The sequence below is a fragment of the Corvus kubaryi genome, unplaced genomic scaffold (genome assembly GCF_017639235.1).
Source record: "Corvus kubaryi isolate FWS band 111438036 unplaced genomic scaffold, C.kubaryi_AGA036_p1.0 37398, whole genome shotgun sequence".
NCBI lineage: Eukaryota > Metazoa > Chordata > Aves > Passeriformes > Corvidae > Corvus > Corvus kubaryi.
Genome location: NW_024581137.1, coordinates 11379468 through 11451556, shown reverse-complemented (window position 1 = coordinate 11451556; position 72089 = coordinate 11379468). Strand labels below are relative to the sequence as shown.

Here is a 72089-nt window from a genome sequence, read left to right as displayed (position 1 = left end):
TAATTCTTACAACCCAGCTGCATTCTGAATTCCTTTTCTTTAAAAGGTCAGAATAGCCTGAGGAGAAACAAACAGAGTCTGTATGATGTCCTGAAGTGTTCCCTGGAGAAAAGTGAGCCGTCCTTCCTGCCTAGTGTATGAGGAGGATGCACAAAGTAGGTCAAGTAGGCTCTTGTCCAAGATACTCAGATCTTCTGCCCAGTAAAGGCACCACAGATGGGAAGGCTGAAAAGAAAGGTGTAGCAAAAATACTGTTCTGCAGATGTCTCTAGTTTTTCACAGGCTGTGGAGGCCACATGAAACCATCAGAAAAGTCATTTACTTCTCAACCCTCTGAGAAACTCTCTGGTGGTGGATATCCATGCCACATAATGAGAGAGACAGACTTCAGAGACTCAGTGAGTGTATCAAGGCTGTGCTGGGGGGTGTGGGAGCCTTAGCAGAACACAGCTTTTCTCCTTGGGAGAAGGCGAGAGTCTTAATGCCTGAACTTTAAAGGAGATATAAAGCTGCTCTTTGGACTGCTCCTGACACAGAGGACCCACTGGAGGAAGCTGAGCAATGGGGGGACCACACCAAAGGAATAAGCTGGCTAGAAAGAGATGTCTCAGAAACTCCTATGGCTGCTCCAGGTTCTCAGATGTTGGGATATAGGCAGAGGATACAGACCTTCAGCTCTTTCTCTGCACCAGGAAATGTGGGCAGGCTGGGAGTAAATCCTGCCAAGTGTTTGGTGATATGACCTGCATTTGCCATGCCGTAGTGGATCTCACGTCTCATTTCACCTGGTGTACATAACCACAGCAATGGAGACCATTCTCAGGTGACCAAGTGTCTGATCCCAAAGGGTTCTGGGAGTTCTGGGAGTGGGTCAGCACTTTCAGGTCAGGTCGTTTTCTCCAAATATTTTATCGATACCCACACAAACATCCTCAGCAGCCCAACACTGTTTTTTTGGGTGCATTTCAGTGATTCCTAGTACAAATCTCTGAGCAATATTTTTAGAATTACTTTTCTCTCCTGACTTCCTCATTAAAATCACGTCATAAAAGTTGTATATTTCTCTTAAAGCCATAACAATAAATTATCAATATTTCTCATCTCATATGTAATACCCTGCCTGCTTTCCATTCTTTCCACAGCTTATGCTGAGCTGCCTGCCTCCTATTTGCGTTTGTGCAAGATTGCAATTTTTTTTGCAGTAAACTAAGCAGTAATAAATTCCAGAGGCCTTTGCTGTCTGTCCCCACTGCTCAGCTTCCTCTGGCTCTCAATTACATTATTCTGTCTTGGAGGGACACAGGAACTGCCATCACTGGCTCAGACCCATTCAACATCTTACCTCCAACACTTGATTATCCTGCATTTGTAGGAAGCATCCCTAGAAGAAATACGTTTACTTTTCTTGATGTTACTCTTATGGACTTGGACATTGCAAAAAATCTCATCTTTAGGTGTCATTCCTCTAAATATACCCAGAAAGCCATTGCAGCTGAAAAGTCTTAAAATGATGGGAGTCCCACCTTTGCTTTCAGTTCCTTCTGCTTCTTGTTCTCTGTCCCTGAATGTTGTAGTGCTAGGTTTAGTTTAACAAGCTGCAGCTTTCCCTGGGAGCTCAGCGGGGCTTCTTAGGGCAGGGCAGCCATTCTGCTCTCCCATAGTCCTTTTCAGATGGCTCCACCGTTTTACTCTGGCCAGCTATCAGCTCTACAACGCAGTGACGGCAAAGGAGGTGAGAAGGGTCCCTCTACAAGGGCTTTAGAGGATCTTTAATCTTACGTCTTGTCCCAGTGACCCCCACAGGCAGAGAGACCTGGTGATCCAGGTGCAGGAGGGTTTTGTCAGATTGCAGGGGGGGGATACATGGGTGGAGTTGGGGTACAGGAACCAATAGGGAGAGCCCAAGGGAGTGGCCAGGGCTAGGGGCAGGGGAAAGTGGGGGGAGGGAGGAAATGTGAAAGGCATTTAATAAATGAATCACTGGGAAATACAACACCACACCTGAGTCTAAAGGAGCCCAGCTGCTCACAAGGACTGTGACATCGCATAAGCTATGTCAACAGAAGCAGCCATGGCTGATATACACAGCTTTCCCAAAACCAGCAAGTCTCAGTCAGCTGGATCCGAATACAAAGAACAAAAACACCCGGTGATGCAAAGTTATGTTAGATACCAATCTTGTGCCCCTTTCCTCCGTGCTATACACAGCTCTGCACAGTGCACCAAATTCCCAGCTGCACCATCTCCCACCACCAAGGCCCTTGCAGCCCATATCCTCCTGCTGTGGGACCAGGAAGGGCAGGAGTAGACTTGGGGCATCAGTGGGTGTGGGGAAAGCACATCGAGTATTTCTGCCCATCACTAGTCCTTGTATTAGTATATTCAAGCAAGAACAGCCTTATATGAGTTGGGGGTGGGGGTCCTGTAACTTGCCACCCCCGTATGTCAAAACTCTTGACTTTAAAGCTCTTGCACTAGCACCTTGTCTCCTGCTACTCTTTTGAGTATTACTCTGTGCCACTGCAACTTTACTGAGCTAAGAGGGATAAGGAAAGTGTGAATACCAGGAATCAAGCATAAAGTGCAAAGCTGTAACCCTCACAGGGCACCATAACCCTGCAACATTGTCAAGATGCCATGGGTTCATGCCTAGCAAATCAGCCTGACATCCGCATGATCACTGGACTGGGGCTGTGCCTCCACTGGTTTGCTCCCCGCCCTGAATTCTCTTCTCTTAATTCCCAAACCACTGTTCCCACTGAAACAGGCAGTACTCAGCCTAGCCACACTATGTCTGGTGACTGCCAATAACATGCTCTCAGAGGCCGACGGGGTTTCTGACGCTTGTTCTCTTATGCCCCTGTTCCCAAGCAGAAATCCATCCTTTAGCACCCAAACATGAGTCAATACAATGTATAGAACAAGTCCTGAAACCCATTCATAAAAACACAAAAAAATTACGAAAGCAGTCCACATCCTCCACAGCTCTGAATACAGTAGTGCAGAGGAAGGCACTTCTATCCCTGTTAGAGAGGATGATGTTCAGAATCATGTGCTGCAACAGGCTAGTCATATTTCAAGGGAAGTGGCAGCATCTCCACCAGTGAAGTACTTCAGAGCAAGGCTCACTGAAGTCCCATTAGGGATACCCTATAACCAGTCTGACACTGGTGTAGTGGCTTCAGTACCCCAACTCTAAGCAAGGGAGCTTGGGCTGTGCCTGCAATGAAGAGAGAGAGAGAGACAGAAGCCCTTTGGGGCCAACCAACTGAGACCCACCTGCTGATAAAATTCCCTCTGGCAGAAGTCCTCTGACCACAGCCTGGCTAGGGAGCCACACTTGCCGCTGGCACAGAGCCCACCCCATGCTTGCCCAGCCAGGGACATGCTTCTCCTGATGCTGCGCCTGTGGAGGAGTGAGAAGGAAAGCATGCCAAGTCATGACTCACTAAAGAAAAAAACTTGGTGAATATCAACATTAGGGAAGCCTCTGACACTGGAAAGGACTCGGTCATGGCCAAGTTGATTTATCACACAATACAATTGTTTTATAGCTGCTGTTTCACCCACTCATTAGAGCCTGTGTGAACTGATGCTTCATGGTTAGAAGTGTTGGTGTGTATTTTTTTCCCCCTTACAATTCAGTTTGTTTGAGGATCTTGTGATTTTTCAGTTTTTTCTTCCTGATAAAAGTGTGCGTCTATAACATGGGCTATTACACCCCTTGAAGAAACTGTCATCACCTTGACTGCAGTCTCATCCACATTTAAAAATCTTTAAATAAAACCAAACAAAAAACCACCAAACTACTGCTTTTCCTCCCTTAGCTTCTGTTTTCTGAAGAAGCATACTCATTTGTTTTTTCTGCTGAAAACAAGGAATGCAGGGGATCTTAGTCAATGTCTTTCTTTTTTTTCCAACCCAAACTGCCTCAGTCTATTTGCTGAAGTGCTTGGCAGCAACAGTTGCTTGAAAATTAGACAATTTGTAAAAGAAGAAATTATCTGTTCTGCTTGCTACTCCACTGGGATTCAGAACATTCCCTGCTCTTCAGTGGGTTACATCTTTTTGCATGAAATAACTCAAAAAAAAAAAAAAAAAAAGAAAAAAAAGAGGAGGAAACTAAAGTGTTGTTTGCCAGGTGTTATTCAGAAGAGCTGGGCAATCGAATCAACTTGGATCCCAAAAAGTGCTGCAGGAATGTCCACTGTGAAAGAGCCCTGAGCATGTCAACCTGCCTCTGACACATGTATGGAGGCAAACATTAACGTCACATAGGAGCAGTATTTTTACAGCAAAGTAGCAGCAGTCCTCTGAGCCTTTTGCACTCTATACTTCAAAAAAATCAATTTTCTTTGCAAAGTGGTAGAAACCACTCCCCCTCCCCTTGAGTTTTTGTCTATGGTGGATTTAGCTCTGCCTTTGTTCCTTGAATAGAAACCCCTGACTTCAAGCACACAGCAGTGGAAAGGAAAGACCTTTGAAATACCAGCCCACAGCGCCCTTGAACAGCACTGATGGATCATGGCAAGCCTACAGCAAAAGACCTCTCTTCACATTCCCTTGCCCTTTGGGAGCACCTCTCCTCAGCAAAGCTGGGTGCTTTTCAAGGGCTAACTAAGGCTGCAATTCCCCCTGCAAGGCAGATGAAGGTCACTTGGGAAGAAGGGCATGCTACTTGTTTACTTGTCACAAACAGCTTTTTGTACAAAATTCTTCTTTCTTTGGTTACTTATTTGCAGAAGTATCCCAATTTCTTGTGGTTTTAAATTCATCTTGTTTTATTCCCCCACACCTTTTAAAAACTTTTTTCTCCTTTCTGCTCACTAGTTATTTCTGATAGGTGCCAGCCAATATCTGGATTATGCACAGCTCCCGCCACAGTTTCTACCTTCTAGGGAGCCATGTAGTGACACACAGAAAATAACACTGTTCTGCAGCCTGAACTTTGGGTGGAAACTTAGTCTAGAAGAAGAAAGGAAATAGTCAGACTTTAGGATCTTCACATATTTGGGCTCCTGGCTTTCAAAGGCAGCTTTGGTTTTGATTGTTGAGCATGTCATACCCTTTCTGACCCATACCTTCAAAAAGCGCAGAGCTCCCAACTGCTAGAAAAATCATGCACCTGCATAGCAGCCCGAGCTCTGTGCACAAACACTTTGACAGCCTCAGCATCAGATGTTATTTTTAAAAATCTCTATCTTCATGTGGTTGTGTACCACATACCAGAAAGGAGATTCATGTGGTCAGAACTGAGTGAGCTCACCTGAAGCCCAGGGATAGGTCTGAGCATGGGGGTTATTCTCATCTCTTCCCTGCAGTGAACATGCCTCTGCCAGCAGCTGCTGTTTAAAAGCAGCATCCCAGAATTTCCCACCTGGAAGCCACACAGGCCAGTTCAATTGTTTAATTAAAATGGCTTTAATGACCAAATGGTTTATGGTGGGTTTTTTTTATTTCTCCTTTGTTGCAAAGGGTCATTTTGCACACAAGGAAAAAGTTCTGAAAGGTTTCAAATAAACTCTAGTTGAAGCCATATGGGAAATGTTAAATGACATGTCAAAATATCACTCCTGTTCACTTAAGAAAAGCCAGTTTGTGCTTTAATTTCCTTTATGCCTTAAACCTCTTTCATGATCAGTTTTCCTCAGTGTCCAGAGCCTTCCACATTTTGACTGCATTTCATATTAACTGCAAAATACTACAGGACAAGATCATGGGTTGACCTCTGCTCTGTTATATGCTGTTTTTTCATTCAGCTCTCAGATAACCAAACATCTATGAACTGCAAGCATTACATTTTAAAAACAGTTTGCAAAAAAATGTCAGTGACAGGACACAGCTGGTTGTAATTTAATGACTACAGAGTATTAAGAATAGAAACAATTTCAGAATGCACCAAAATAGCTAGAAATATAAGACCCTTGGCTGACTTAAAGCCTAGCAGTCTCTGTGTGACTATGTGAGGGGGATGATTAGAGCAGCTCTCTGAGATCCTTTAATTCCAACAAGCAATTGGCAACCACGCTTTAACCTGCTGATGCAAAGTCCTCTTGGCTTTGCCTTTTATCCTGGCTTTTAAGATAGATCTACCCAAGACCTGGCTCACATATGCTCTACTCCGAGTTTATTTCCTGTAGGGTTTTATTACTGTCAGTTGCTGTTGCTGCTGCTTCAGAGGCAAATTCAGATATTAAACGCAGTTGGTTTTAGCTTTGAAGCTGAACAAAGCTCTATGCAGATCTTTGACAGGAAAGAGATTCTTGGATTCCTAACAGTTTTCATTTCTGATGGCTAAGGAAGTTTGTGAACAAATATGAATGATGCAAATGGAATACACAAGGGACAGAAAACCACAGGACAATTCCCTTGGTACTCAAGACTGATATATATGCATCCCTTTTTTGACTTAAGCTTTTCCAGTAAATATTTCAAATTCCGTATAAAAAAAACTTCACAAGTATAAGACTTTGAATACTGAATTTCTCTCAGTACTTTCCCTGTTGTTTGCACACATTACTTTTTCCAAGAGCACAAAAAAAAAGGGCTAAAACACCCCAAAAAACTCCCAAACCCCAAATCCTTTCCTAACTGGTAATGAACTTCAGCCTTTCTAGCCTTTAGCTGTACACGTTCTGAGTATCAGCCTCTTAGGAAGGTAGGGTGTTCCCTTCAAAAATCCCCACTTATCTCTGAGACAAACCTCTTACCAGTCACAGCTGACAGGAGTGAGGGTGTAAAGTCCTCCCTCCTCCACTGCGCTACATTTGCCCCAGAGGAGTGCAAGTAGCCACATCATTTTCCAGGGTACAGTATCAAAATGGAACTCTGGGGACAGCAAAGTTAGTTTGGTTTGTGTGAATGGGGCACAGCCACCGTCCTAATCTGGCAGTCCCTGGCTATAAACATGTGCAAAGACACAGCCCAGGGACAGCTGCACATCAGTGTATGCAGGCTGCACAAGGCAAAGCATTTGGTGACCAGCCTTTTGTTTCTGATAGTTTGAAAGGATGACTTTTACAGCCAGTTTTGTTTTGTTGTCTTAGCCTTGAGTACTTCCTGTACATCTTCTTCCCTCAGGTACTCAAACCATGAGTGACTAAGGGTAAACCATGGTGATGATTTCCTGTGTAAGAGGGAGTGGGACAGGTAAGAAATACGTCAGGGCTCCCTCATTTGTGAAGAATCCTAGAATGTTCTCTGGTCTTACCCATGGATCAAGGTGAGCAGCTCCAGGGCAATCCACATCACATTGAAAAAGGGACAAGTTGCTGGGGCTGGAAGTTGGGCCAGAGACACAAATGTTTGTAAAAGGTGTCTTATGGGCCAGAGGAAAGGAAAAAGGAAAAAATGTTTTTCCAAAAGGAAAAACACTAGTGGAAATAAACAACAACAACAAAAAAAAATCATTATTACTTCTACTTTACTGACCTTTCTTTTATGAAAAATATGTGCATTGCACAGCTGTACAAAAAAATGTAAGTTTTTTTGTATGTATATAAAAAACTGATCAATGAGCAGTTTTATGGCAGAATGAAATGCTTTATGCCATTTGTTTCTCAGTGACCTGTCCTGGTGAAGTCAATGCCACCATGGAGCACAGCAGACTCTGCTAAGCTAGAATCTAACTTTGCTTTCCTCAAAAGAGCCACTAGCTAGAATGTCAACCTTGATTTTTTCCTGTCAGATAATTTTTTAAAATTTGTTTGTACCCAGGATATATTTACCAACTCCTGTAATTTCCTGAAGCCTGCAGCTTATGAAGTAAAGTGACGTTTTTGTCTGCATAGAAACTATCTTCTTGTGGTCCTCTGTGAAGCTTGGCAGCAAGACATGCCTAGAGATGGCCAAGCAGAAAGGGAGGCAGCTCAAGGGGGCCCAAGTACAGGCCAGGTCATGTTGTTTGGGAAATTAGTGGGGGCAGAGCAGGTGAAGATGGATAATTATGAGGAGAAACAATGAGAGGGAAAGACAAAGAGGGTAAGAGAGATAACAAAGAGAAGTAGATTGAAATTGAGATCAAGTCATGCTGAGGAAGCAGATGGAGGTAAAAGCCAGCAGGGCCAGGTCTGAAAATACCAAGTAAAAAAAATGTAGAAAGACCTCTGAATACTTAGAAGGCTCATTTTAAAAAGTGATCACAGAAGTGAGCTCTCACCTCCTGAACTCTGGTCCATGGATAGACTATCAATAAATCTGACAGAATTTTTATTGGTTTCAATGGTATTAATCTTTCTAGTTCAAAAAAGTATCCAACAGTGTCTTTCACCTTCACTCTTCTAAAGTGTTGATTCTTTGGGATTAATAGGTGAATTTCTGGAAAAAGAACTCCTGAGCTCCTGGAAAAGGACTTTTGGACTTCTAATTTGCTTATGGGCTTTTGGAAAGAGTTACCAGCTATATCTATGCATTTTTCAGGAGGATAAGGCCTGGCATAGCTCCAGAAGCATGGCTAATGAACAGCGACCAATGGAGGTTCCTGTCCTACAGTCTTTGACCTATGGCCAGAGCAGGAGTGAGAGTGTCAGAGGCATGTTTAATTTTTACACCTTCTGAAATTTGCAAAGATGGCCCTCTATTCTGGAAAGCAATTGTCCTCTTCTCTGAGTTCCTGCTGTTCTCAGTGACAAACTTTCAAAGGGGTCTAATGATATCTGAATTGAAATTTTGAAGTGTGTGACTGGGCTAGTTATGTATAAAATATATGTGAGATTTCTTAGTCACTGTTGCCCTGCTGAGCTAGGCAGTTTTCAGCTATATGATGTTGTTCATGCTCTCAAGAATTTAGGTCTCTATAAAGAAGAGAGGCAAATTCAGAGAGGTTCTTTGGGTTTCAGATTTCTCCTCCCGAAGAGAAGACTAAGCTCCAGTTCATCTCCCTGAGCCCTACAGGTGACAACGGCAGCGCCAGCTGTACCAAATCCAGCTATCCTCCCTCTCATGTTTCTCTTGTGCACATTTCCAGTCCAACAGAAGCCTCTCAGAATAAGGCTACATTTTTCCCTGGGTGGAAGGAGAATCTGGGGGACCACCAGAGGTGGTGCAAGGCATTAACCAAAAATGTAGTGCTGATATTTGCTGAGCCAGAGTGTAAATGTACATGGAGGAGGCAAAGCCCTTGCAGAGGCCCACAAACAGTCCCTGCCTTGGGCAGTGATGGTCTTCAGTCTCCTGAGTCCCAGTGAGCAGTGCTGAGGCTAATGTATGGTGCTCTCAAGTCATACTGCCTGCGTAGTAGGAGCCAGTGTTATGGCAGGATGTTTCTGTAAGGAGCTGGGATAACAGGGTGGTAAAAGAGTGCATTAGAAGACACATTATGCTAAAGTGGATGCAGCAAAGTGCTGCAATGAGGCAATGGCCCATAAAAATAATGTCATTTGCCAGTCCAGAGTAATTTCCAGGGCTGTAAAATTATTTGCTGGAAAGAGTCAGAGTGGGCTGCTGGCTCAGAGCGGTTCCTGTGCTGGGCTGGCAATGCATCCTCAGCTCTGACCAGTGAGGCAAAAGCAATTGCTGTCAGCCCCTGCTTTGGCTGGAGGCTGTGGGCCTGAGAAGCAAACCTGGCAAACAGGAAGAAAACAACAGGAAGCCTTAGGGTATTTGGACTGGCCTTAATTTTTCAAGGTGAGATTTTTCTTTTCCTAGAAATTCCTTAATATGCTGATTTCTCCTACTGGATATTACAAAAGTGTGGTCATATTGTTCTTCTCCTGCTTCACGAGTGGAAAAGAAAACATTCTCTCATTTTCCTCAATGGGACTGAAACAACACAGCCTTGTTTGCCTTTGTTTTGGTAGCTCCCATGTTGATGCACCGGCATCTCCACTTGTGCCAGCACAGCTGTGGGAATACACATAATCTCTCTCTCTCCGCCGATCAGCGTGTTCTTCACAAGCAGAACTCAAAACAATGTAGGCACTATGCTAACAATGGTATTTGTGTGCAAATACAGGACAAGAGGAAGAACAGGGCCGAGCAGAATGACAAAGTTGCTCTTGCGCAGCAATGGCTACCTGCTGATTTGAAAACTCACCCCTCTTCCCCAGATAACACCACATAAATTTGGACCATAAATTATTTGTGAATTTATTTTATTTTGTGTATAAAAATCAAATACCCAAAGATGGACGGGGAGGAGGAAAAAAAAATCAGGATACGAATGCAATCATTCTTATTTATGTGGGAAAGTACAGCTTTGTGGATTTCCCCCATCTGTTCTGCTATATAGAATCAAATTGGGGTTAAATGTGCTTTTAGAATAATCATTATGGCCTAAATTGAACGTGATTTACAAGGAAAATAAAGCCATATGTGTTGCATTAATTTCTCATTTTTACTCCATCCCACTTCCACTTGGTTGGATACATGTCATGCTCTGTTCCTAAATGGTGTCACTGATGCTGAAAGTAGAAGGTGACACTACATTTTCCAAAGTGGGCTCAATCTTTGAGCTGTCTTTCTAAGAGCGGTGGGGGTGTCCGTGGCTCTCAGAGTTTACAAAGGACATTCTCATTAAAACTGCTGCAAACCAGGAGGAAAATACGAGTAAGTTAATCAAAGCACTGCAGAGTAGCACCTAGAGCAGAGGGTGAGAAAAGATGTGGGACTAAGGGAAATGAAGAGCCTCTTGCCCCGGCATCATTAGATAAGCAGATCAAAAGGGGTGTTGCAGTGACAGGGGTGTACATCACCCATTGCAAACTACAAGTTAGACTTGCTGAAGGCAGAAAGGTAAGAGTGAGCAGTGTACCTGGAGGAACATTATCTGCTGGAATAGTTCTTAACTGAAGGACAACAAGCTTTTCAGGAAAGATTAAAACAGCAAGAAGAATCAACACAGGCTCTTCTACTGCATGTTTACTGGTGAATAAATATGATGTGGAACCCTGTTAGGGCTCTTTTGCAGAGTACTCAGGCAATTTTTAAGCCATGGTATTCTCCAAAATGGGCAGGATAAGTGCTTGAGCTAAATTCCCTGCCTTTTTGCATCCCAACCCCTTCACATACTGAAGATATATTTTTTGATGTTTCTTGGAAAAAATTCTTTGTAGTGATTGTCTCTCCTCTGGAAGCTGATATACCTGAGTTTTATATCTGTTTGAAGATCACCAGCAGAAAGAAAGAAAGAGTCATGTTTACAGAGGGCACGAAGACATTGCTTTGCATTTTAATGAGGGATGACAGCAAACAGCTCTCTCTGTTTTCTTCTGGATGTGGTGAGCTCTTGACTATTATGTTACTGTCACTGATTTTGTCTTCTACGTCCTTGAACTCTTTTCCTCTTATGTGTTGAAAGGCTGACAGAAACCATGTCTCTGACTTGAAGGTTTATACCCACAGCTCTTGCAGCCCCACTGAGCAGAGATCACTCAACTGTCTTTCACCTAACTCACTTCAGGACTGCCAGCAGTCTGCCTGCTGCAGGCTCTGGAGAAATGACTGGCTACTGTATGAAGATACCCACAGTGTTTACTGTCCCATTTCGACATGCCTTTCCCAAATGCTTCTGAATTCCAGGATGAATATTTGCTTTGGTCTTCCAAAATCAGCTGCTTCTGTAATACGCCTGTCTGTCCCATTTAGGTCAGTGCCACTGGTGGCTGCTCACTGAGGGGTGAAGGGGTGGATTGCAGGCAAAATAGAAATTTTACATGGAACGTGTCTGGAGACAGAGTGATGGATGGATGGGCAAGTGGGCAAGTGTCATATAGGAGGGAGCATTTGATGTTGTGCCAGGATTTTCTAGCAAGCATCTTCCTGTTTTATGTGGTTGTGCCCTGACGGCTTGGAGAAACTACCTGTAAAATGTCCTTTTGCTCAGGTTGTGGGTTTCTCCTCTGGGTCCTCATCCTTCATTTGGCACTGCCTCCTGCTCATCCACTAGTTTTACATGTCTCCAGGGACTCAGAGGAAACATTTCCCACCAAGTAACTTGCATGAAATAGGCAGTTTTGCATGTCACAGTATTTTTTACCTTGTGTTGGTTGGCTACTTTTAGCTTTTGGCCGCATACTCAGTGATAAATGAAGTTGGTGCTAACCATTTTTTTTTCTTGGCTCAGATTCCACTGAGCAAAATATAATTTACTATGGAAAAACACCACTGTATGAAATCACACAGTGCTTTGGATTTATTTGTTCCTGAACAATTTCCCAATCCAAAATAGTGCAAATACGCAGAGTTCTACCAGTCAGTACAGAAGCTGCATGATCTTAAAGCAAACACAAGCAGCCAGTGCAGCATTAGACAGCGATGGCAAAGGTGAACTCTCTGGTCTGCCGGCTCCCAGCCTCTCTTCCATCATTGCTCATGAGCAAATGAGGTGCACAAACTCTCTGATTGGGTTCACACACCTGCTGTTGATGGTATTAGTGAGGTTGGATTGCAGAGCTCCTCCGTCTGGATGCAGATAATTCACAGCCTCTTAACCCCGCAGACTATTGAATGCCTCACCTGGGCTTCCACTGAGCACAGTGGGCAGGGGAGCAGCTTCTTCACACTGCTGACCATGCTTTCCCCATAACAGGGGAAGTACCTCCATTATCTTGAGAAAAGCCCTTATTTTGCTATAATGTTTTACATACTCCTTCTGTAACATGGGATGGAGCTGTTTGAAGTGACTGACCCAGCATGTTGCAGGAATTCCTGCTGACCTGGGGTGGATGAAAGGCCATCAGAGCTGCCAGAAGGCCGCCTTGTTCTCTGGCTCCAGTGCAGATATTCAGGAAGTGGAGGGTTAAGGAGGGTGGGTTTCTTCATCTCATGCACAGGTGGGTATGGCCAGATGACTATATGCTCTCAACCTTCCTTTCCTTTCTTCCCTGCTCCATTGGAGGCTCTGGTTCAGAAATGCTGTACAACCACATGGATAGTTCTTTCTGGATTTTCTGTCCTTCCCATAAATCACTGCCTCAATTTTGCTGTGGAATAGGAATCCCTGAAGCTGCGAGCAGACGGGATCTGACAGAGGAGGGATGTGGATGCAGAGATGCAGTGCTTCTGAGAAGGAGAGGTGAGGGTGAACCCATGGAGAAAGTGCTACATAACCTGTGGCCTGCCACCTCATATAACAAGGGTATGATTTGCTAGGAGAGGCACAGAGGAGAGCAAAGAAGCCATAAAATTCTCATTACAAAAACAAATGTTCCCCTTCTCTGTGGCTATGATAGTGTCCAGAGCAAAAACACAGTAAAGATTATCTCCTCAAATATGGATGCAATAATGCCCAGGCACTTCTGTAAGAGGAATGCATAAATTGATTCACAGAAAAATAAAAGAGAGGCATTTCAGTCTTTCTCTCTATCAGTATTCAGTGGAAAGCACAATGTGATCAGGACTGGAAGGCTGGAATACCCCATCTGTATTCTCAAATATCTCACCTTTCTGCTGCATACTATTTTCTGTGGCAGTCAGGGCAGTGCTGGAGTTTTGGCTACCTCAAATTAGGCACAAACGTAGTAATGACCTACTTTCCAAAGACATCAGGTGCTTGCAGCTCCCAATAGACCTATATGAACTTGCTCCTTTTTGGAAACAAAAACTCATGCTTCTTAACAATCACATGTGAAAATATAGCTGCAGCTGTTTAACTAGGCCACGATATTTTCTTCCAGGTGAAGTCCACAAAAAAACAGGCTTCCATCTTCAGTTTTATGAAATCTCTGGGTTTCAGCTACTGCTTGCCTAGAACTGGGACTACTGCAAGTAACCCATACCCACTGCTGTTTGGCTCAGCACATGAAAGGCAATATGTAAAACACCAGCCGTCAGGGTTAGTGACAGATGAAGGATTGTACAGTAGAGATAGGAGGTTTGCTATCCTCTTCTATCACTTGGAAACATGAGCTTCACCAACAAATCCCAGTTGCTTTTCAACATCTAAATTTCACAGCACATCTGTTGTGTCTCTGCTAATGAAACTTGCTTTTTTGAGAAATGTGCTCATGTCTGGGTCACTACTGCGAGTACATCTGTCATGTGTAAAATAACTAATTGGTAGGGCTAAATTAAGAAAGACTTCTCAGGCTATTGCTACACATTCTCAAAAACAACGCTTGATTTTCCTGATTCTACTTACTATTGGAGTTACAGTCAAGTGGGGGGGAGGGAGGGAATAATAAGAAGAGTTCTGCCACTTGGTGAGAAACCAGTCTGTGGCATCCCAAATGTGGAACTATAATGCTTGTTACATTACTTTCCTCTTGTTTTATGGTTATTTTTTTCCAAGAGAAACCCCTAGAGGGAACACTTTGTTAAGCCATATCACAAACAACAGTACCTGAAGAGTATTTCCATATTAGTGTATGGAGAGTATCTAGCTAGAGAGTGAAGAGCTCTGGAGGAAAACTGTTTGAAGGTGAACCAGTGATGTGGTCCAACAACAAAAGACAAAGACCGTGATTAGACCTGGTGAATAAGTAACTTGCCTCTAATTGAGACATAATTCTCTGTTGGTTCCTTTCTTGGTTGTGGTTAAGCATCTAGAAAGGAAAGAGAAATCCTTAAGACAGCACATTGTCAAGCCTCATGAAGTTTGAAGTAGATTCAGTCATGTCTGTGCCCTTTCTACTGTGCATCTTCCAATGTTACTACCTAGTTACATGAGCAGAGACTTATGCACCACTGATTTTTTCTTACAGCTGACAAAGCCAAAGAGAACGGCAATGGGGAAATTAAATATAAAATGTTACCTTGACTGCATCTTTAAAAGAATCACTCCACTAACAACACCAAATTAACTCCTGCAAAAATCATAACTCAAAGCCCCTTGGGCATGCATAACATTTTGTATCACAGTATGCCATGGTAACTTTTATGTCTTATTGTATACATGTGCTGCGACTGAAATATAGTTACTGAAGGAACCATAACCTTGTATTATCCTGACTTATTTCAGCATGCCAAGCCCCAGCCACAGGATTGCTAGAGCATGGGCTTTCCTATATATAGTGACAAGGAATATGCCCTGCTACTTTTTATTGGCCAAGCCTTATGCTTTTAGTAGAGTCATCTTGTGGGGCAGCAAAAGAAGCCAGGAGATTAAGTTTCAGGAATTCAGACTGCACCACTCCACAAAATATTTACACTTTAGATTTGGACATATCATGGTTGTTTTACAAGATTGGTTTTAAATATCTACATTCTCAATATGTTTTGACTGGTAAATACAGCTGAAAAATAGATTCTTGCTGTCGAATGTACCAAACCTCTCATAATAGATGCTGAAGGACAGAAATCAGTTCCATTCTCATTGCTTGGCTGGTAATAATTAGAGTAATAACTGTTATTATCAGACTATGTGATCTCCTACTGTTTAGGCTGCCTTGCTAACTGCAATTACTTCAGCAAATAGGTTCTGGCCTCCAGGTCAGGTGGAGCAGATGTGTCCTTCAGAGCAGGCAGCACTGTCCACATGGGTATCATTTACCACTTGATAAAGACCATAACTCCTCTGGGCCCCATATGATACCCTTGTATCCCTAAGGCACAATTATTGTTTTGGTTCTAGAGTTCTCTTCCAGTTCAAGTGCCTGTAAGAATATGAGGGCTGTGCTGTCACTTACCGAAGGGGAGAATTTTACACTATGAAACTCAGGTTAGCTATTTCTTATCTGTGAGAAGTTTGCTGGGGTAGCCTTGGGGCAGTGTGAAAAAGCAGAGAGTCAATTCTAGCACAGAATTTTCTATGCTGCCTTGTAGGAGATGTCCCCAGGGAAATGTATCCTCAGCACAGCTCATTCAGTTTTGAATGGGACTAATCAAAGCGAGACATTGAGGTGAGGAAGAGGTTGGACAGTGTGGCATGTCAAGGGAGGAGGTACTAGAGGTGGATGATGGTGTTACTGGTGCCTGTAGCCTAGGCTAAAAAAGGACCTGTACTTGATGTCAGAGAATGAAGCAGCTCCTTCTACTTATACCTTCTCCTCACGAATCCCAGGGGCCACCCAGATGGAAAGCAGCTTGGCAGAAAAGCATTTGAGAGTCCCAGTGTACTGCTGAAAAGCTGCCCTGGAAGTGGTTTATTAAAAAAAAAAAAAAGGTATAGATAGATATAGATATAGATATAGATAGATATATGTATTCTTAAAACATTCTAATTTTTTACATGCTGTACAGCACCCTGTATGAATCCAATGCTGCCTGTTCAGTGGGAAACTCAACTGTCTAACAAGGAAAGAATAATGCAGTGAAGAAGATGATTTTCATCTACCTTTCCTCTGTGTGCTAGAAAGACTCTCATATCTATTGGTTGTTAACTGGCAAATTCTTGCTAAATTCTCCCATGCCTCACAGTATGCCAAAAATAGATTCCTCCCCTCAAAACAAAATAATCCCTCCCCTCTATAAACCATCCAAAGCCAAAATAATGTGAAAAATAAGTCCCTGTTATTTAAGACACATGAATGTACAAGATCCTGTGACTCTCAGACAAAACCAGAAACTGGAATTTAAAGTAGCTTTCCCCTGCTTTTGTTCTTCTCTCTTATTTCACACAGGCATTTGTTTAACTAATGCATTAGCTTCAATTAATTTGGACTTCACTTTGTGGGCATGAACATAAGCAGCTCTGACACATGTGCTTGGTAAGGGTATAGTTTCATTGAAGTGAAATCCTCTAATCAAGATTAGAGTGACTTCGGTTTTACTTGAAATGGCTGTAAAATTATCTGAATGAGAGCCTTACAGAAAACAATCACTTTTTTGATTGTTTTCTCAAGAAATATCACAGGATTATCTTGCCCCATAATGTCATCTTTTCTGGTGTAACTCGTAGAGAAAGTCAGTCGTTTGGGTTCATGGTCTCTAGAAGCAGCTGCTGCCCTGTACTTGTACTGTTCCCTGCAGCAGGTGCAAGGACAGCCTGCCTTTCCATGGCTGACATAAACATGGCTGCTTGGGAAAAGCTTGAAAAGGTGAGCACCTTGTAGGGGACAGTGTTTGTGGCCCAGCAAGGGGAACAGAAAACTCCACTAGAAGGAATCTTTGGCTGACTCAAATTGCCTTACTGTCAGGAACACCAGCCTTTACTTTACGCTGTCACAAATCATCCATCAGAGCAATACAAAACGCCAAACAAACCAGGGAAAACAAGCCCATGTAGTCTGTGGGAAAGAAGCAAAACTTGTTTCTCTCAGAATCAGTCTTTGCATACTGATTTCTCATTTTTACAGGTAGAATATTTTCACCTCATAGACATAACAGTCATAGTTACCAGCCATGATAGCTGTTTACTGATGGAAGAATCACTGTTGCTTTATATACTTGAAATCCCCCTCCAAATGCACGTTAATGTAAGAAAAAGTGATAAGAATTTGAGCAACCGAACCTTTAAGGAACTAAAATCAGGTTGTGTCTAACAAACTGATATTACTTATTACAATTCTTCTGTTCTTCCAAAATTTCAGTGTAACTTACTGTAGCTATTGTATAGCTTAATTATGAAATAAGAATAATAACAGTGTACTGCTAATAGCTTCTTTACCCTGGACTTCATATGCTAGCTTCAATCATGATAAAGCATTTTACTGAGTAACACCAAACCTATCACCAGTATGAAACCTTTGTTTCCTTTGTTGTCTCACAATTCTGTTACTTCTGGTTTTGATTTGGCAAAACATTCCTGAGCCAAAGCTTTGAAACACAATGCAACCTGAAACTTAGAAAAAAATTTTTCTTCCAATCTCTGCAAATCTTTGCTGACAGTTGAGCCCAAAATCTCTATCCAAAGATCTGCAAATGTTGGGAAGCATTTAATCCTCACATTTCAGACCCATCTCTAGTTGTACTAAAAATAGAAGAGCTGGGTGGCTTGACATAAAGTGTCAGACTATGTAAACTACGCTGAAATTGCTTTGGATGATTCATTCTCCTACTCTTCTCTCTCTCCTCAAAGCCTGGATTTATGAAATCTTATTGAAAGTCAAACCCATAACATTTTTCATCAAGTGGCACTTGCCCTACATTATTTCCCATCACCTTGAGTCCAGTACAGTCCACTAATACTAAGAATGTCCTTTGTGTGTTGTTTCTGTTCTCTTCCAGAATTTGCTTCCCCTTTGCCCTGATGTTCAACAACTATTGAAAAACTTCAGTCAGTACAGGATAAAAAGCTCTCAGTTTGCAAGACGATTTTTTTTTTGCTTGAGTGGTCCTGAGTGCTGGTCTCTCTGTCTGTTTCTCTCTATCCCAGAGAACTGGCTTCCAATGGGAAACATGCCTTTGCAAGGGCATCGTGTCTGGGGAAAAAAAAAGAGCTAGGAGGATCCGGAGCATTAAAGCTCTAATTGCATGAAGCCATGAGTCCAATACTCCCATCCTGACTCTTGTGGAGGGCATCCTACTGGACCTGAGACACTCTGCAGGGCACAAGATGGGACAGGGCATAGGTACTTGTTGGCACTTACTTAGATGAAACATAGATATCCCAGTGTCAGGACAGCAATGATTTTAGCAGGGCAATATTACAAAGCAAGGCCGGCTGCAGAGGAAAGACAAAGCTACACCCTAACCTCTATAAGTCCTTTGAGAATTGTATTCTGGCCCTGCATACAATGTATTCTTATCTCAAGTCCTCTCAGACTACACAGGAGCACTCCAACTTTTGTCTCATCCCCGGTTATTTCTTTGTGCCAGCTGAGACCGGGGCTGAGCCTTGGGATACACAGCCGCTCTCTGTGCTGAGAGTGTAAAATGGATGCAGGAAGCAGGGAGGAAAGGGGAACCAGTTTAATCAACCTGGCAAACTGAACAGCTGCTCCTTCTGACCAGCCCAGTTAGGAAGTGGGTTCTGTGTCCATTCAGGGAAGGTTGTTGTGGATCTAATTATCTCTTTACTTTGCTGTCGTGAATCAGGGTTACTAACACTGGGGTGAGTGAGGGGGATGTAACAAGTCCTAAGGGAGGATACTTGAAGTTCTGTGTTCTCTTCTCTTTGTTTAAAACAAGTGAAAGCTGTCAGCACAGAATAACTAATAGTAATAATGGATAGCTGTTAAAATAATACTATTTAAAGCAACTTTGGACAAGTCATTACATTATCCTTGTTCTCTGCTGTAGACATCTCATTTTGCATGCAAAAGTCACACAGGATGGGGGGTCACCAACTGTAGACAGCTTCAAAGATTTTGAGAAAACAAGGAAATCTATCGGGAAGTTTTTATCACTGCAAGTATGACAAACCACCATATAAAATACAAAGGAGCAAGCCTGCATGAAAGCTGCCCCAGGCTCTATGAATGTAGAACATCTTGCAGAGTAGGTCCTGCTTGGTGAGACTTTGCTCCATGGCAATCCAAGATGTCCTTTCATGGCTTGAATTAAGCGTGTGGGTAAAGAGGAAGATTAAAGTCTGATGGTTTGCAACAGAGGTCAGAAAATATAAATTCAAGAGTGGCCCTTAAATGTTGAGAATCTCATTTATTTGTTCTTGGGTTTTGGGTTTTTTTTACAATCACTGAGGAAGCGCTAAAGATTTAACTGTAGAGAAAAAATTATTTATATTGACGTCTGTGCCTCTGCAGTATTCTTTCCTCGGAAAAGAAAGATAATGGTTTAGAGCGGAGGAAGAATAAACAATTGAGTACAAGGAAATTTCCATAATACTTTTTTAACAATATTGCCAACTGGCTTTGAAGATTTAGACCCTATCACTATCCATTCTTTTGGAAATAACTTCTGAGAAGGCCAAAGACAAATTCTATCTCATTTACAGTAATTGCAGCTATAGTCAGTCCAAGCAATTTTCAAACATTTATCTGTCAGCACCATCCACTTAGTCCCTGACACTGTGGCCGGCTGGAAAACTACTGCAGCTAGAAAACATACTATATGCAGATCACTTTGATTTCTTCAAATACCTTGCTGCAATGCAGAGGCAGTTTCTCTACAGTTTCTACAGTTTTTTGTGTACTCATGAGAACACTTGCCATGAAGTCCCAAGCAAAACCGTTCCCAGGGACAAACAGCCTCCTGTGCTGGCTTATAGAGGGAAAGGTTTGGTTTTTTCTTTTATTGTTTTTTAGATTTATTTGTACCTGAGTGGAAGCTTGACTTGCTAGACAGAATCAGAGGGCTGCCAGAACAGAGGTGATGGATGCTATAAAAAAAGTAACATGATATAATGGGCCTGAGCCTACACCTTTAAATTAGTGGCGATTTTGCCTCTGACTTCTGAGAAAAAAAGTGGGCCAATTTACTCAATATTTATAAGCCCAGGAGAGTGACGAGAATGGGGTCCTGCACAGTAAGAGGCAAAGCCTGCAATAAACTGAATGCCGCATCCATGGCAACTCACAACACAGTTAATAATTTTTCAACATAAAAAGAAAGTTATTTATCAGGGCTACCGAAAGAGAAGCAATTTACAAAATTGACTGAAGTGAAGGCATCTCACATCTGCTGTGTTTTTCATGGCTTTGGTCTTTTGTTGGAAGCTCAGTTGCTCACTGGGATGCTCAGGGAGTGAGGATAGCCCCCGGCAAGCATTTTGCCATCTCTGGGCAGCTGGTGTAGTGAAGTGATCTGTAGAGGTCACTCTCCTTATCTTCTCTACAGACAGACATCCCTCTGCAGGGGGCCAATCATGTTGGGCCATCCTCAAATACACAGTGATTCTTTTGCGGACCTGTGCATATTGGATTTTGAATATCCTGCCCACTTCAAAAGACAGAGCAGAACAAATAATCAAGGTCTGGATTTTATTGATATGAGCCTGAATCTGGTGGATACTAAATGCTTCCCCCATGGCCCTGGGAAGAGCTAGGAAAAACTCTCGACATACCCCAAGTGTCAAGCCAAAGCCCTGACCTAAACAACATCTTTCCTTCAAATAATCAATTTAATATTTGTATTTAACACAGCATTTCCCATACCAGGGAGATAAAATATTCCTGGCTGGTATGTTGGTCATGCTGTTCCATACCGTGTGCAAAACGTTCCATATGTGTTATGTACTAGTGTCCATGGTTTCCCAGTAGCATTCAGCTTTTCCTACTCTGCTGGTGAAAGGCAGCAAAATTGCTCTCATCCCTGAAAGCAGTAGGCTGTCTCCACCGTGTTCCTACTGAGCAGTTGTACTGTAGTTTCTTTCCAACCCAGGGTGGTTTATTTCTCATCCAAATCTCTGCTGTAGGATTGTGTCACCACTGGAACTCAAATGAAAATATCGAGTCTCTACCATATGTTGATGTATTTGTTATTTTATGAAACCTTACTGCATCTGGAAAACTCAATCAAGGTTAAACATCCTTTTATTAAGAAGTTCTGTTAAGGACATTGGCTTATTTGTTTCTACCCGCACTGTTGGTTTTTGTGGGCTGTGTTGGTTAGCACTAAAACTGAAATACCACCACAGCAACTCCCTTGAAGCAAAAACAATGATCTTAATTCCATCCCTTATTTTGGACAAATCACTGTACTAAAGGCTACAGTGGGCTATAGAAAGAAAGCCCTTTTTGTTTCCCTCAAGAATCATATATAGAAAGAGAACTGAGAATATTCAATTTCTGCTGAAGAGATAGTTATGTAGGACCTGGCTCTCTCCTTAAAAGTGAACTGCTTTCCGCAGAAACACAATAATCTGGGAGTAGCCCTGCTCTGATATTCCTGTTTGGGCATTAATTCTGCAGTTGCTCTGCAAACAGTCATGAGCAATGCCCAGTAGTGGAAAAATACCTTGAGGCATTGAAAAATACCTTGAGGCTCTGATGCCTCAAGGTTTGTACACAAACCTAGATGGAATGGCCCAAGGGAGGTGGAAATATTAATCAAATGTGATGCTGGGTGAGATATTTGCAGAACATAACAAGTTCAGGGAAGAGGTTCAATAGAAGTACATGCTGTACAGTGCTGACAATGTCTTCTTCACTATAACCATCACAAAAATCAGAAAGCTGGACCTTCGTTAAGTTTTATTTCTTTGCAGCTTGAGATATTTTCCACAGACAGAAAAACATGGCTGCAGTCAGACTGCCTAGAGGCAAGGATGGGTGAAGCCATATCTTCTTCTTGCTAAAGCTAATATATATACATAAGACAGAGAAATATGCCCACTAGGGATCCACACCTAAAGGCCAACGTGACTAATGGAGTTTTAGCAATAAGTATGCTCTTCAGTGTGCTTTTCAAGTTATTTAGCATGAAAAGGGTCTTATTCAAGGAGTTTCACTCAAGAGAAGAGGCATCTAGTTAAAAAAATCTATAGCACATAAATGCTCAAAGCCATTTTTATCAGCAGATAACAGCTTTACCTTATCACCACAATTTCTCTGAACATGGGAGTTTGAAAACCGAAGAGTGAATTGACACAAAAACAGTAGTTGGTGACAAGAAAGAGGCAGTAATATGACATAAAGAACATCCTTAGGACCAATTTGCTTCCCTGTATATCATGATTTAGGAGAATGAATAGGCATTAGTGTGAATAATTTTTCTGACAAGGCAAAATGTGGAGTTGCCAGTCCAGACTAAACGATGTTCAGAATCATGCAGCTATATTAAGAGAGAAGGCAAACGAATGGCTTATGCATATAAATTCAGTGTAAGGAAATCTAAGGTAATGAGGCTAGGCAGAATAAAAAAGGAGACAGGAAAGAAGGGAAAAGGAAATATGCTCTCTCTGGCCATATGCTTAGGGCACTGAGCAGGGAGAGAACCAGATGGTGTGGCTCAGACTTTAAAGTATAGTTCTCCGACTTTTAACCGATACATTAATGCACACTGGATATATAAGATATTTTAGAAGACATTGTGCATGTTTTTTCATGAAAATGACAGAAATTATTTAAACTTCTTCTTTTTCTGAACCTACATGTTTCTTGCTTGTTGGAGGTTGTCCATCTATGGATACTTTATGAACCTCATTCCAGAGCCCGATTTTTGCCTTATCAAGGCTTCTTTGAAAAGATTAAGCTAAAAAAGCACCCAAAACAATCAAGAGGGAAATGCCTACTCTGGTACTTGTTCAGAAAGCCCTTTGATATGGAAATCATTGGCGTTAACTCCTGTAGCCTCCAGCCTCTCCCCGGTAACTCAGACAATGCATGCAAATGCCTAGACCTGTTGCCCACTGTGATCAAGGACTAACGTGTTTCCTGTTCCTCTTTGGACCTATCCTCTCCCTCTTCTCTCTGGCGATAGCTGAGTCTGCCTGCCAGCACAAGGACTGTATCTGTACAAGACCCGACAAATTAGTACTGCCCACTCTCCCGGGAAGGGCTGGTGTGCAGGTACTGCTACAGGGAACAGATGTACATGTCTGAACCAGAGGCCATCAGCATTTCTGCTTAGACACACTGTAATAAATGGAAATGATGCATTACCAGCATATGACCTGTCAACAGGGTCATTTACTGACTAACCTGCTGTCCTGAGGGACACCTTGGCTTCTCTGTCATCACTAATGCTCCAAGATCGAGCAAAAGGAGCTGTGGCAAGACTACCACTGCTTACACAGGTACTCCTGGCAGTGTGTGTGAGCCACCCTCAAAGGTCAGGAAAGGGCTTCCCAAAGCACCCATGGGGCTGACATGCAGCACCTCCCAGCAAGGTCGAGCACAGTGCCCTACTGCTGCATCATTGCAGCTGCTGCAGGTCCTGCTCTGGACCTTTTCTCTTTTTTTGCTGATTCTGAGGATTTTTTTTTTCTCTTCCAGAGGGTAGCTTGTACAGTTCTGTTTGGCATTCCGTCCCTTGTGACTGTTCTCATTACATAAAGCCACAGCCAGACTCTATTCTTCCCTTTCAGGCCAGTGGGGCTAGGCAGACCCAAGCCACATTGGTTTTGAGTAGTAGGCTTTTATTTTTCTTGATTTGTCCTATTGCCCCCCATCCCACACATACACTACTTTTTATTTTTTCTCTGGGACCTGAATATTTTGGGGTCAAAGGGAAATGTATTTCATTTCATTAGGACCAGGCTGATAAATACGTCTAATATGAAGAATGTATAAGAATGGTATCCACAGTTAGACATCCAGGGAAAATTAAGAATAGGACAAAGATATATATGGCACATCCCCTGAGTACTATCCCCACCTCCACCTATTTTCTGCTCAGAGGATTTTCTGAGCCTAATACAGTTTGCCTATTTAGTCACCTTCAAGATATTTCTCTTCCAACTACTTGTTCAGGCTTTCAGATGTGCATCCACCTAAACTTTTTGCATCCACATCACTCAGTCCTTTGTGGGATGCAGAGTAACAAGGCTGTTATTCAGTGAGGCAGTGTTCTGCTGGGGAACAGGTTATGCAAGCATATGAGCTATGCGTTTACTTGCCTAAGGTGATGAATTTCAATGCATTGGAAGTTTTTTAAGCCAGTCTAGAGCAACAGCAAGCTGCCTCAGAGTCAGAATCTGCAACAGTGAAGACAGGGTCTCCCAGAGAGTGTTAATGGTCAGATGTACTTCTGCAGGCAGGAAAGGTTGCCCTGTTTTGCAGTGTGCCCAGTTATACTTCTACCTTTTCTTCATCTCCTCCAGGCACTTGCAGGAGGGACTGTGAGTATTTAACACCGTTGTTTTTCAAAGTTATAAACCCCCACACCCCTTAAATATCTTTTCCTTGTTCAGAGAGAAATAGCTACAGAAATTTTGAAGGACTTCTCAAGCAAGTCAGTCTGAACCAAAATGACCTCATAGTTCCTGAAGATACTGAGGTCAGATTTCAGCAACCATCTTTTCTCTACCTGAGCAGGGAAGAAGTGGAGAGGAGACAAAACTTTAGAATGGAAATGACAAACATCAGTGATGCCAAACACAGAGAATGCTGGACACTCAGATGATGCTGCAGAGCCCTCGAAGCAAAGCTGCTCCTGACACCAATGGAATCAGGCTTACACCAGAAGGAGCTCACCCAAAAATCCAGAGAGGGTCCTGGTCAGATAAACTCAACTAGGAAAAGCCAAAGACAGAAATCTGTAGCAAACCCAACATCACAATTCCACAGTCAAACTTCACTGAACACAGTATGCCTGGGGCATATAAGCTGAGTAGCAACTAAAAAATCAAAATTTCAGATGTATGAAGGAAGAAAACAGATAAGCAGTGGTACTGTCTCCCTTTTTAAGTCTTGCACAGTATGTATTTGGTAATGCATCCATGGCTCTGGATGCTGGGGTTTGACAGACTGCAGGCTGCTCCCAGCAGCACCTTTGCCATCACTTCCACTGCAGCTCCTTGCAAGGCTCCCTCTTGCACATCACCAGGGGGCTGAAAGTGCCCTTCCTCCTGCCTAGAGGCAGGGGGGGGGTGGGGGGAGGAGGAGCTGTCAGCTGACAAGACAGGGAAATTGTTTTGGCTTTATGCACCAAACAGGTACTGGTCTCTCTGTAACACCTACTGTTGTCCTCATATGCCCTCCCTACAGCATCTGCCCACCCACTCCACCAGGCACAGCTGCAAACTGGGCTGTTCAATCAGTTTTGGGGTTTTTTGCCACCATCAAGTGGCATGCAGTCTTATCCTGTGTTTTAAACCCTGTGGTGAAGATGTCCACAAAAATTTTCACTCACAAAGCTGAACAAAAGTACTAAAATCATTCCCCACCACACTTTTTTCTGCTAAAAAAGGCTCCTCTCACAAGGATCACAACCTGTAGGTTATGGCAGTTACAAGGAATAACGGAGATGGTTTAGGATTTTTCCTTTTTTTAAAATGGAGACAGAGCAATAAGCAGAGCTGTTCATCTCAGATCACACTTCCAGATTTTCCCCCAGGCTACACAAGCCCAGCCTCACACGTAGCGCGGGGGGTGGGTTACCTTCAACTGTATCCCCTCTTCATAATTTTAGTGAATTTTCTTTTTCAAATCTGAAAACCCCATTTTCTACATAGAACAGGACATTTTGCTATAGTGCTTTGGTCTCAGCACACTTTTGTTCAATCATAGATGTTTCACATGGGTTTGCTTTCCCAGCTTTGACTGTTTAAGCTCCTTTCTCCATCAGGTGATGTGTTCCCTTACCATAAAAAGCAATTGGGCATATGACAAGACTGCCTCGTAAGATACTGTGTCATTAGAAAGTGGTTTTCATGCTCTTCCTAGTCTTTGAAAATGAGCAAAAATATCTGGAGCAGAAGATAACATGAGAAAGAAGTTAAAGCAATTTTCTGAGTTATTTTGCTTTTCAACAGCTATTAATTCATTGCTGCATGATTTACTCAGCAAAAACCAGTTAGGGCCAATGGGTGGTGAATTTGGAAGACCCGGGAAAAAGCATGCCATCTGCAAGACTTAGAAATGCAGATAACAGATGATACTTGCTTAAGCACTGAGATATATTTTTCAAGCTCAGAAGTTGACATGGACTGTGTATGGAAACCATCCTGGTCTCCTTTCAGAGATGAGGCACAGAAATTTGCAACCAGGGCAAGCAATCTGGGTGTCCTTTAACACTTGGGTAGGTCATTGTGAGGTAGCGTGTTTTCCATCATGATCACAGTCTGTCCACTTCCAAAAATTAGTCAAGACAGAGGGAGCACAATGCCCTTCTGGAAGGTAGAAAATTAGGACATGGAGGGCTCTCAAGACAGCCAAGCCCAGAAAGAGGGTTGCACTGAAGCCTTCTCAGGCATCCACAAAGAGCTGTTCTGTGGGACCAGTGAGAGCTCAGTCAAGGTCTCTTGTATGCTGAGGTCTCTTGTATACTGGGGAAGACTTGACTGCTCAGTAAAGCACACAGAAGACATGTGGATGATCTCTGCCTAGGCAGGACACTTGAAATCTACACCCTGTCCAACTAGTGATCTGTGTACGACAGGTTCCTCCAAGGCTTGACACAGCCTGCAGGTAATCCCTGTGTTGTGATCAGAAGGGGAAACCCCATATTCTTCGTGAGGGGCTTGCTGTGGGTGTGCAAAAGTATTGCTCTCTGTGTGTAAAAGAGAGGCCATTTGCAGGCCTTCTGTTGTTAGGCAGCAAGGTGACCGACTGGCATGCAGATCCACAGAGCCAACTAGGCCTGAGTTGGACACCAGGCATTTTATAAGACAAAGTTTCAGCTCCTATCTGTTATCACTGCCCTACTGATAATGGGGTCATATCAATTTGCATTAACAGAAGATCCTATTTAGATTTAATTACAGATTTCTTACACTCATGCCTGTGGTGATGGGGACAGGTCATTCAAGGATTGGGGGAGTAGATCAGAATGTGGATGTTGGAGCAATTTTTTGCATCTCAGACCCACCTGTCAGCAAATAACTGAATGCTCTCGAGCATGCGCCCTGTTGCTGAGATACATGGGCTTTAGGTTCTTCCTCTGAGGAGCTAATTAATTTCTCACAGAAACTACAGATACTATCATGTGCTTTTAGCACTTACGGATGCTTTATTTTAAAATGCTGGTCTTCCCAGAAGGTATACAACAACCCTACAGAAATCCAGCCTGGAGTGTTTAAAATCTTCTAGCGTTAGTGTGTCCATGACTGATGGCAGATACTGTCTGGTATATCCAGCTGGTATGCCCAGGTAGGATCAGGTAGGTGTTTATAAACCAAGAGAAATGTTAAGTACAGGCAGCCGCAGTACAGTAAGTACCTGACAAAGAGCCACATAGAGTTCCTGCAACAAGAGAGAAAGGTAAATGTACCAAAAAAAAAAAAAAAAAAAAAAACAGATGCAGTAAAAAAGCTTTATTAGTATTCAAAAGTATCGGAGCATATAAGCTTATAATTTTTTGCCCTGGTCAAAGTAGAATCCTTTCTTCCTGTTGTTGGCAATATTATCATGGAGTCCATCCTTGGCAAGAGTTTGACACTTAACGATGGCTCTTGCCACCAAAGGTTTTGTGGTGTAAACACATAAGAACACAGAGCAGAAAAAAATGAGTCCTATCATCGTTTTACAGGTGGGCAACTGAAGCCTGAAGGAAAGAAATTTGCCTGAGGTCACATAAGGTTCATTGTTAGTCCTGTCAGTGCTCTTGGTCTACACCACTTCTCCATTGTTTTGTTCAGGCAAACCCGGCAGTGCTGTTATGTGCTCCTTTCAGAATACTATTCCCACAGGTGAACACTCCATGTTGGCAGGAACATCTTCCTGATGTGAAAATGCTTGAATTTAAATGAAAACGAAGCTTCACAAATTAAAAAATCCGTAAGCATTGCTAATTGTGCTTGGTTGCACAACAGTAAGGAAATGCTTCTCTTTCCTCAGGAAGGAAAACACCAATTGATCCATTTTCTGGACAACTGTCTGCAAGGTCCATCCTACAGCTTCCTACCATACAGAAGCAAACTGAAAGTTGCTTTCCTTTTACAAAGGCACTACAAGACTACCGCAGAAAGGACAATGTATCTTGGGAGACACTCCTGCCAGTGCTAGTGGAAAGGGACAAAGAAAATGAGCCATAGTTGGTGACTCTCACACCATCAGTCTTCACCAAACAATCTATAAATAGCTTCAGAAACAGCTGTTCCCTCACCACAAAGTGACTAACTGAAGAATTCACTCATAAATATCTTCTTTTGCTCAAAAATTCAGCCAAAACCAGGGAAATAGAGAAATTGCATCACTTGCTCTGAGGCTGAGTGAGTCCACATTACTTTGGTCCAGGCAGGTAGAAGTCCACCAGCAACCCCTCAGTATCCACCTGGTGAGGAGGGTATGGCAGAGAAGTGGTTTGATGAAGGGCTGATAAAGGAGAACCCGGGGGGAGCGAAAATAGCGCTTAAACTTTCAGCCTTCCTCCCTTTCTTCTTCATGAGGAGGGAAGAAGGAGACATTTGCCTACATCCACGTAATTGCTGCTTTCTCAGAGGTGACAGGTGAGCAGATTCATAGGGAAATATACCCAAGGGACAGAACTGTTTGCACCCAGATTACTTCATCCTGTGGCTCCACTAAGTTTGCATACACACCACTCTAAACTTGCAGCACCTTTCTCTTTTTTGCTTACACTGTTTCTCCCATGATGTTCCAGCACTAGTCAGAAGCATCTTATCTCTGTGGTGCTCCAGATGTAACTTAGCAAATGTACATGCAATGAGAACATTTTACCTACCCAAGAGAGAAGCAGAATTTTTTTAGATAGCTGGATTTCTGGGTCTAGAAAGGGAAAAAAAAGACATTAATCACTTTGAAAGTCAGTCTTCTGACTTCTAGGACAACAAACATTGAACAATTTATAAGGGTTTGCACACTAACAAAATTGAGGAAGAAGAAGTGGAGAGCCAGAGACACAGGAACTGAATGATACTAGGAACCACTGGGGCTGAAAAACCCATTAATGAACCTGATGAAACAAGGTTTCCAGCTTGAAACAGAGATATGGAGTGTGCCCTGCAAGTGCAGGTGTAAGGGGAGCAATGCAGTTCTCTTTTACCCGTTTCACCACAGCTATCTTCTGGGTGGGACACCTGGGGCAGTTGCAGACCTTCTCTCTTTCATGGCTGTGGAGAAAAGGAAACACTAACAGAGGTTGCAGCTAACTCAGCTCATTGCAAGTGCTCATTAATGAAAACAATAAGGCTACAGCATGAGGAGGAGCTCCAAACTAAAAGATGCCTTGGTCGTGGAGAAGAGTTTCTTAGATGTTCCCATTACAAAGGCAATTGCATTAAAAAGTATCTCACAGTAACAGCATAAAAGGTAGAAACTAAATTGATGGCAAAGCCAAGCAGCTCCTCTGAGAACTTTGTAAGAAATATTTAATTTCTCCCTCCCTCCTAATTCCCTGAATCTTAAATATGACCTTACTAGACTGAACAAGTTTTGGTTTCTTCTTTCTAAAAGTACATGCTTCCACATTTCATTTTGAAACTCTCTTTACTTTGCTTTGACAAAGCAGGAGCAAGGACCTTAAGAGCATGGTGTCAGGGGACAGCTTTCAGAAAGCATCTGTCTCCAGCAGCCCCCTAGGCACTGAAGCACCAATAAGGATTCCCAGAATGCAGTCAGCCTCCAGGAGCAACAGCAAGGACAAGGAGAGGCACACACTAAATTTTGCAGTCAAGCACTGATATCACTTGGCTGTCTTAACAAGATCAGGATTTTGTTTCTTGCCAGCTTTTACTGCCAGGCTGCTCAAACTCCCTTTTCCACCCAAGTACATGCCTTTTACCTGCTTCCTGCTCCCAAGGCTTCTACCGGAACCTGCAATTCCTTTGAGTTTTTTCTGTTAGCAGAAAGAAAGAGAATGATTTCCACCATGATCATTTCAGGGCTGCTATGTTATACATCCCTCTGCTGCATGTTACCCAACCATCTAGAGAGAGCCTCAAACTTCTTGTGGTGGGATATTGTACCTTCTCGTGCATTTGTAAGCACCTAAAGTGGGAATACTTTTTATTTGCTGCACTTTCATGGGAATTACTGCATGGAACAACAGAATTCATGAGTTCATCCAGTCTTGGATAACAGGCAAAACTAAGCAATCCCAAAGTTGCCACACAGTGGTAAGAGAACATATCAACAGCATAGAGCTAACACTATTTAGATTGTTTTATTGCAGGAAAGTGTTAGTATTACTGGGTTTCTCCCATCAAACCTGCTATCATGGTGGCAAGGTAAGATCTGGTATTGTCTTCTCTGATGACATTGCCTGGTGAAAGCACCACAGTAATTAAAATGTATCTGTAGTGCCCTTCAGGTGTGGGGATAGCTGTACTATTGCAAGCAGTAGATTTACTCCAAAATGCTTGCTGTTTTAGACTTTGTATTACAATTCAGCCTCTGTTCTTACAGTTAATGCAGTGCATACATAATGTCATTGCACAGCTCTTCTCTGCAGAACACAGAGCACAAAATTGAATCTCAAACCACTTCAGAGAACTGAAAGAGGAGCTTTTAAACTAGGCTCATAGTTCTTGCTGGCGCATTGTACTTGGAGCTTAATTTGGGAGTGATTGCTAGAAAGAATACTTAACCCCTCATGTTCTCTGGAATTGGAGGATTTCTGCATTGCAGTGCAGTTGGGAAATGGGAGAGTCAGAGTGAGAAGCCCAGTGCTGGGCTCTGTACTTAGATGTGGTGTTTTGAAATTCAGAGATCCTGTGTAACCTCGTTACTTAAAGGAAACTACAGTCTAGAAGTGAGGTGAAGGAGGAGCATGGTTTAAGTGTCACTTGAACTCTGGCTATGGAGAGAGAGCACTTGCTCTGAAAATAAATGTGTAGCTGCAGGCTTTGCTGCTGCTGTTCAGGCTGCTGCTTTTCCTTTGTATTCTGCAAAGTAATGCTATGAACCTGTTACAGGTTATTAGGAAAGTGAATTGAAATTAATATCCAGGGTATGCCATACAACTTTGGTCTACTGAGTAAAAGATAAGCTACTCCTGGAATTTGCTGAAAAATGAGATGGGACTTTCCAAATCTAAATTTCATTTACATTTCTATGGTTGGATGATTATGTGACAGAAAAAGAAGCTGTCCTACATAAATATGAGGTGCTTGTTTGATGCTGCATAAACCATATTAACTTACAATCAATAGCATGTGCTTCATGTATGGCAGATGGGGAAACATTCTGAATAATATAAAAAAGAAAGCCAGAATAGAGGGCATGGCTAATACTTACGACCCAATTAGTTCAGGGTGCTTGAGATGCTTTTGCAAGTGGTTTATTTTTATCTGCATGTCCTTTAAAGTTCAAAAGAAAAGCAAACAATCTTAGTCCATCAGTCTGGCATGCAATAAAAGTCAAATCAGAGCTTATTAGCATGAGACCAGCACCAGTGCTGCCCTTGCAGATATTATATTCTGCTCTCTCAAATTGGGTCTGATAGAAATTTACAGGAATCTTCCCTCCTGATATTAGTTTTATATTGCAGTAACTTTCTGGATGACTTATGTTCCCAATAATACAAGGTTACTTCTTTTAAAAACACTCTTGCTGGTTTGCAGACCATGGTCTGCAAAACTTCTAACCAAAAACCACTCACTGTTGCATTATTTTTGTATCCTGGAAACTAATGGCAGGCCTACTCTCCACACTCTTACCTGTGTTAGATTTGACTCTATTGCATCTCTGTTTGACACTCTTGTAATTACCTTTGTAAAAATTATTCTAGAGTGGTGATGGTCTAAAAAAAGAAAGAGCGTGTACTGTGATATGCAATAAGATGCCATACCTTTAAGATTTTTTCCTGTTGTATGACTAATTCTCTTCCTTCCAATATGCTGGCTTTTTCCTAAAAACCAACAAAAACAAATATAACTTGTTAAGGAAAAATTTTAGTATTAAAACTACTGTTGGTTAAATTTTCAATGTAAAGATACTACTAAAAATCGACCAACCAGCACTTTCTATCCATCAAACATTTATCAGAAGTGAGGATTATGTGATCACGCTGTGTGTTTGACAGTCTTTCCAGCCCCAGAAATTGTGGCTGGTATCAGCAGTGAAGGAAAACCTTACAGAAAATAAAATTCGTATGTGTTTGTTAAAAATAGGAAGCAAGATAGAAGACAGAAGCTGAAGCCAGTGTCCATGCTGAGATAAATGCTTTGAGGGTGGCTATAGCTTTTATCAGACCCAGAGGATCTACACAAGCAAGCTGCTTGTGACCACTGGGAAGGCATTTTTTCATTATCAGCAGGAAGTAATGCTCTGCAGTGGCTGCGTTACGTGTCAGACTGGTGTGACAGGCAGCTCACTGGGGATCAGCGGTGCTGCAGAGTCACCTGCAGCCCTGCTCAGCCATGCTTGTGTGAGCTAATGCTGAGGGGATGGTGGCAGTGGGACAACTGCCTGTGCAGTCATGGACTTGGACAAGATGCCACACATCAGCCAAGCGTCCTGGCTCTTCTGTCACCACAAACGCTGTGCGGGGCTCAGTAACTTGTGGGATCCTGAGCAGAAAAATATCCTCAGGAGTTGGGGAGTGTGGGAAAGGCCTGGGGGTGGTGGAACAGGAGCTGGGTGTGAGCTCCCAGGGTGCTCTGGCAGCGAAGGAGAGCAGTACCTCCCACCCCTGTGCGCGGAAGAACAGCCATTAGGTCGAGAAAAGGGGTTTTCTTCCTTCACTTGGCATTTGTTAGACCATATGTGGATGCTACATTCCCCCTGGTACCTGATGGACGTCAATGAACTCTGGTAAGGCCACAGAGCGGCCAGGAGGATGAAAAGGCTCTGTCCCTGGGGTTTTTGCAGCCCAGCTGGATGCAGACTTGAATACTGTTCTCTGAGCTTTGAGTGGGAGGTCAGACCAAAGACACCCCCCACCCCCAGTCCCTTCCCACCTGAAATATTCTGTGATCTCATGACTTTGCTGACTCATAAATCAAGATGGCTTGATTTATGGAGGCTTTTCCTGTATAAAAGCATTGCTTTTCTGTAGATTTGCATGAAATCACAGACATATGCATAATTTCAAAACTTTGCTGTAGATTTTGTTATGACAAGTTCTTGCACCTAATTGTTTTGTTGGGAAAGAGATCAACTGTTTCTACTGCACAAAAAGAAACAATCAGCCAGTTAAGGGGAGGCGGGAAAATTAATTTGTAAGTCAAAACAGTCTATTTTGTTTAGCACTGCACTTTTTCAAAATCTTATGATGGCTGAAAAAATATGGAAGATTTTAGTTCTAGAAGGATAATTTAAATCCCAGCTGTGTGTTTAGAAACCCAAGGCACCTTCCACTGGAAGGAGAAACCAAGGTGCCAGCTACCCTCATGGTTGTATTTGCTCCTATGGTAAAACACGAGAAGAAAGCCTGTTGTCAGGAAGTCATGGCTGTGTCCACAAAAGAGATCAGGAAAATGTACAGTTGAAAACTGGTCAGTTACCAGTTGATATTTGTGAAAGTAAGGTGGACTCTATACGTCTCTTTGTGGACAACTGCATGCCTTGGGACCAAGTAATTTGGGATCCACCTTGATCAACATTAGAAGAACCCGCAAAAACTCAGTGAGCCACAAACTCAAATCTGCTGTGACTCATCCAAAAGTCTCTTCTCAAGACTTCTTTGCACTCAGAAACAGCAGTGAAGGGGGAGTTTTGTCATGCCAGTGACAGCCAGCAAATCTTTGCTGTGCCAGAGTCTGGACAGCGTTGTGCATCACAGAGCTGCCCTGATGTGATCTTCATTGTTCCAGGGCAAGTCCAAACTTACAATCTATTTTTAATAATTTTATGGTTGACCCTCACACTCTTTCATCACATATCATACCTATATTCTTAACAAGACCATTTTCATACCTTTATAAGTTTCTTATTCTTTTCTTCCAACCTTCTCAATGGCTCCTGCAAACACTCCTGTGAATAAAAAGGGTTAGCAGCGGGTGAGGGTGGACAGAGCAAGACACAAGGCAGTCGCAGGGTTAGTGAGATGGGAGACCAAACACAAGTCTTAATGTACGTTTTTCATGTCTCAATACCTAACTATATACATTCTTAATATTAATTATGCCATTTGGTTTTATTCCTTTCAGGAAAAACCCAAATCAAGTCCTTCATATGCCAGTTATTTGGGTTCATTTTACAAACAAGAAGATGGAGGAAGTGTGTGTATGTACGTGTGTTTTTCATTAATTCAGCCTACAACCCATTCCTTGCTGCAGTTATACATAGAGACCAGTGGAAGAGCCAGCTAAACAGGAAAAACATCCCTTTGCTTGTTTTTACTCATAGCAGCAACTTTACTCTCTAGTGGTCTTGTGCTTGTGTCAAAACTGAAAAGCTTATAAATGAGGAACTGGATTTTTCCTTATTTGTGTAAAACACGTGGTGTGCCAAATGCTATCCCCAGTTGAGGACCCTGCATACCACAGGTTAATTCTGGTTTTATTACCAGCCAGTGTGTCTTCCACCCGCACTCTTCCCCAGAAAAGATGTTCTTGCTCAAGTGAACCAACCCTTGAGAAAAAGGAGTGTTGGGACATTGTTGGGCACCAAGTAAAAATGTGCAAAATATGTGTGCCACAGAAGTTGTCAAATCCTTAATAGCAGAATAAGTTATAATTTGACCACTTGCCTGCAAATTACTTATGCCCTCTGAACACAGAACATGTTGATGCTTGAGAAATTTATATTCATGGAATACAGCAATCTAAAAATTGAAATGAAATATATGTTATGAAAAATTTAAAAAAAATGCTTTATCAAGAACAAAAAATGCAGCGAAATATTTTTCCTCCATTCTCTTTATACAAAGATTCTTGATTCTTTAGACCTGTGCATTTCTGTTCAGAAGAAGTGACAGAAAGCTCCCTTATGAAGCCTAGTTATGAAATCAACTCACACAAAAATGTAAAAATTTCTAATTTTGGTTATGCTTCCTATCAAGGACATGATTTTCAAAACATGCCTGAAACATCAAGATAACAATAGGTGTCACTTAACAACACTGGAAAGATGAAGGCTGTTCTCAAGGTAAGTCCTTAAATACTTCAAAACATACTTGGCATTATTTTCCAGTTGTCTTTGACTGTCAGGAAATTCACAGTATTTGGAAAGTACATAACGTACATGCATTCCTTTATTGCAGTTAGCTAAAGCAGAATATTGCCTGGTCTCAGAAGTTGTCTTCTGACATGGTGCTGTCAGCAAATATGTTTGTGTGTGATTGTATGCATGCTCTGTCCCCTGCTCTACCCAAAAGCACATGAAACAGAGGGTGAAAGCCATTTTGAAACACCTGGAAAAATTCTGCCTACTGCAGTGAGGCCAAGGCAGTATAAATGACTTGTCCACATTTTCACCATGAATCAGCTGCAGGCATTACAAGATCCTTGGGGGTCCTTGGTCACAGATCTGTTAGCAGTCCCCATCCTACCTCCTTTGTCTGCCTATCCAATTCTTTCTTGCCCACTGGAGAAGTAGCAACACCTTTCTGTCCCATCTTGGTCCTTGGGGGCACAGATGATGTCTGAAAACTACAGGATTAGGGTGTCAGATAAAGGGTTACAGCTTGGGCCACTGTTCTGGTTGCATGAAAACAGGCAAGGCAGGAGAAAGAGCATTAAAACAGAAATCCAAATTTCACCATACCTTTTGTATTTCATTCCTGCTCCCCTGTGCTTTTTTTTGTTACAGGAGATGATGATAAAATAACTGAATCAAGCCCTCTAATGTAACACCAACTTAATCCCATATTTGACCAATGAATGGTTTTGTTGAACTTTCCAAAACGTTTTATTGCATTTACATTTTTCTGCACTTTTTCATTGTTTAACTCAGCCAAGAATTAGGTGCACCAAAATATATAAGGAACAACCTTGTGTCACATTTATTTTAGCTGAAAAAGAAAAAGGAACTTCACAAAAGCTCATAAAAAAATTGTGTTTTCCTGGTGAGATTTGAGTGGTCTGGGAAGTGCCTGTACTTCTGCTCAGGCCTACGTTACACCCCCAAGTGTCTGCCTGGCAACCTAATTATGCTAACTACTCTAAAAGTTGTTTCATAGAATCATAGAATCATAGAAAATGCTGAATTGGAAGAGACTCATCAGAATCATTGAATCCAATCTCTGGCCCTGCACAGGTCACCCCAGAAGTGACACCATGTGCCTGAGAGCATTGTCCAAATGCTTCTTGAAACTCTGTCAGGCTCAGTGCTGTGACCGTTCCTTGAGGGGGCCTGTTCCAGTGCCCGACCACCCTCTGGGTGAAGAACCAGCTTCAGACCATTCCCTCAGGTCCTGTCACTGGTCATGAGGGTGAAGAGACCAGTATCTTATGAGAATGTTGTAGACTGCAATGATGTCTCCCCTCCTCTTCTCTTTTCTCTTTTCTCTTTTTTCTCTTTTCTCTTTTCTCTTTTCTCTTTTCTCTTCTCTTCTCTTTTCTCTTCTCTTCTGAATAAACCAAGTGACCTCAGCCACTCTTCATATGGCTTCCCCTCCAGACTCTTCACCATTCTTGTGGACCTCCTTTGGACATCTTAATGTCTTTTTTATGTTGTGGTGCCCAAAACTGCAGACAATACTCAAGGTGAGGCTGCCCCAGTGCGGAGCAGAGCGGGACAATCCCCTCTCTTGCCTGGCTGGCAATGCTGTGCCCGAGGCCCCACAGGACACGCTTGGCCCTCCTGGCTGCCAGGGCACTGCTGACTCACATTCAACTTGCCATCAACCGGGAGCCCCAGGTCTCTTTTTGCAGCTCTGCTCTCCAGCATCTCATTCCCCAATCTGTGCACACAACCAGGGTTGCCCTATCCCAGGTGCAGAATCCGGCACTTGCCCTCGTTGAACTTCATATGGGTGGTGATTGCCATCTCTCTAATTTGTTGAGGTCTCTCTGCAGGACCTCTCTGCCCTTGAGGGAGTTGACAGCTCCTCAAAATATATTTGCTTTCTGCTTGCTCTAGAAGACAGAATAATGAGGGATTTTGCTCATGTTGCACTCACCTTTTGAAATGTCACTTTTCACTGAGAGGCTGCTTGTTTTCATTGGGAAGTTTGGAACCCATCTTGCTGAGATCTGTCTTTGCACTCTGTGGATGAGGTCACATCTGAAAGCAGTATCTTCCTACAAAACATTGCACAGAAAAATCTGTTGTTTCACACAAAACTCTATGTCATGTCCCAGCTCCTGCAGAGCTGGAATGAGATGCTCAGGTGGACTATATAATTTCCGCTCCCAAATTTTTCATGTCTGACAGACTTCACAGTGGGTTGTCTCTTATATGTTTGTAATACCAGATTTTTTCAGATGTTGAGACAGGCTGGTACAAAACCAATCTCATACCAAGCTCTAACAGAGCAATACAATTTATTTCATAGCACTGACTGCCATAAAATTGGAAAATGCAAACACAAAACCCCTTGGATCTTTTTCTTGTTTTTAAGCCACAGTAAGTCTAATTTTAATTTTGGTACTGTAACTGCTGAATTTATCCCTATTTACATTTTTTGACAGGACATTCAGGCATAAATAGGCTTGAAGCCATCATACAGGATATAGGAGACTCTGCCAGAAAGAACAAGTCCCCATTCAGGCTTTGGCTAGGAGGTTGCCACAGGCACAGGACTACATACCCAGGCTGCAAGGCATGCTGCAAGGGAGGAGGCTGTGGCAGCTCACTAGCCCCTGCTCAGCAGCAGGAAGTACTGGGTGAAGCTGTGAAACTATTTTATTTTTTTCCCCTTGATCCCAAGCACAAAAAGCTCTGCTGAAATTCTGCACCGTCTTACAAAGACAAAGCAGTCAGAAGGAAAGGATTTTTTGGAGGTATTTCCCATGCATAGCTCACCCACCCTATTCATACAGCAAAGGATTGAACTCTTCCCCTGACATTCACAGCAAGGATGACAGATATAAACTGCGGGAGAGACTTGGGACAGCTGCCCTTCTGAGTGCTGCAACTGCTGGGCTGCTGCTGTGGATGCTGCCCGCAGCCCTGTGAGGGTCTATGGGCAGGATTGGGGGCTGTGCATCTGGGTGTAGAACCGAAATCCCCCTGCTTGCTCCAAATGAACAAATGTATTTACAGAGTGAGAGTCAAAAGATGAGTGACAGAGGAAATGTCAGTGTCTCAGTCTGGCAGTGTGAAACCACTGACATACATTTATACAATTTTCACTAAACGTGAGAACAAGATGAGAACAGAGATAAAGGACACTTCACATAGCACCTCTAAAATGCAGGAGAATCCCAGCTAATCTAGATACCCACACTTTAATCCTAGGGAAGACGACATCCCACACCTTCTCCTCTCTCTAAAAATGGCATTATTTAAGCTGCTTTATGCACCTTCCCAACTTGGCCATCCAGGCAAAGAAACAACCTTGGATTTTTACAAGTTTGTTTTCTCTACCACCCCATAAATATTTGCACTGTGGAGAGAAGGAAGTGGAGGTCCAGAGGGCCTTGAGACATGGTTGTATCCCACACCTCCTTTCACCAAAATTCACCCCTGTGAAACAAACAAGGATAGGGACAAATGTGGCAAAAACACACCAAAAAAATTCCAGAAACCTATTCTACACTTTCACACCATTCTGCCAGCCAGACTTATTTACACATCACCCAGAAAGCTGAACCCTGCATCCAAGACAGCAAAAAACATAACAAATTAAAAATGAAGAAAAACATGAAGTAAAAAGTAACAGCTAGAATTAGAGGCCAATCAGCCTTACTGATGATTAATTCTTTTCTAAGCATGGCTACAGTTATCTTGGGGGATGATATCCAGCCCCCCAGGCCCTTGGGTACAGTGAGGTGGTGCAAAATAATAGTTTCTTGGTTAAGAGACACTACTCAGCATCTTGCCTTTGTATTTCTCCAAGAAGAATCAGTTTTGATCCCAGCTGATAAAGCCCTGCCATCACTTCTGCAATGGCACTGCCCCAGGCGTGGCTTTTTCAGAGTGGGTTTGGTGCAAGTAAGTTAAATTTCCAGTGTCCTTGATGGAGGGGCATTTCCCCCATTGAGGGGGCAGAAGGGTAAGTGCTGTGCAGTGTGGGTTGAGCAGGGCAGGCAGGGCTGCTCCTCACATTGCCCCCTCAATCCCACCACGGCTCCCAGCCCCACTGCCTCACCTGCAGGGTTTTGCTCTCAGGGGTCTCATCCTTTGGCAGCTCACAGAATCTGAACCCTCCATACAACCCAGAAAGCTGTAAAACTTGTTATTTTGTCTTGTTATTTTTCAGCTTTACCTTGAAATCTCTTTCTCCTGATGGTCATTCTCTCAGGTAGCTGTCCCATCATTGGCACTATTAATTCTTGTTGTGAAGGGTGTATATAATTTCCCTGTTTGGTTTTGTCAGCAAAGCACCAGGCTGCTGGAGCAGAGATTGCTGGAGCAATCAATTTTGTAACACAGGGCTGCTTCATATTCAGGACCCAGTTCAATAAAGCACTTAGGCAAAGGAGTAATGACCAGCTTGAATGGGAATAATAGTGTTTAAAGTTAATTGCGTGCTTTTAAAATTGGGCCTTACATCATGCCAATCAAATAATTAATCTACTCAATTACAAGCTCCTGCTACCAAATACATGCCCTGGACTTTCTTTACTCAAAAGGGGAAACATGCAGATAGGGCCTTGAAAAAGCTATCAACACTCAATATAACACAGCAGACACTTAAAATAATGTGGCTTGCTCCTTGCTAACTTTTACCAAGCAGAAAATTCAGTGTGCCAGTACTCCAGTGACTATCAGTCAAGTGCTTTAACAAGCAAATGGACTATATATTAACAGCTAAACAGGGCATTTTCCTTCTCCCTTGAGACAGTCTCAGTGGAAACTGAAAAATAAGTATTTTTTGACATCATGAGTCCTCAGATTTCTAGTATGCATCACAGTAGGCCCACCAAAAAGTAATCTGAGTGACAGAAGGATTAACTGTGCAGGGAGCAGCAGGAAAGACAGGATGCTATCAGCAACGTGATGCACATAGAGCTGAAGGTAGTGATTAGAAGTGATGCATCCTTGTGAAGCCAGATATATTTTTGCATGAGCATAGTCTACCAGCAGGATCATGCAACAAACAACCTCAGAGCTCTTATGCTGTACAGCTCTATTAAATTAAGCACAGAAACATCCTAAATTAAATAAACTGTTGAATTTATTAAGTAAACCATGCTGTGCTTCTAAAGGAGATGAATACAATGTCAAAACTTTCAACTTTTTCAACAAAACCTGTGCGATGGGCAAAACCTGTGATCCATCTGTGTTTGAAGTGGTTGATACAGCAATCTGCTGGCTCATGACAGCTTCATTTGCCATGCTGTAGCAGAGGTCTGTTTAGAGCAGCCCAGCTAGGCTGTCACTTTTCAGAGACAGTCTCTGAGGAGCTACAGATGCTAAAGTTAGATGTGGTGGTACATGCTAATGTACAAGATTCAATAACCTGGATCAAATTATTGCTGCAATCCATGTCTGGCCAGCTGGAGTTGGTGGTATTTCCACTAGTCCCCAAATTAATTTCTCAGTTTAATTTTAAATGGAAGAATGATTTTGCTGTTGCTATTGATGCTGTTTTATATTCATTGTGAGTTTGTTTTGGTGCCTCTTTGCATTTTAGAGACATTCTGAGTCTCTGCATCAGCTCCTAGGGATGGGCTAGTGCAATGCACTGAAGTCTTCTTTGGAAGTCCACTGCCGTGACTGCAAAACGGGAACCAGAGAGCTGGCTCTCATGGCAATTTGCATGCAGTTTTTGTTGTGTAGGTGTGTGATGTGTTAGCACGGAGTGGTTATTTTTAGTCCAGGCATCTAAAACCTGTATTTGATAATGTTCAGCTATGGACTATGAACCAAGCCTTTCTAAACCAAGATATTGCTGCGTTGGTATATGTGCGTGAATACAGGCATGTGAAAGACTAGGGAGACAACAAAATACAGCTGCCTAAGATACTTTTGGCTTTGTATCCACTTCTAAGAAGCCCTAGAGATGGGAATGGCACCCAGCCTTTCTGGAAGAAGCCATGTTTTAACTAGAGATGTAGTGGGAGGGAAGCTTTAAGACTCTTTCCCCACAAGCAGGGTAGTACAGGGGGGCTGTGACTGAGGCAGTAATGGTGTAGGAGGTGAGACAAGGGGCCTAGGTAATTAGGAGGATGTTGGCTTGGCTCAATTTAAAACAGAAAGAGATATTTCCTTGAAGAAGCCGCCTTAGACTGCCAGCTCTGTCAGGGAGCGATCGACTCAGCAATGCACGAAACTCCGCATAGACCCAGCACTGTGGGGCTCTCCTGCTGAACACCAGTCCTCAAGCACATTTTAGCAGATATAGCTCAGATGAAATATGTTTAGATTTAGTGCTCAGCTGACTCGATGGAAAAGTATCAGCCTGGTCATCCCATTCATTGGCTCTCCTAAAAATATCATCAAAACAGCGTGACTGATGCAAATAAGGGAGGCAGAGTCTCCAGGCTAAGCATCCCAGACAGATATGGCTAACCCTAACAGCTTGCTGGCAGCTGTAGTGCCAAAACTCCCCCTCTCCATCTATTCTCCCAGCATTTAGAAAACTGGAAATGCTGTCTTCCAAATGGAGGAACATGGCTCTAAGAAAAAACTAGACAAGAGAGGGCTGGCTTTGCACTGCTCAGATTTCCCCATTCCCTGACTTTTCTGTGCCTCACTTTGCAGTCTCAGTGGTGTCATGTTCCTGACTTCATGCCTTTACTTCTAATTCCTTTTTCTGCTTGTGCTCTTTTACATGTTATGGCTGTCTTCTTTCTTTGAGACAACTCTGGCTCTTTACAGACCACATACTTCACTTTGTGAAAGCACTGAGCTGCCACTTGCAATCCCACACAGGACAGTGCTCCAATCCTCTGGAGGAAGGTGAAATCTTGTGGTTACCACATGCAGAGGGCCTCGTTTGAAAAAGGCAAGGGTTTCAACTCTTCTGTGGTACACATCTATCCCATTTGAGCAGCTGAATGGTCATTTGTATTTCATTTATACAGAGATTTCCTGTTTGTGTACTCCAAATCTGAGTTCATCACTGCTCTGCATCCATCATGACCTCTCAAAATTCAATTTCATTGTTTATTGAATAGTATTTTTTAAAAATTCTCTTCTATGTCCAAGTCTGCTCAGAAAAAGATGTCTGCAATGAATGCTGAGGCAGTGGATGCCTGTGTTTTGTTTTTAGTAGACACAATGCTTAAAGTACTTCCTCTTCTCTTCCATGTTGTTGGAAAGTCTTGATTTTCCTTCTGGGTTTTTTTGTTGGTTTGTTTTTTGGTTAGGTTTGGCAACTGTGAAACCCACATAATAACTTCTGAACTGGAATTTTAAAAAGGGATATTTTTATGTCTTGCTTAGATTATCTTTTCAGCTCAAAGTTCTCAGGTGCATGTTCCAATGGTTAAGACTGGTAACTCTTCCAGCAGAACAAGACTTCTGTGCTTGTTGCAGGAGAGGAGACAGACAAAAGATAACTCTAACAGATAAAGCTTTGGAGTTCCTTGCATTTACGGTTTGCTTTGCAAAATGAAGTCACACAGTTCTGCAGGAAAGGAGCTGACATGCAGTGAAATTTCAGAATATATCTCTTGCTTTCAGTGGTTTCACTGCTTTTAGTATCTAATCTACCTTTCTTGTGTCTAAGCTGCTTTCCTTTTTCTTACTGACCAAAGACTTTGACCAGGTTTCACTGATTAGCAGCACTGGAAAGTTCAAGCGACAGAATTAGACTGTTTTTGCTTCAAAACATGTTCTCTCTGCCCATGGACACACTTGCTCCCTAGCCTGGCTACTGCAATAGCAGAAGTAGATGTTGCTTTCTATTTCACTCCCTGCACAGCAGTACACAGCACAGCAAACAAATTTTGTCCTTCAGACATTGCAGCAAAAAATGTCCCATCCTGGGCTAAGGGAAAGGTCCTTTCCTGATATTTAAGGTCCCCTCCAACCCAAACCTTTCTATTGTTTCTATGATAAACCCTCCAGAGAATTCATTGCCAAAGTGGATCAGTCAAGGCCTGAGCAGCTGTTCTCTGACCACTGCATGTTGCTCTTCTGTTTTGTGGAAGATACAAGAAATATTTTTAAAATGGATCCATGCCTCCTCTGCCTAGTAAAGGTCAGCTAAAATCACCTGAGCTCTATTCTAACAGGAATTAATAACCTTTTTTGCTCTAAGAAGGCAATTCATTGACTTGTCTGAAGAAGTTCAATAATCTTTTCAGTGTTCCAATAATCTGCACACAATCCACTAAATTTTGTTTCCAAGAGAAAAATATTCAACAAAATAGTAAAAAGACAATGCAAGCAAGCATGACTGTACTGAACACATACGGTAAGGTCTATGATCAGAGAGAAAATTTGTACAAAATACTGAAGACATCTCTCATGTAAGTTGGGATGATATCTTGATAATGAAACTCTTTCGTCTCCTTGCAGCCTTCCTCAATCTAGACTGTACTGTATTTCTCACTCATAAAACATTCCTGGATTTAAAAAAGCTACAAAGGGACAATGGCTGCTTCTGTCTCTGGAAGTCTCATTGATTCTCCTCCTCTTCATTGCTCAAATAGATTCTCAGAAGCAATGAAGAGTTGTCTTCTGATCTGCCCTCAACAAAACACCAAGGATTTATGTTTACAACTCCCATTTTCACCAGATACAGGTGTAGTCCTCACAGAGAAGTGCTGCTGCGCAGAGTAGGAAACAAGACTTAGCTGAAGACTTACTGGCTCAAGCACTTGGGTGCTGCTCATACTTTCTTCTTCACAGTGAGACAGGCATTAATTACAGGAGATTGAAAGGGTTTTTTAGCCCGTGGCATAGCACATCCAACAGATATTGTGTTGAACTTCTGGTCTGTTAATGTGCAGTTTCTGGGTGCTAGAGAAAGGCCATGATAACTCAATTGGAAACTTCCAAGCTCTGATGTTGTTCTGATTATAAAAACTTTCTACAACCAACTAGGAGTTAGGAGAATGCCCTATCATGCTTATATGCTTTTGACCCTTCAAATGTTGCTGCTGTTGAGTTGAAAAAGAATCAAATGTTTCTCGTCTGAAAGAATAAGATTGGGAAGGAGAGAGAAAGAGAATGAAAGACTGATAGGCCAGGAGGTACAGATCAGCTCCTCTGGTGACAATGACTTTGTCTTCACACCTGACCCCATACCCTTTCTCTGTCCCATTTTGCTCCATTGCTATCCTTTACTCTTAATCCTCACCCTGCTGTGTTGTAGAACTCTATTTGAACATAAGAGAAAAGAACTGCGCACCAAAGAGAAATGCCACCAAAGTTAAATGTTATAATAACTGCATATTTGCTCGAACTTTTTCTCTCTCTTCATGGATCTGTAGTTAGTGGGCAACTGTGCAGAGTTCTGTTGCTTTTCTCTGGAAGTGACAGCATGGATCAGGCAGTTTTCCTTGTAAAACTGAGGCAGTTGAAGGCTGGTTTCTAGTGTGACTTATTGGCATGTGACCATGCCATGTTAAAAAATTACTCCCAAAATCAAACAGATGAGCAACAGCTGTTGACTTAACTGCTGTATATTTTACTGCTTACCTGAGGGATGTTCTACTTTGGAAGAAGTATGAACATGTCTGTGCCTACAGGTACGCAGCCTTGGGAGACATTGCAGCAGGGCTGCCACTCTTTGTGATGCAAAGAGCAGACTTGGCAGTGAGGTTCCATGCCTGACAACAGCCTTCTCTACACACTCACCAGGGCCCATCTGGCAGCCAGGAATCATAGAATCATGGTCACAGAATGGCCTGGGTTGGAAAGCGACCTTAAGGATCGTCTAGTTCCAACACCCCTGCCATGGACAGGGACATCTTTCACTACACCAAATAGCTCAGAGCTCCATCCAAACTGACGTTAAACACTTCCAGGGATAAGACATTCACAACTTCCCTGGGAAACCTGTTCCAGTGCCTCACCACCCCCACAGTAATCAATTTCTTCCTAATATCTAGTCTACACCTTCCCTTTTTCAGTTAAAAGCCATTGACGCTTGTCCTGTCACTACTTCCTCTTGTAAAAGTCCCTCTTCATCTTTCTTGTAGGTTCCCTTCAGGTACTGGAAGGCTGCAGTTAGGTCACTGAAGCCTTCTCTTTCCCAGGCTGAACAATCCCAATTCTCTCAGCCTTTCCTCACAGGAGAGGTGCTACATCTCTTTGGATTTGCTCCAACAGGTCCACGTCCTTCCTGTGCTGAAGACCCCAGAGACGGATGCAGCTCTCCAGGTGGGGTCTCAGCAGAGAGAGAGAGAGGGACAAAATCCCTTCCCTCGCCCTGCTGGCCACGCTGCTTTGGATGCAGCCCAGGACATGTTTGGCTTTCTGGCGTGCAAGTTCAAGCTGCCAGCTCATGTCCAGCCTCTCATCCATCAGCACCCCTAAGTCCTGCTCCCCAGGGCTGGTCTCGATCTGTTCATCCCCCAGCATATGTTGATACTGAGGATTGCCCTGACCCAGGTGCAGCACCTTGCACTTGATCTTGTTAAATCTCGTGAGATTCTCATGGGCCCACTTCTCCAGCCTGTCCAGGTGCCTCAGGATGGCATCCCATACTTCAGGTGTGTCATCCACACCACTCAACTTGGTGTCACTTGTGAATTTTTTGAGCATGCACTCAATCCCTCTATCTATGTCAAAAATGGACATTAAATTAAAAAAAAAAAAGGACATGTATCAGAGGTAAATAGATCTGGGACAGGATGCAACGGATATAAGATGCAGCATGGGAAACTCCAGTTAGATGTTAAAAAACAAAACTACAGTATGAGAGCAGTCAAACTTCGAGACTAGAGCCTGAAGATGATGTGACCTCCATTTTTTGAGATATTCAAACTCCACTGGACCAGGCACTCAAAGCAAGCTGACCTAAGCTGGCCCTGCTTTGAGCGACTAGTTAACACAGATGACCTCCAGAAATCCATATCCTATATCCTAGGACGATGCAAATAGATCAATCTTGAAAAAAATGGATAAAGCTACATTCCCAGGGAAAGTGCAAACTTTACTTCTCAAATAATCAAATTCTCAGGAATATTTAATGCTCCATATAACTGCTGAGGATGAGCAGCTTCTTAAAAACTCATAGCTGCTTTTTGCTTGAGACAAGAATTACTGGGTTTCACAAGACAATGTGAGAATTTTTTTCTGGAAACCTTCCCTCCTGTCGCTGAAAGGCAAAATACAACCTATAGGTTAAAGCATGAGACACATTAGGTGAAAAGTAGTCTAATTCTGACTCAGTAGGAGACTTGTTATGTAACTTTGAAGAAAATGTCTGAAGTCTTTCATGCCTTTCATAGCTTGTAATATAGGACCAGTACGCTATTACACAGATGAGATAAATTCAACAGTGTTTTTAATTTTTGCATTTGGGTGCCATGGAAAATATTGCTGCACTTTTTATATGATGAAAGGTATTACTATATCTTTTTAACATTGAACTGGCTTTAAGTTTTAAATGACAGATCACTAAAAGAGTATTTCTAAGCTTAACTGGTTATTGGAAAAACAGTTTCCTTATCAAACCTTGGAAAGAGCAGTCAGACATTGCTAGGGGAAGTATTATATTTTCTACAACTATTGCTTTTTATTTTGTGAAATCTTAACATAAGGATAGGACAGAACATTTAATGAGCTTTTGGGTTTAAAAGTCCCCAGGCATATGCCCTTAATTTGGAAGAAAGAGAACATCCTTATTCTGAACACTTTTATTATTCATACTGAGCTCCTGGGAATGCAACATCAAGATTTTGAAATATGAGTTTGTCCTACTCTGCTACTTGTTGCATGGCCAGGTTTTGCAGCTCTTCTGCTATACCACTGATAGAGAATGACTTTTTGAAATTAAGTGGAGTAAAGGAATAGTTGGAGCTTTGCGTGTACCTGTGTTGCTCTGACAGATTTCTGGTAGCAGATGTATCAAATGGATACAATTAATAGAGCCAACAGTGTATTATAAAGATGATCATGATATCTCATAGCAAATTACCCCCACATCTTTCTTCTTTTCACATGCCTTATTCTCTTCATTTATAAAAAGTTTGAGTCAATACTTTTCAGGTATAAAAAGCCTACAATATACAAAAAGCATATGCAGAGTGGATGCTCACATCTCTCTGGAAGACTACTGTTTCATAAAGAGAGAGAAGCATTTCAGGAGTACCAGAACGTTTTCAGCCTTGCTGGCTACCTAGCTTCAGTGTTGCTATAGATATTTTACCACTGTATCATGAGGAAAGTTCCCTCAAGGGCTCTCAGATCATAATTTAGGCATTATCTGAGCAACTGAGAAAATCCTGTTGAGAAGCTGAGTGGCCATCGTACCACAGGAGAGGAATGCCGATGTCTACATATATCCACAAACACATACATGTGTTATTTTCACTTTCAGTACAGTTAGCCCTCTTACTTTCACCTGTAGCTACTTACAAAAAGACACATTTTGCAATAACTGAAAATATTTCACATACACTGATCAGAACAAGAATAAATAAAACCCCAAAACACATCTTCATCAATGAACTCGAAAATTTAGATGACAACAACTGGTCTAATCCTGTCTGTCAGCTGTTTGTGGTTTATGAGCAATGGGTGACATTTCAGGAAGCAGACAGAGCTGGCTTGCAGTAGCAGTTCCTCAGCAGTGCTTCTCTGCAAAGTCCAGGAGTCACACGGAGCGAGGCGAGTGTCCTGCTATGCTGCTGGAGGGTGGCTGGGTAAGTGCTGCAAAGGTCCTCAGCAGAGGTACTAAAGTACTGGAGACAGACCAGGAGGAGGGAGATATTATTAAACTCAAATGAGAAGGCTGCAGATCTGGATGGAGCTTAACGTTTCCTGGTGGGAGGTAAGATTACAGCAGAACTGGGGGGGAAACATGGCAGGAGAGAAATTAAAAGTTAGAAGCTGGGTTCTTAGTCCACTGCAGCAGTTGTGAATGACATATTTTATGAAATCAGTGGAAGTAAAGTAGTAGTTTAAAGCATATTTTGGGAATCAGCATTGCAGAAGGGGATGCTGGTCTCCTTTTACAACAGCATCCACACTTTGATAATACTTTCTGAAATTTATTAAAAGACAAGAAGAAAGTGTTATCGGTTTTGCCAATCAATCTTTGAACAAAGAATAAGGAGGAAATTTCCATAATGATTCTACTGGCTTCCTCATTGGCTCTGATACTCTTTCATGATGAGTAAATTTTTCAGAATCAGCTCAGATACTGATCATCTCAAGTCACCCTCATAAAAGGTTGCCAGATCTGCCTTCGCTTTGGCACTTTTAGACACTGCCCCTGATGCTCTCAGGCACTCATATAGCTCAGCAATGAAATGAAAACTCATCATGGGCCACAGCAGCAAGAGCCCAGCCAGCAGGTCAAGGACTACAGCTGTCAAGACAGGGTGTAATTATTCCACTCCATTTACTACCTGTTAGACCACACCTGGGATGTGGTATCCAGATTCTGTCTTCCTTGTCCAAGACAGACACTGAAAAATTCAGAGTAGCATAATTTAGCATAATTTCCCCTGCTGGAATTACTCAAGGCTCAGTTTGATGGGACCCTGGACACTTCATTCTATAGCCCTGGTTCAACAGGAGGTTTGGCAGTAAAATCTCTCGAGGTCCCTGCCAGCCTGGATGTTTTTAACCTTCAACAGTCACGATCAACACAGAGTGGGATATGCGCATTACTTTCTGCGAAGTCACTCAGGTATCAAAACTAGCTCTGGAGCAGCTAACCGAAGTACTGAAGCCTCTAAGCCTGGAAAACATGGATAAATCTGATGAGGGTGTGTCACTTCAACACAGATTTATCACCAACTACCTATTTAAAGCTAGCTTAGATATTTCTACACAGCATTGTGTTCTGAAATGCACACATACCTCAGGCTCACATGGCAACGTGCAGATCTTCTATATCCAATGCTGTACAGAAAGACTCCATGAATTCTACTGTTTTACCCCTAAAAAAGCCATGTGCAGGCTGCTTCAGAATCTAAAACAAGAAAGTCCAGGGAAAAGATACCTCAGAAAAAGCATGATATAATGCTAGAACCTCTCACCAGTTTAATAAACTTCTTCCGAACCTAGAAGAGATCTCTGTTGCACAGCTGAAATTAAGTTCATATGAGGATAATATTAGGTGTGGGAATGGAATGAGGTCAGACACCCATTAACATGGATAGAGGAAACAATCTGAAAATTAAGTGGAGATAGCTTTTGATGAAGAATTCATTATTGTATTGTCAGCTCACTGAACAGAGTGAAAGCTTACGTCTTAAGTGAAAATAAGGGGGAAAGAGTTTTAGCCAAAATAAGAGACGTAAGGGAAATCTGGAGTGGATACAGAATAGGCATTGCTTTATCTGCACTTACTGTGCTAAAGGTACTTAGTAGTGAATGGTGAGCTCTCTCACCATAAGGGCTGTAGAAATCATTGAATCACTTTCATTGATGATCCTGATTTGATGGTGCAGAGAGAAAAAGGCAGCAGTGGAAATTGCTGCTCATTGAGCTGATGCTTCTCATTTTCATCTCAGTTGCACAATTAAACACATTAACTGTGTGCTTTATTTTCTTAAACTCCTCAAATTCTTACCATTACTGATATCAACAGGAGAGCTATTTTGGTGAAATCTTTTCTGTGAAGATGTATTTGAATTAGTGCTTAATGTGCTGGCTTGAGAACCAGAAGCAATGGGGCTAAAGAGGTAGGATACTATGGCCAATCTAACCCATACTGCTGAGAAGATAAAGGTCAGGTTGCTGCCCTACTGTTGCTGTTTTGCTTTGGGACCAGAGCTCATATCTGCACAGGTGCCCACCACGTCAGGCACCCACCAAAGCCTCTCTATCACTCCCCTCTGCAACTGATCAGGGGAGGGAAAATATAAAAAATGGTTCATGGGTTGAGATAAGGACCAGGAGAGATGACTCACCAAATACAGTCATGAGCAGAACAGACTCAGCTTAGGCATATTAACTGAATTTATTACTAAAAAAATCAGCAGGATAATGAGAAGTAAAAGCAGATCTTAAATACACCTTCCCCCCCCCCCCCCCCCCCGTTCTCCCCCTTCCCCCCTCCCCCCTTCTTAGCTCTACTTTATTCCCCATTCCAGTGGCACAAGGGGATGGGGAATGGGGGTATGGTCATTTCATGCCACATTGTTTCTTCCCCTGCACCAATGTGAGGTCTCTCCCTGGGGGATAGTACTCTGTTAATTTCTCCAGTGTGAGTCCACCCCATGGGAAACAGTTCTTCACAAACTGCTGCAATGTAGGTCACTCTTCCCTGGGGTGCAGTCCTTCAAGGACAGCCTGCTCCAGCATGGGTTCCCCATGGGGTCACAAATCCTAGCAGGAACTTGTGGGCTCCTCTCTCCATGGGTCTGCAGATCCCTGCCAGAACCTGTTCCAGCACAGGCCTCCCACAAGTTCACAGCCTCTTTCTGGCTTTGATCTGCTCTGGCACGGGTCTCCTCCATGGGCAGCAGGGGGATCTCTGCATCTTCATGATCCTCCATGGGCTGCAGGGGGATAGCTGCTTCACCATGGACTTCACCATGGGCTGCAGAGGAATCTCAGCTCTGGTGCATGGAGCTGCTCCTCCCCCTCCTTCTCCATGGACCTTGCTGTCTGCAGAGCTGTCCTTGTCGCATGTTCCCACCCTGCTCTTTTCTTCCTTCTTCTTCTTCTCCTTCTGTTCTTCTTCTTCTGCTCTTCTTCTTCTTCTTCTGTTCTTCTTCTGTTCTTCTTCTTCTTCTTCTTCTGTTCTTCTTCTGTTCTTCTTCTTCTTCTTCTGTTCTTCTTCTTCTTCTTCTTCTGCTCTTCTTCTTCTTCTTCTTCTGTTCTTCTTCTGTTCTTCTTCTTCTTCTTCTTCTCTTCTTCTTCTTCTTCTTCTTCTTCTTCTTCTACTACTACTACTACTACTACTACTACTACTTCAGTATTTTATCACAGAGGCATTATCATCATTTCCAACTGGCCCAGTCTTGGCCAGTGGCACATCCATCCTGGAGCTGGCTGGCATTGGCTCTGACAGACTTGGAGGAAGCTTCTGGAAGCTCCTCACAGAAGCCACCCCTGTAGCCTCTCCCACTACCAAAACCTGGCCTTACAAACCTAATGCACCAGGGTGTCTCCTACACAATTCATTTTGTACTAGCTTACATTGGTGCTGTTTGGGTCTTCTCTCCACCATGCTTCACTGACTCCATGTGGATTTTACTAGATTTTTTTTTTTTAATCTGTACATCTGTCATGTAGGGCTCATAGTATCATAGAGGAATTTCCTGTCCGTCGGTCTTCACCTAAGGCTTCATTAGAGCTACAGTGAATAATGACACAAAATACTGGGCTCTTATGCTTTTCAGTGATAAAGAAGATGTACAGAGCATTAAACAGCCTGGATGAAATGAAAAGAAGGAGGTTAGAAAGGGAAGCTATTTCATAACATTGTTTTCTGTTCTGTTTTTCTTCAGAGAGGTCTAAAGATCAACCAAGTACAGGGGCCCAGTGCAACACCACAGCAGGACAGGGCACTCCAAAACTGAATAAGAATATTTGGACTGGCAAAACATCATTAAGGTCACAAGCAGCATGGCCCAAGATTTTCTGTGGACTCCTGTGCCAATGAAATGGGGAGAAGCTAGGGGAAAGCATATTAGGTGGAGAGTGGGACAAAGGGAAGGTGTGGGTATTCCTTCACAGCCCAGAACAGCAACACTTACCATAAGTGTTTCTACACCTATGGCTGGGCTGTCTAGCTGCTTTCTTAAATATTTCAACTGAACTTCAAATGGGCAAAAGTTTTTAAAAATGCATTGGTACTGAGATTATTGACAACACAATTGGCTTCACAGTTTGGCACAGAAGATCTTACTTTAATACAGTTTCTTATCATTTGTTCAGAATGGAAACCTCCAGATTTAACTGCAAAATGAATCATTTCAGCCCAAACAATTTGATGTAACAGAGCACTTGCATGCACACAGAGCCTCACTCTAATATGCAGAGTATAGCTGTGCTCATTAAGGAAAGGCTCTTGCAAACCAGTGTCATTTTAGAATGCAGTGTGGAAAAATTCCCTTGCAGTAAGTTCCTCCTTTCTGACATAACAGGAGGAACCTGAATTCCTCTCTAACCCAACTGTAGCAAAAACATTATGTATTTAATTGTGTTTATGCTAAGGTAGCATTCATTATCAATTAGTGTTGGCAGCAAGCTTTGCTTTCTGTACTGCTCTTAGGCAGACACTCTTATACTAATGCAGGGAGGTTTGTTCCTCAGATAACACATTATAGCATATTAAGTTTCATAAATATCTGTATGTGTATATTCAGCAGAAGAGTGATCTTTAGTAAAATTATTTTTTCCATGCACCTGATGATAGAGTTTGTATTACCTCTGCAGTGAGAAATCAGATTAAATAAGCAATCTGGGAATAAAACAGTATTAGTAGTTGCAGTACACATTTTGAAGGTGAGTAGCAACAGACTTGTGCTGAAATCCTTTTAAAAAATATATTCTTCCTTACAACACACTGCCTACCCCAGCAGGCAATTAGGGAGGTTAGTACCAAGTTCAAACAAATTTTAGGATGAGCACTGTCTTTTCAAGGAGAAGGGAAGGATTTTTTCTTCTCAGAAAGGCATATATGCTTAGAGAATTGGCGTGGTGCTGCATATATTATTTCTTTCTCTGCAGTCTAATGTCATCTTTATGGTAGGAGTAATACATCTCCTTGTCAATCAGGTCCCCTTCCATTTTTCTTCACCCTGGTGAGAACAAGCTCCCAAAGTGAGTGAATTGCTGTGCTGGATTCCTGATGAAAGGCACATCCCCTGAAAAACCTACTGGCTTGCAACAGATATGAACTAGTAAAATTCTTCAAAGAAAGGTAATATTAAAGTTGGTGATAGACTGCTAGAAGGGTGCAGTTGTTAAATGTAAGTAATACACTTTCTCAAAAAGCCCACTTAGGCTTGAGGCTGAGCAGATACTTTTTGTATGCAGTTCTGTTTCCTCCTCCTACCCTTGGTGACAACCACTGAGGCCAAAGCAGAGTCCGGTAGAAAAGAGAAGAATGTATGGTGAAAGTTGGGCAAAAAATTAGCAAAGCGCTAATAACACTATAACAAATAGTGTTATTAGCATTAGAACAATTGGTTTCTAGATCTGGGATCTCTCCCACACTATCAAAGAAGAAATACTGCAGATTTTGATGTGGACTTACTTAGGTTTTGATTTGTTTTCAGTACTCTTCTGAAAGATCTGGATTCTGGTAAGACCTGAACAGAAATTTGAGGGGTTTTTATTGATATGCTATACTTCAACATGGTGCAATTTTGGCATTTCCACTCACAAGGTAGTGAGACATACTGAAGGGGAAACAGACTTTATCCATACCACTTTGCCTCAGGTATGTTTAAGCAAATTTGAGTAATAATACCCAAGGATAGTAATTTGCAAAGTGGATATTTTTTTCCCCTAAATCAGGAAAAGAAACTAGGAGGAGGCCTCCAGCTGTATTTCTATTTTTCAGAGGAGCTTGAATTTATGTCTCTGCTATGCAAAGGTGTGTGAAACAAGGAATTGCAAGTCACATTTTACTCCCTGTACTTTTCCAAAATGTTCTTTCAGATATGTCACAGGCAGTATTTCTCACTCATAGGACACCTTGCACTGCCTGGGTGACAGCCACAAATCACAACTGATCCAGAACCCAGACAGAATCATTTTAAGAAACCTATAATCTGTAAAATGTTTTTGGCTGATATTGATACTGAATGTCTTTCATTTCGTAGATAATTAATATCTTTCTATTCAGGTGCTTGAAAGAGTAAGGCACACTAGAAATATGAGTCAAAAATAGGATTTTGTTGGTAACAGCTATAAGTTGGTCGCTCGAATGACATACTGCCTTTCAGCTCTTCATATTAGCAGCTGATCTTTTACTTAATAAGAAACAGCAAATAGCCTGTCACAATCGAAACTTAATAACTGATCAGCCAGTCTTACATACTAGGCCCAGGACCACAGCTGGCACTAGGAGGGACTCTGAGCAGATCAAAAAGCAGGCTTTTTGTAAGGAGCACAAATTATTATGAATGATGCCCTCCCTGACTTTATGTAACCCACATCAGTTCAGTGTTGTCAGGGCCATCACTCAAGCTTTACCCACAACTAACTAACAGTCGGGTTACCTGCAGTGAATTTACAGTCTCCAGGTGGATCTTATGTTTTGCTTTCTGCCATTTACATAAGTGAAGGAGAAGACTATTTTTCTAGAAGACCCAACCACCATGCTTGCATAGCTCCACATAGTCCCCTTCTGAATTAGCACTCCAAATCCTTGAGTCCTGGCACAATAAATGTAGACAAACAAAACACCTGTGTTGCCATGGTTATTCTGTGTACAACTCTAAGTTTGGAACAGCTGAAAAATCACTGACAGCATGTATTAAGCCTGAGCAATAAAGGGCATAGTTCTCTTTCCTCAAGGACCTTTCACACAATCAAGAGTAGAGGTACCTTGTTGCTAATCAGTCTCAGGACAAGTAGTCCCTGAAATCTGGCCCAGACTCTCACCTATTATTAAACAACCTTGGCCCTTGAAACTGTTGCTGTAATGCAAACTCAAAGTAGGTGGTGGTGGAATCCACATGATACAACAGCACTATGAAAAGACATTATCACACTTCTAGATTTTTAGGGTATTGCTAAAACTACCAGCAATTACCCAGAACTTCTAAAATACATGCTTTTCTAGTACTTGTGTTTAAAACCAGTGATGCTCTAAAATAATCACATTCTGCCACCAGCTCAGTACATTACAGTTGAAAATATAAACATACCAGTCTGGAATCATTATACATGCTTTTGGTAAATCATGGGTAAAATTGCATCAATTTAGCAGGGAAAATTAATTGCATTGATTTATATTAAGCACTCTATGCCTATCTAGATCTTGATGCTAACTACAAATTAGAGACCAACAAAGGTAATGAGGCTGTCTGTCCCAGATCATACTCTGGTGTTTCACTATTTGGTTTAATCCTGGATTAAAGGACTGAAGATTTGCAAACTGCAAACATATGGAAAGAAGTCAACCTGAAAAACTCTAATTCATTTTGACTGCTTGAGAAAAACAGCATTGTTATTTATCAACAAGATTATATAACTTGTGTGTTATGTAATTATTATATTTCATCAAAAATATATATCCATATTCAACATTAAAACATTACTTATGTTTTAACTTATGTTTAATTATATAGTAACTTATTATATGTATCAAAAATGTTGTATCATTTAAAAACCCACATACAGATGCTACCTGAAGGTCTTAAAGGTACCTTAGCTTTCTCTCCACTGGAATGCATTCATTCTAGAACAAGACCTAGAGGAAGCCAAGACAAAATTACTAATGTGAGAAGGCACATGTCTTGATTTAAGGATATCTTAGCTTTAGTTCTGGCTTTGCCATGAAGTTTTCAGCTTTTTAGCTGTATGCCTTTCAACAGAGCTTTGAGACCAGGTTGCAGAAAGGTACTAGAGAAGAGCACAGCACTACTATTATGATCACCTTTTAATATTATCTAAACAGTTCTTTAGCTGTCAGCAACTGTTAAAATTGCAAAATACAAGAAGACAATTTCCATCACGTACCAGTCTGTTGTGAAGTAGCACTGAACAGGACTTCCCTTGTGCTTTTTTAACCAAATGTGAAGCAACAGGATGCAGTCAGTTAAAATGTTCTCACGTGGGATTACATTTAAAAGTTGTATGCCTATACTGTTGCTTTCAAAACTAGTATACTCAAATATAATCATGAGTTCTAACAGAAACATGTTAAGCCCACAGGAGGGCAAAACTGACCTTGCACAGACTCCTTACAGAGACTCAGTCCCACAGTAAAATATCATTTACCATGCATATACCTCACAGCAACCATCATTGCTCGATGAGCCTTTGATACTGGCATGGCTAATAATTTTTTAATTGAATCTCCTAGTTTTCCCCTGCTAGCACTGTACAGCTGTAGAGATGGCATCATGCTTTGAGATCCAGATACTGAGCTAAAACCTTGGCAGAAAGCAGAGATGAGAAATCGTGCTGGGCTGTAGAGTGAGCTTTATTTCATCCCTCACACTTAGGTGTCTCTGACCACATCCAAACCACACTTAGTTACAATCTAGATCATATTTTGCTCTTGTCCTGCCCTGTTTTCTCAAAACACTCTTTCAAATCATCCCCTCCACTCTGGGGAACAACCTTTCCAAACATGTGTCTTTGTGAACTGTGAGGCTCACATCTGTGTGTATAGTTTGTCATTTTAGGCAGTAGTATAAAGTACTGATCAGAAATGGGAGGATTTGAAGACCTCTAATGGCTAAGAAGTAGCTGCAAGGTAAAGGATGCTGTGATGCAACTAAAATTCTTCCCAAGGTTGTGTGCTCATGGGCAGCCCTACCTTCACATAGCACAGCCTCAAGGTTATTGTTTTGTCATAAGCTCAAAGAAGGAAGTAAGGCAATGACTCTTAAAAGTATCAGGTCTTTTGCTTTTTGTTCTTAGAGCTGACATAGAATGAAGATCGAAGTAAACAACACTTGAAGAGCAGAGAGAAATTCTAATCTGTAAGTATATACAGAATGAAAAAAAAAGCCTTGGTTAGCAAAGTTTTTAAAAGAATGCTTGCAAGTTTGGGGGGGGGAAGCATTCAGCGATCTGTTTGTTTTATTTTTAACCCATTTTCTGCACAAATGATTTTTCCTTGTGTTTTGTAATTTCCTAGTAAAGGACATTATTGCTTCATTCTTTTCCATATTGCTACCCTGTAGTTTTACACTGTCTTCTAAAATTGGGAGGCAGTGCATTTTGCTTTCATCCATCTTTGTGTGTGTGTTTGATATCACCCAGTCTCTGTAAGGACCAGAAGGTTTGTTCTCTCTGTTATGATACAGATAAGGAGGTAAATAATGACTTTTAGGAACACTTCATGGTTTCAATTTTTTTTGTGTAAAAATAGTGACAATCTCAAGTGAAAGAGGACTAACTCAACATGCTTTTCCATCCCATTTGTTCTTCAATGGACTGAACTGAAACCACAAAATACTGGTATAATGTTGACACAGCCTGCAAGACATGAGCCATTGAGCTGCTGAATGAGTTAGGGGAATCATGAGAAGTTGTTTGAAAAAAGTCAATGTCTAAATGTAAAAACACACTTGCTATTTAATATTATTTTATTTGTAATGTTTTCCATTAAGCAGGTTCTTATACCTCAAGCTTCAGGTGTGTGTGGTTATGTTCAAATAAAAAGAATTCTGCAATTACTCTAGTGGCTTAGCCTACATTACCATAACACAGCATGGAATTAGAACAAAATGAAATGCAATTACAATGCCCTCAACAGAAAACATCTTTGAGACTAAATGAGGACTCTGTGAAACAAATGGAGATTTTAAACAGACTTTTGTTAAAAAATATTTGTATTTTGCACTGCCTCCAGCCTAGTCTAGTTCAGTGCAGAAGTGTCAGTTCTGACAAACACTCATTTTTCAATTTATTAAGTCTGTTGAAAATAGAAATCTTTCATTTGAATTGAACTTTTTTCTCCTCCAAATTCAAATGAAACTTCTCAGTTGGGTGCATGCAGGCAGCAAATGCTTCTTCTGCAGAACCCAACTGTCACAAGACATGAAAATCAGTGTGAAGCCTGCCAGTCTCTCAGCAGATGTGTATGGGGGGATAAATTTTGCAAACACTTGTTATACAGAGTAGAGCTCACTGTTTGACAGAGATTGTAAGAGTGTCATCATTTCTGACAAATGAGGTGGGGTTTTTAATAAGTTGATATAAAGTTGATGTAACATAATGGTGACTCATGGACCTGGTTGGGAAAATAGCATACAATGAAGGGAACAAGCCAGTGACAGGCTGATCTGGATTGCTAAATCAGGCTCAAACTAGCAATAAGCATTTTACTCCTGCCAAATGCAAAGTTGTTCATCTAAAAACAAGTTCAAGAATAATGGCAGTTCACTGAGAAGCCACAGGTATGTCTGGAATCAAAGCAGAAGTATCTTCTGTCTCATATCAGAGACAGGGGAAGTCAAAATTTGACGAAAGGTTTTTAAATCTAAAGACAAAGCCAGAAGCACATAAAATGCCTGGAATCTGAGATTGTACAAATTCTGTCCAGAAGTATGGTTAATCTTTTTTTCTTTCTTAGGTTGTTGGGGTTTTTTTTAAAGTAGTAACACAGATAGCAGTAAGATAAAAGAGAAACAAGTTCCTGAAGGTTGTAATGAATATTTTTGAGTTGGAAAATTTTGACAGAGTTCAAATTGTTTTCATAAACTATAGAATCACACAATAGTTTGGGATGAAAGAGGCCTTCATGATCATCTAGTTCCAACAGCCCTGCTATGGGCAGGGACACCTCCCACTAGACCAGGCTGCTCAAAGCCCCATCCAACCTGGTCTTGAACACAGACAGGGACTGATCATTATGACTTTTTCTGTCCTGAAGAGAGCAGTCCAGGAAAGTCTTGCAGACTGTGCAGGCAGTCACATGAAATGAGTGTGATGGCAGTATCCACACTGACAACTGACAAACCTTGAATGCACACGAATCTTTTTGCTGACCATATTTCTGGAAGAAACCAGCCTCTGGCCTGTTGGCAATCTACCTCCTTTGTCAGACTGAAACAGCTACTTTTGCAACTGTCCCCCAGCCCTTGGCACCAGCGGCTGCTGTGGCATCCAAATGAAGTGGTGCCCACCGTTGCCTCATGGCTGCTCAAGGCTCCTGTCCAGCAGAAGTTCAACCGAGTCATGAGAGGCTTAGCACAGAGGAAGACCAAACCTGGCTCCAAGACTTGAGCAATATCACTGAACTGGCAGTTGCTGGAGGGGGTGGGAAGGCACAGGAACAAGACCAGCCGTGTCGTGTAAGGTCCACGTTAATTCTTTTTCCACATGCCTCCTGCTAAATTCTGGCAAGAGGACTTGTTATTTGCATTTCAGGTCAGTAGGTTATAGGACGGTGAATGTCAGCACGGTAGGTAATCTCATTTCACCAGAAAGCAGCATTTCCTCTGTGAAACATACCCTGTGTTATGCTGTACTCTGTATTCATCACGCAATGATATTTCAGTGGGGTGCCTGTACTACTGGGGAGCTGATAATCTCCTATCACAGCTGCTAGTAACTTTTTTTGGAAGATTAATGAAAATTACAACTCCTGCAGAATCTTACTATGTAGGGATTTAACGATGACTGCAAAATTCTGCAGAAACCTGCATTTCTGTTGCCTGTTTGCAGACAAAAATAGGTCTCTTGCTGCCCCCTTCATCGGAATGTCTAAGGAAAATATCAGTTACCTGACTTCTTCTTATCTGTTCTTATTGCCTTCAGTTCAAGTTTCACTGCTGGGCTCCAAAGGGTGACAACAAGGGGTTCTTCCTCTCCAACTGCAGCCACACTTCCAGCGTGCTACCCTTCCCATTATGACACTTTTAAAATATTTAAACTCTAAATACGCATTTTAAATCAAAACAGTGTGATAATTCCACTTTTCAGAGACATCTTTTCAAACACGAATTTTAACAACCTGGAGAAACTGATGAAGAGCTATTGCTAATCCCTTCTGACTTGCATGTTTGTGAGGATGAAATGCAGTGTCTCAGAAACAAGAACAGAACTGGCAGGAACTTGCACCATTTCTGATGCAAGAGCTGCAGTGTGCCAATCTGCAGTGACTTTGATGAAAAGTTCCTTCACTGAAACCCATTGTAATTCTCTTAATGTACTGGAATTAGTTGTCCACATAACTCTGAGATGCAAGATCAAACAGAAAAGGTCAGTAATGTCAATTTGAGATATGGCACTTATATTTATACTGATTATAATAAGATATCTGAAGTCTTGGATGCATTGGGAAAGTTAGAGAATAACTTTTCAATGTATGAAGAGATCTGGATTACTGTAAGGGTAAGTGCTTAGAAATATTGCTAAGAAACAACACAAACCACCTGAGGTGCATAACAGATATTCATTCCCCACTATGAGCAAAATCAGTTTATAAAATTGTTATAAGCATTTCTTCTTTTCCATAAAGTGAGTGGACTGCTAAAAAACTTTTCCCCTTCCCAACTTTTGGCAGTTTGTACTACCTAAAAAAATGAAAATAAAGCTGAAACACTATTCATACTAAGAGACTGAGGAACTACTTTCTGAAGCGAAAAGCATTTGAGTATTAAATGAAAAATCACAAAAACTCAGCTGGGAGAAAACCCCCTCTTATGTTGTGGGATTCACTGGTGAAATGGATGACTTACCAGAGCCAGTTTTAAATTACAGTTCAGGTAGCAGTAGCAGTATAACTGGGATAGTACAAAGCCCAGTACTGTTCAGTTTTCCTCATTTCTTTTCTGTAACTGTAGTGTGAACACCCTCTGGACATTTTTATAGATGTAAAAGTGCTTCAGGATAACATCCTACCTGAACCCTTCCCCTCCTATATGATCTTGTAGTACTTAAAATCATAACAGGAGTTGCCTTTAGATTGATAAGAATTATTTTTAATCTCTCTTTTAGAGAGTAGTATATTAAAAACGTATATCATACTTACTAAACTTGCTAATTCTGTTCGGGCCAGGCAGGATGATTTACACTCACCCAGGATGTCCTTTCCTAATGTTTTCTAACAGCCCATTTTGTAACACCCAGTTACTGCATGTAAGATATGAAATGGCCCTGAGCACGAGGATGGTACTGCCCACACTACTCTGCCTGGCAGGATCTAAGGAGGATTTTCATGGGGTCTGGGTATCCTTGGTGTTTAATCCCTTGCTCAGAGAAACTGTCCATGGAGAAGTTGACTGTAATGTGTGCAAAACTCAGCTCTCTATAACAAACAAAAATTTGTGGCTTAGATAGAACAATATATGGTTGTTATCTGGGCCTGGGAAGAACAGATTTGTGTTGCAAATAAACAAATTGATGAATAAGTAGCAGAATTCAAAAAATATCTCTGATCTTCACTGTAAAAGCATGCAGATGCTCAGAAGAGAGGAGAACTGATAACACAGCACAAAAACACCACAATAATGTAATTTCTCTAAGGATCATTTCTCCCCACATATAATTGATTCATGCTTGTTTTTAGGGGTATGATTGGAAATGTCTTAAGGACTAGAGCAGCTATCTTCCCAGCTTTCTCATACATTTTTCTCTAGGCTGGAGGATGTTTGGATAAAAGTACAGGCTACAGCTACTGATACCATCTGTGAGGTTTCAGGATTATTCCTTGAGCAAGAGCCAGGTGGGAAGCCCTTCAGGCTTTTTAGGTAGGCCCTCTCATTCCTACCTTATCTTAGACTTTCTGTATTCTTCCATTTCTAGAATATGTACCAGGAAGATCTCAGGAACGTGACTGAAGGGACCAGGAACAGCAGTGACTCCTCTTCTGCCTTTGTACACACCAGCACCATGAGTGCCATACTGGTTACTGTCTACTCGGTGGCCTTTGCTGGAGGTGGAATTGGGTCCATCATGATGGCGTTTGTGCTGCTTAAGATGAACAGTCTGTCTGTGACCACGACTGCCATCATTAACCTGGTTGTTGTGCACTGCCTCCTCCTCTTCACGGTGCCCTTCCGCCTCCACTATTATGTGAAAAAGAAGTGGGTATTTGATATGCCATTTTGCAAAATGGTGAGTGCCATGGTGCACATCCACATGTACCTGACCTTCCTATTTTATGTGATCACACTGGTGATCCGGTGGCTCATCTTCTTTCAGTGGAAGGACAAGGTGGAGTTTTACAGGAAGCTGCACGCCATTGTGGCAAGCGCTGCTGTGTGGGTCTTTGCCATGGTCTTTGGGTTGCCGCTCTTGTACTTTGAGTACGGACGCTCAGGCTTATACAATAATACAACATGCTTCAAGTTCCACAAAGAACTACAGCAGGAGAGTGTGAAGGCCCTGAACTACACCATAATTGTGGCTGTTGCTCTCATTTCTTGTGTCCTCTTAGGCTTGCAGATTTTCATCCTGGTAAAAGTGGCAAGAAAATTTTCCACCTCCCTCTGTTCACACCAAGAGTTCTGGGCCCAGGTAAAAAACTTGATTTTCATCTGGGTGATCATAATTTGGTTCCTTCCCTACCACCTGTTTAGGGCCTATTACATACAGCATGTGAGTGATTTTGACCAGTTAGAAAGCTACAATGAGGTTTTCCTAAGCCTGACAGCTCTGAGCTGTCTCGACCTGCTGTCATTCGTGCTCAGTGGAAACCGCTTCTTCATGCAAAGTGTGGGGATGCTCCACAGGAGGTCGCCTTGCTGCTAGCATCAGCCTCCTGCAGTGTGTGCAGGACCTGGGATAGGACAGTGATGGACAGACATGGCAAACTTCCTCCTCAGCAAGTGACGGTGTGCCCTGGAAACAGTACAACACACTTGCACAGGGCTCTGCACATCAGCTTCCTGAAGTAATGGAACAAACTGCCTCCAGTGTCTCAGCTGGCAAATGGGAAGGTGACCTCAGCAAGTTCCTCATGGTGCTACCCAGTGAGTTGTGGATGGACCTGGAGAAAAGGGAAGAAAGGCCATAGGCTCTTCTGTCTTACTGTTTTTACATCAGGGTTTGTGAAGTCAAAGGCACTAAGAGGAGACTTGAGAATTGCAATGTAGAAACACAAAGAGAGAAGCAGGTTTTTATGGACTAAGGTACAGATTTTTGAAATTTAAAATCTGTATCATTTTCCCATATATTTCTTATTTATTCCCCACAAGCTCTCATAAAATAGCAGGGAAGATATGGTTCTTCCTGAGTAGAACAGCTTTCTTCTTTACTGTAAAGAGAAGCATAACTTTCTAAGTGAATTGAACAATTAAACCACCCATTTAAAACTAAACCAGTGATAGTTATTTCTTAAAATATTTTCTCAAAATCATTTTTTGAGATGGTATCACTGCAGCAGAAAAGAATTTTGTTATCTTTCTCACATTATGAAAATATGTCTAAAAAAATTATACATTGTTACTGAAATGGACTTTTCAAGTTCAAACAAAAGCCAGTATTATTATTCACAGAATTGTGCAATTAAAAAATATTTTACCATGAGAACAATTTTATTTAGATCATTCAGACAGAAGTTGCCTTCTCTTCAAAAGGCAAATATTTTGGGTATCCAAGGTTACAAGGCTTTCTCTTTTTTTGTCTTATGTTGATTTTGTGCAAAGTTTATAACTAGTTACTCACAGTGTCTTTAGCTTGAAATCAATTCTATAAATTTTGTACCCTGTACTGGTAGAAAGAATGAAAATACTACTGCTTGGATTGGAGGGATGGAAAAAGCTAATAGACCCAGGGTAGCTAAAAAGCTTATTATATCTCAGTGAGGCATTGTCAGTTGCTGTCTCTGAAGACAGAATTAAATTCCACTAAAAGAGATGGAAAATTCAGTAAAATATTTCTGTGAAAGACATTCAGGCTTTCATAGCTCAGCTGCTTTACACCTACCCCCCCAAAAAAATATAAATCTCCGACTGCTCTAATTCAAGACACCAATGGCTAATATATCTTTCTTCTTGTTGTCATCTGCATAAGGCCACATTTTTTCATCCAGAGTTAGTGGGATAATAATTTAATCATTTAACTAATTAGAGGTTATCAGCTGATCAATTTCCATGACAGTCTCTCCTCATGATGCTGTTGAAATGCACCTTTTCGCATTTTTGAACCTTTCCATTCCTTTCTGCCTCACCTTCAGCATCTCTTGCACATCAGACAGCAATAAAATAACAATTGGTTGATCTTGTTGTACCTGTGCAATCTCATTGCTTTTGGTCCCACCAAGATGGTTACTTTATAGGATCCCATCTCTTCTATAGTCTTTCTACCTTGTCTTCCTTCTTGCTTCAAGGTCCTTTATATCTATCAGCATGTTTGATCATAAAAAGGTATTTTCAGGTCAGAGTATGAGTCATGCTGTATCACACCAAAAGTTGGAAATCACATGAAGGTCATAACACAAGTGAGATGTGGGGCAGCTCTCATGGCTCACCCTTGGCAAACATCCTGGACCACATCTGTTAAGAAAGAAATGTGAGAGCTTGCAGTGTGTGTGGATTTGAGAAAAATCTGTCCAAGAAGGTGTTTGTTCCCAAGGGATCACAGTAAAAAGGACGACAACTACCAGCCAGATTCAACAGTAGCTGAGGAACTACAGACTCAAAACACGTAAGGAGTCAACTTGAATGTGTAGTTCACTACTAGTTAACTGTGTGTCATTAAGAAAGCAATAAACTGCTGTGATCTAGATTTGTTTTAAAGCCACACAAACAAATCTTTTTTCTCCTTGTGGTGGGAGAGGAAGGAAATTGGCTCCAAAATTTTGTTTCCTCCCATAGCAACGTGGTTGGTCAAAGAAAATGCCTTGCATGCATTCTGTAGGCACTGCATAGCTTTGTAACATTATATCATAACCCTTCTACTATAATAAAGTTATTAACAAACAAAATGACTATGTGCTGAAAAAGTAAAGCAAGTTCCTCCTACAAAAATGCACATAAATTAAAAGTATTTTGTATCCAAGTCTGGAATGAAACATAAAACATGTTTTTACAAACAGTACTTTCTGACCATACAGCCCAACTAATCTTGTTCATCCATGTGTTAAAATCACAAGTCATTTAATTCTTGTAAAAATGCACACTTTCACAGTAGCCTGCACCACAGCATCACAAAAAACAGTACTGGCTTTTTTCCTCAAATAAAAATTGATGCTAATGATGTTAATACTAACTCAGCATGATAATAAGCAAATTAGGGGGTCATAATTCCATTATTTAAGTTGGTGATATTATCCAGCATCAAGTCACGGGACTGTCTATGCAAACTTTATGTCTACCACTTGTCTTGCTTTGTGAGAGTCAGTGTCTGGCAGAGAAAGCCTTCCCTTGCCTTGAGAGAATGAAGTTTCTCTTAACTCTGCCAGGAATTGACCACTATTAAGGAAGGGGAACTTCCAGTTACCATCATCTGCTTGGTCAGAGGCACCACGGTCCTGAAGGAGACCCTTATTTTGCTGACTGGGTGACAGAGGATAGTTCGAGGCTAGGAGACAACCATGAACACAAACACAGTATTACAGGACATAGAAGGGATAGGATCTGAAGAATATGACTGGGAATGAGGAGAACAGAGCAGAATATCAGCATATTTCTGCCACACACCAACAAGGCAAGGCGACTGTGCCTCTGGCCTTCATCTCAGGTTACTTACTGAATCCTTGAAGTTGCTAAAAGTGGCACTCTCACCGATGGGAGCAAACTTGCCCTCAGCCACACCTTGTTCCCACTCCTGCATCACTCTTTCCATATGACTGGAATTTGCCTGCTGAATGTCTTTCAGCTGCAGCAGTCCCCTCTCTAGCTCACCAGGGAATCATGGAAAATCAAGTCAAGGCAAGGACAAATACAGAAAGAATGCTTTTTGCAGAAATCCTGATATGAGGCTTTTATCAGACTGTAATCTTACTTGTCTAATTCCCCTTAGGATGCAGATCTTTTCTTTACAGGCAGTTTTCCACAGACTGTGTCACCTGACATTTCCATTTCCATGTGTTCCAAATAACCAGGGTACCTTAGACTAAAGGTGTTGGTTGAGGAAGAAGGTACCCTCCACAGCTGCAGGCCAAGAAAGCAGTTTTGGGAATGTCAGGCACTTGATGCTTTCTCCAGGGATGGAGAGAGATGGAGAGAGGGCATGACAACCCCTGAAGGCAGCAGAGATAGCACTTCCTGAATAAAAGCCTCAACAGAGTTGCAGATTTGGACATTTCTGACCCATAAAGTTACTAATTTCTGCTATTTTCTGGGAAATAGGACTTCGCGCGCATTTTCCCTGTAAGTAAACCCTATGGCTAGGACTTGATCGGAAGCAAGGTCTGGTTTCAAAAGTCAAGGGGTCATTAATAAAACACCAGCTTGACTTCCCAGAAAGAAATTTCAGAAAATCGAACTAAAGTTTCTGGCACTCAGTGAAGTAATTTTCTTCACTTGCAAACAGCTGCTTAATAAACCAAATTTTTTGCTGAATAGAGAAAATCCAATAAAGCTAATATACGATGTCCATTCCCTGCAGGCTAACCATAATATATAGTCCTTTTTTCTCAGCAGGCAGCAGACAGGCCAGCTGGCTGCTTTCACCCTCAGCCAGTAACTTCCCTCTTTCCCAATAATGCCTCCAGTTTGGGAATGCCAGGCTGGTTTTGCTCATCAGCTCTGGCAGCTGTGCCCTCAGGGAATTGTGTGTCATTCACGTGTGATTGGGGCTCAGAATCACAAAATCAAAGACTGGGTAAGGTCAAAAGGGCCCACAGTGGTTTATGTGATCCAACCTCCACGCTCAAGCAGAATCATCCTAGAGGACAAAACACAGGATTGCATCCAGACGGTCCTTGATATCTCCAGTGAGACAGACTCCACAACCTCTCTGAGCACTACGTTCCAGCGCACGGTCACTGCACAGTAAAGAAGTTCCTCTTCATATTCCGATGGAACTTCCTGTGCATCGGTTCCTGCCCACTGCCTTGTGTCCTAGTGGTTGGCACCACTGAAAAGAGCCTGGCTCCATCCTCTTGACATCCTCCCTTCAGATACTGACAGACATTGATGAAGACCCCTCTCAGTCATCTCTTCTCAGGCTCAACAGGCTCAGCTCTCTCAGCCTGTCCTCATAAGAGAGAAGCTCCAGTAGAACTGTAGAGGTGTTCATTTTTGTAGCCCCTCACTGGACCTGCTCCAGGAGCCCCATGTCTCTCTTGTACCAGGACACAACACTCAAGGTGTGGCCTCACCAGGGCTGAGTGGAGGGGCAGGATCACCTCCCTTGACCTGCTGGCAATGCTCATCCCAATGCACCCCAGGATACCGCTGGCCATCTTGGCCGCAAGGGCACTGCTGGCTCATGGACACCCAGGACCTCCGGGTCTTTTTCTGCAGAGCTGCTCTCCATCAGGTTGGCCCCCAGCCTGTGCTGATACAGGGGGTCTTTTTTCCCCAGGTGCAAGACCCTGTGTTTGCCTTTGTTGAACTGCAGACAAGTAGACTCACCTGACACAAGTCTTGCTAATGGAAATGGTGCCAGTCCCATAGCTGGGAAGGGTAACTGAGTTGGGGCTCAGTTATCAAGTCCACTGGCAACCCCACCCATAGCAGGGTCACAGTCAGAGAGGGACACATGTCCAATGCCAACAATGGAGGCAAGACAGATGTTAGCAGAGCAATTTAATAGCATCCCCAAATGCTTCATGTGAACCTGTAGGAAGCAAGACCCTGGCTTGCACTCGACAGGGGACACACACTGAGGGAGGGACTCATGGGAAAGAGCTCACAGCCTCTCATCTGCTTTAGAGGTCTGCATCATGGAAAAACACAACCAGCCAATGACTGAGGGGGGAGGCATACACTAATGGAGTGGTGGCACCATGATCTCTAACAGAGACGTGTAAGAATTGCACGTAGGACTTTGCCTTCCCAGTTCTTTTTCTGAGTGCAGCAAGACCTCAAAGAAACTTCACTAATAAGATAACTACAAAAATGTGAGAGAATATAAAAAAGGGCAGACTGTATCTGCATTAATGGGAAAACATGTGACAGACAACTTTCAATCATACCCTTGGAGAGGAGAGTTTCACCTCTCTGGAGGCTGCATGGAGAGAAACATAAATGGGTGCAAATTTCACATACATGGAGAGAGACCACAGTCCCTATCCTCTGCTACAGAAGGAGCAGCTGAATGAGAATCCTCTCAAGACATGAAAAGTGTCCATACACTAGAAATAGCATCACAAAATTTCACATAGGGAAAAGCAGTTCATAAGTTAAATTCAGCTTGCAAGAATAAAACTGTCTCTACAGTGAACTGGCCTTCAGAAGTTTAAAGCTGAACAGCAGACAATCTGTATATAATATCATGAATCTGTGAAAGTGGCTATTAAAAAAAATATATTAGCAATTTGCTGTTCTTTCATGAACTGACGATTTCAGCTACACAATATGACTGCATTTAGGTATTTCTGAAAATAATGGCCATTTGATTACATCACTGGACCACATCCTTTGCTTGGTCATCACCTGAAATACCTAATGGTTTCCAGCATTTCACAAAATGTCACCTTTTATCACTAGTGTTCTAGTGGGGAAGGTCAGGTCAGATATCAATCCACTGGAACAAAAAATTTAAAACAGCTGTAAATTTTACAAAGTAAAGTGCACCTCAGAAGATTCTTTATTTTAGAAAATGTAATATGTAGTCTGCTCTGCAATATACCTGGGGTTTTAGACAGTCTGGGAAATAAAATGAAAACAGCTCTTTCTGTTATCTTTTAAACCAACAAGATCAAAAAGCTAGAGATTAGATATTTTGCATAACACCTACCTACTACTTTCTGTCATTTTGCAAAATAACTGGAAGTCATTCTGAGAAATGATTGAAAATTGTATTCATTTCACAAAATGTGTGGTTTCACAATATAGCGTAACATATGTCAGAAATTGATGCAAGAGCAGTTCTTCATAAACAGAGGGAGTCGAATCAGACTTCTGTCTAATTGCTAATTAATCATTCCTGAAACTGCCCCAGGACATTCAACTTAAATTTAGAGAACAACTGTACAAAAAGAATAAGAAATGCTCCAGGTACATGATCCCAAAGAGAGAGTATTGTGCAATTATTGTTGGAATAAAGACAAGGAAGACAGAATCCCAAGTCAAAGTTGAGCCATGAATATATCTGCTTAGAAAGTAAGATGGAGAACCCACTCTCTCCGGTTTTTTAAGTCTGAGTGTATATGTCACTGCTTTCCCCGTTTGGATACACAGAATTATTTCTAATAAACTGCTCACTATTTGCCTCGTTTCAGATATGAAATTCTCCATGTGGACACACTGAGAATTTGATTGAGAGGAGGCAAACAGAAGAGGAGTCTCCTTTATGTGAGCATCAAGGATACATATGATATAATCATAAAAGCACATATGGCCACGGTGGCCACGACTGTGCCATGAAACACTTGTCATCTGAGTATGTAAACATCACCAGAGATCCTGCTGAGCGCTTCAAGTCCTTCTGTGTAGCGTGTCAACAAAGGAGAAGGCACTGCTTGGAATGGTTTTCTGACTGGTCTGTTCTGAACAAGGAGAACTTAGCATGGGGTAAATTGACTTTGTCAATATGCTGTCCATGTGTCTGGGCAGCTTGAAGTGGATGATGAGGCAACAGGAGTGCATCACCAAATTTTGTGTTCTCCATCCACTTATGACAAAAAAAAGCAGCTGAGGTGGTTCTACAGCTTCTTGACATCTCTCTCATTTTTGAAGACCATTTTGTATTGCAGGGTCATGATGGAACATAATTCATTGCTCAAGTAATGCAAAAACTAAAGTATTTGTGGTCTCAGCTCAGCTTCAAACATGGAAAACCAGGATACTTTAGAAGGAAAGAACATCCAAACAGCATATTAAGGAGATGCTCACAGAGTGGAAGGCAGACGATAATTCGTAGGACCAGTCGGTGTGAATATGCTTTGTGAAGTTTTCTAAGAATTCAGCTCACCACTTGGGAAGAAAACTAAAGCTTACAATTTGAGTTTATATTGCTTTTAATGAATTTACATCAGCAAATTTATGTATCAAGTTTCTCTCAAAAATTAGCTTAAAAACTGAGAAATAATAGTTCACTGATTTGCCAGTCTGCATGAGTGCAGGAAAGGAAGGGATGAGGAAAAGAAGCTATTGGATTTTTTTGAGGAAACTGGAACAACCTCAGCCTACCAACAATGCTTACTGTTCCATGACAATACAAAATCATGGTATTGTTTATGTCATCTTGCCATAGTGAAGGAGTTAGAACTGATATACTTTGGGTTTGTATTGACTTTACTGCAAAAGTCTTTTAAATCATGTATTTAATTTCATTAGGGAGCAGAGCTAATTAGCGGAGCTGTTTCTCATTACTAATGCAACCCATATATATATGCAGAGTCTCATTAGCTCTGCTGTTATCTCCTCTGTATGTACTGTTCTAATAAAGAGGCAATTTACTGTAGCACTGCTCTGATATTCAAGAATACGCTCCTTTCTGGGCTGCTGAACGGATGTTGCACACTTTTGTGCACTTTACTTTGTCTCAACCATATTCAACCTGGAAACTCAGTCACAAATAACAAAATGAAAAATAATCACACTTGAAAGTGGAGTTCTCATTCTGTCTGCCACTAATAGGAGACTGTAAATCTGGGCTGATATCTGTTTCACTGGGCAGTATTAATGTTCAGTTGACTAAGAAGTTTGAAAGGCTGAGCTTTCTCTAGTTATTTTGAAGAGTTAGAGCTCTTTGTAATGCAGCAGTGGGGTGGGGACAATAAACAAGGATGGCAAGCACCACCAGGAAACTTAACACCCCAATGAATGTGAAGTACAGGAAGCAGAAAAATTACAAGAACAAATAAAACACATGACAAGGCCGTTAATTCACAGAGAAATAAGTAAAGCCAAGCTGTGACACAAAAAATAATCTTCAGCTGTTCATTGATTAAATACCCCAAACTGGTCACTTGTGAGCATATTTAAATACACAAGGGACACAAAAGAGTGGTAGCAGAAGCACACGAAGAAATACAGCATGTGAGACGTATCACCATAACAACATCTTTTACAAAAATGTGTAGGAGTGTGAAACCACTGCAGTTACTTGTGAAGTAAAGATGACAAAAGTAGTAATTATGTTGGACCAAGGTGGTTTAATGTAGTTTAATGTCAAGGGGTATTTTTGCTAGAACAGAAAAATCCTGAGATGATAAAAAAATAGCAAGGACAAAATCTTGTTCTGGAGGTCAGGATGTGTGTAGGAGCAAATGATAACTTAAATTTGTGTTATGAAATGTTCCACATTAGTAATTGCTGCCAGTTAGTAACTACATTTAGTAACCAGATTTAGGAACTTGAACCTTCACAAACTTGAGAATACAAAGTAAAGATGTGGAAGGAAAATTCACCTCTGTAGTGTTGAGATGAGTTAAAATCACAGCCAAAAATGGACAGTAAGAGATCTCTCAAGATCATCCAGTCCTACCCTCTACTTGAAGCATGGCTAAACTCAAAGTTAGATGAGGCTGCCCAGGACTGAGTCTAGTTGTGTTTTGAAAATCTTTAAGGATGGAGAATCCAAACACCTTCTCTGGGCCTCCTGATCCACAGCTACACCACTCTCAAATTGTTACGAATATCACAGAATCACAGAATCATAGAATATGCTGAGTTGGAAGGGACCCTCAAGGATTGTCAAGTCCAACCCCTGCTCCTACACCGGACACTCCAAGAGTCACACCATGCACCTGAGAGTGTTGTACAAATGCTTCTTGAACTCTGTTAGGCTGGTGCTGTGACCACTTCCCTGGGGAGCTGTTTCAGTGCCCAACTACCCTCTGGGTGAGGAACCTTTTCTAATATGCAACCTAAACCTTCCCTGACACAACTTCAGGCCATGTCACAGAATACCCTGAACTGGAAAGGACCCACAGGATGCAAAGTCTAACTGCTAGCCCTGCACAGGACAACCCCAAGGATCACACCATGTGCCTGAGAGCATTGTCCAAATGCTTCCTGAGCTCTGGCAAGATTGGGGTATGACCATTACCTGGGAAGTCTGTTCCAATGCTCAACTACCCTGTGGGTGAAGAACCTT

The 72089-nt window shown here is 41.9% G+C and overlaps 1 protein-coding gene and 1 long non-coding RNA gene across 7 annotated transcripts; one reads left to right on the top strand and one right to left on the bottom strand.

The window, feature by feature from the left end:
* Positions 1-34910: 34910 nt before the first annotated feature.
* Positions 34911-37392, bottom strand: LOC121671330. The gene is made up of 3 exons (XR_006018487.1): positions 37285-37392; positions 35713-35812; positions 34911-34986 (listed from the first exon to the last, which is right to left on the bottom strand). It is a non-coding gene; the product is annotated as an uncharacterized LOC121671330 (long non-coding RNA).
* Positions 37393-47951: 10559 nt separating this feature from the next.
* On the top strand, positions 47952-64860 carry LOC121671831 (probable G-protein coupled receptor 141). Of its 6 annotated transcripts, none has more exons than XM_042044058.1 (5): positions 47964-48037; positions 53076-53220; positions 56901-56962; positions 59913-60191; positions 61737-64860. In XM_042044058.1, the coding sequence occupies exons 4-5, from the start codon at positions 60171-60173 to the stop codon at positions 62682-62684; spliced, it is 969 nt and encodes a 322-aa protein (XP_041899992.1). In that variant the 5' UTR covers positions 47964-48037; positions 53076-53220; positions 56901-56962; positions 59913-60170; the 3' UTR covers positions 62685-64860. The 6 variants fall into 6 exon arrangements, with proteins under 6 accessions (XP_041899993.1, XP_041899995.1, XP_041899992.1 ...); XM_042044056.1 differs by having other exon boundaries at positions 59748-60191; XM_042044057.1 differs by lacking the exon at positions 47964-48037 and adding an exon at positions 48044-48165 and having other exon boundaries at positions 59748-60191.
* Positions 64861-72089: the final 7229 nt, after the last annotated feature.

Bases quoted from the DNA above. Each gene is read 5' to 3' on its own strand.
- LOC121671831 (XM_042044059.1), top strand. From the start codon at position 60,171: ATGCAAGATCAAACAGAAAAG. The intron at 60,192-61,736 runs GTCAGTAATGTC...TTCCATTTCTAG, and splicing joins TGCAAGATCAAACAGAAAAG to AATATGTACCAGGAAGATCT.